We start from the raw sequence: 69972 nt of genomic DNA, 5'->3' as shown, positions 1-69972 counted from the left end.
TGCTAATGCAAAGCATGCTCAGAAAGTGCACATCTAATGTGTGCACCTGAACTGAGGAGCTAGGCAGTTAAAACCAAGTCTCTCTGACGGTCACTTTTTAAAAATTAAATCCATTTCTTAATCTGCAGGTGTGTTTTTAGATGCTAATTTATTTGTAATTTTCATTTGGGTTTTTGTTTTCTTGGTGAGAATCTGTCTTTGCTGTGATGTTGCCTCCTTTGTTCGCACACCTTACTAGATTTCCTATTCCCTCTGGCCCTTTCCGTCTTTCTAGTTTGTGCTGCTATAATTACGGCAATTCTCATTCCTTCCCCGCCTTCTGTTCTCTTTGCCCTGAGCTGCTTGACTGGGCCGTTCTAGTACGTGTCGGACTGCGATCTACGATGCTGTTTTGGTATTCTCCCTGAATGCGTGGGTGATGTACGTTTTACAAAATGGAAACAGGTTGTTTGGCCTGACTTAGACCCATTGTTGGATTGTGGCCTGTTGTCCTTTTTCTTCCGTATCTGTCAGAAACAAACCTGGAGCTTGGTGCTGAATTGAGGATATAATTGCTCCACCCAAAATCAAGGTCCCAGATGCACTTTCTCAATTTGTCTTTGCGCTGCTGACTTTAAAATATCATTTTGCTTTTCGTGCGTCGCCCACTGTCATCGACGGCGACTGTCCATCAATTCAGGAATGACGTTACTCAGTGACCTGAGTTTCTGCCATGGGTCTTCACGCGACTCAACAGGCTGATTCTCGGCCCACAGAGCCTTGGCCACATGGGGCTGGACCCACCTTTTCCTCTTTAGATGTGTGGAGCTATAATTATCTATAAAGTTTAAAGATTTCTTTCGTCTAAATATAACTCTCCTGGTTTTAGTTGTCTTTCCAGATTGTGTCCTCCTGCTGTGCTCTAGATATGGGCTATGGGAGCATTTTCTGTTAGTGTGAAACGGATGCTGACAGTATCTGTACCCAGGTGCACTAAAACAGCAGTCGCATGCATTACCAATAAGAGCAACGCTTGGGACTGATCCCAGGGGATCCACTGAGCCAATGTTGAACTTTACAAACACGCTCTTGACTTTTTAATGTTATCATAGAAGCTCCTGTCTGCTCCCTCAGAACTTTAGGAATGGAGCTCTGTATCCAAGTACAGAACTGCTGCCTGTGAGCTGAGTGCAAGGAGCAGTTAGCAGTACAACTCTGCCTGAGCATCACAATACACAAGACTTTCGGAAGGATTTTGTGGTTTTTTAAAAAAAGTATATAACTCTAGTTCTACAGATGGTGCACTACCTGTAGCTGTAACCTCTACGTTAGACAAACCTGAAGCTTGGTGCGGAGTATAATTACTGCACCCAAAATCAAGGTCCCAGATACAGTGTTGTCGGTTTTATGTCCCAGAGAAGGAGTTTCATTTCTTAATGCAAACTGCAGTTGAACAATTAGATTAGTGTACAGTACAGCCCTGGAGTAGATTGAAGGATTATCTTGCAACATTGTGCTGTCCAACAATGTTCAATTATTTCCCCGTTGGCTGTGTCCCAAATGATTGCGTCCCTAGGTTTCCCCAGGAATAGGAAAAGCACTTAAAAAGCTGAATTGTACAACAGTGGACCATTGTCCTCGGACCGCCGGTGCATGTTACAGTGCAGTACTTGTGCCCCAGGTTTATTCAACCCATCAGAAATAATGGCTTAAGGAATGTCTGGTCTATGGTAGACCCAAATGTGCAGATGTGTTTGAGGAGTGTGGAAAAATAAATTGTTTCTGACACTGGATAAAAGCAAATTGCTGCGGATGCTGGAATCTGAAACCAAAGTAGAAAATGCTGGAAAATCTCAGCAGGTCTGGCAGCATCTGTAATGAGAGAAAAGAGCTGACGTTTCGAGTCCAGATGACCCTTTGTCAAAGCAAAGAGGGTCGTTGACGAAGGGTCATCCGGACTCGAAACGCCAGCTCTTTTCTCTCCACAGATGCTGCCAGACCCGCTGAGGTTTTCCAGCATTTTTTTCTTTTGGTTGCTTCTGACTCTGGCAGTCCACAAATCTGTAGCACTCTGAGTTTATTTTTTTTTAAACAGTAAAATTCTGCTGATCTGCAGTTTGCACCCACATTTTAAAAAATATTTTCTACTTTAGTTCAGACAAAGTAAGCTCACACACAAACAAACTGTTTATGGCATCTTGCAACATTTTATCCATGAATTCGGTCTTGATCATCCAAGGTTCAGCAAATTTTCACTGCTTGGTTAAAGACATTTGCTTAAAGTACAATCATCTTAAATATAATTTTAAGGATTGCTGCAATGTTGGATTAGAGCAACATTTAGAATTGGAGAAACTATCATTTGTACATTGATTGAGTAAAGTGTCTACTTTTTATGTTTTTAGTTTGGTGTACCTGGCTTGTGCTGCAGTGAAGACAGTAATTTATTTATTCGTGTCACAAATAGGGCAGCATGGTGGCACAGTGGTTAGCACTGCTGCCTCACAGCGCCAGGGACCTGGGTTCGATTCCCAGCTTGGGTCACTGTCTGTGCGGAGTCTGCACGTTCTCCCCGTGTCTGCGTGGGTTTCCTCCGGGTGCTCCGGTTTCCTCCCACAGTTCAAAGACGTGCTGGTTAGGCGCACTGGCCATGCTAAATTGCCCCTTAGTGTCCCGGGATGCGTAGGTTAGCAAGATTAGCTGGGTAAATATGTGGGGTTACGGGAATAGGGCCTGGGTGGGATTGTTGTTGGCACAGACTCGATGGGCCAAATGGCCGCCTCCTGCCCTGTAGGGATTCTATGATTTCTAAGTCGGCTTACATTAACACAGCAATGAAGTTACTGTGAAAATCCTCTAGTCGCCACACTCTGACGCCTATTTGGGTACACTGAGGGAAAATTTAGCATGGCCAATGCACCAAGACAGTAACTGTGCACTCCACAGCTTTTCCCCGGCTGGGAATAGTGACCACGTGATAGTTGTCTCCATTTTCATTTTCCACTGTTCCAAATTAATTGCGGAAGCAGTTTCATGAAAGACCAGTCGATACATGGGAACTCCGGCCTTTTTGTTAACGATATTCCATCTATGTTACTTTCATTCTCTCTCTTTCGTGTTTGATTCAATTAATGTTGTGAGTGATCGCGGCCGTGATTTGTTACTGCTCGATCCTAAACAGTTGCTCTTTGCTGGGGAATTAGGGGACTGTTCATTGGGTGTGTTATAGTGTCTACTTGGTTTGTACAATTCTTTAAGTCTCTTCTCTACATCAATCGAAAAGGAAGATCTCGCCGTGTGTGTGTTTTTCTTTGTAAAACAAAGTTAGATGAACTTGTCCAAACTCAAGACTCCTCTTGTCGTTCCTCCAGATTTGAAACTGGCATTAGGAAAACTCTGAATGCGGAGTGAAATGTTTTGTCAGAATTCAAAGCTTCAGCGCTTGCCGTTGGCTAGACCCAGAAATCACTCCAGATTTTCTGGTTTTGAATTAATTCATTGCAATTTCAGTGTTTGTCCAAGTGTAACCTTTCATTCTCTTTCTGCTACTGTGTGTATAGCTGCAGTTTTTATACTTTCTCTGTTTTTCATTCATTCCCTTTGATGGTTGAATTTTGGTTCTTACCTAAGATAATGAAACTAGAGGTACAGATTCTTGGCTGAGGGCTGTGAAGTGGTGAAGGTATAAGGGAGTACTTCATCAGCCGGTGGTGGCAGGGAAGAAATCTCTTCCATTTCCCTAATAAAGCCATTGTTCCAATTGAAGAATCTGGAGTTCATAGGAGCACCCAGACTGGTGTACAATTGGACATCTTCACATTTTAGCATCTATCTGAGATAATGTGGCTGATTGCAAATGCCAGTTATTAACAGTAGATAAAGTGGGATTCAGCCTCCATCTTAACTTGCCTCCCACCAAGTCACCGAGCCCATTTGGGACAAGTGTGCATATATCTATATTGCTGTTAGAGTTTTTTTTTAGTGTTGCACAACCACACGGTGCCTTTACACAATCCTGGTCAGCTATCTGGTAAACGGCTGCTCCTTCAGGGTTCAGACAGGTGGGCCCCAATAAAAACCAAATATGACGTCATAGAATCCCTAGAGTGCAGAACGAGGCCATTTGGCCCATCGAGTCTGCACCAACAACAATCCCACCCAGATCCCATCCCTGTAACCCCACATATTTACCCTGCTAATCCCAATGACACTAAGGGGCAATTTATCATGGCCAATCAACCTAACCCGCACATCTTTGGAGTGTGGGAGGAAACCAGAGCACCCGGAGAACGTGAAAACTCCACACAGTCACCCGAGGCCGGAATCGAACCTGGATCTTTGGCGCTGTGAGGCAGCAGTGCTAACCACTGTGCCACTGTGTAAAACCTGACCAGACCAATACGTTCGGCTCTCAGGAGGACCAGTGTGATTAGCATTCAGTTAGGCAATGCAGTGGCCAACTGTAGATCAGACTGTCTTCAGCTTGGGGGCGAGTGAACTATAACTAAAATCCTATCAGCAGGCAAGAACCATGAATTTGTTGTCCAAAGAAGGAAGCGTGCCAAAGGTGTTATGGCATTAGTTCCATAGCGTGACGTAATGCTGAGAGCTCTGCAGATACTGTGCTCTGCCCTTGCAGTTGGGGTTTAGCGTCAGTGTTCGTGTGTACACACAGCTGTGTTCATCCTAAAGTGATGTACGTATCCAAATTCACCACCAATCAAACTTGACATAACCCTTGCAGTGCACTGTAATAGTGAAGTGGGCAGATTGGCAGGCTTCACTGAGCAAGCTTCCTAATTTCTAATAGAGTTCAGAGCTGGGCTGGGTTTTTTAAACACTGAATTTGAAGACCCCATGATGCCAGGTGGCTTTTTAAATTTATGTTGAATTATTTCGGGCACTGGTTTTGGTTTAAAGCTCCTTCAGTCTTTTAGAGTACCTCGTATTTGTGTAACTGTGTTAATTACTGATGGTGTTTCTATTGAAATTAATTGGCAATGAAACATTTTTTGCACAAGGTAACATTTTCATCTCACCTGCAGTTCTAATTTGTTAACTGCCTTTCAAGTTTTTAAACTTGCACTGAGAGGTGTATATATAAATAAATTTAAAACTTAAATTTACATGTTCTGCAACTGTAACAAATTCACATTTTTTTCAAATTGTGCCTCCAATGATTCCATAGTCCCTGAACTAACTAATGACACCAGTGAGACAGGGTGCTTGGCTAACACACTGTCACTGGTATGTCACCATTTCTCAGCTGCAAAGGGCATTGGAACTCATAGAAACTAGAAGCAAGAGTAGACCATTTGGGCCCTTCGAGCCATTCATGTTGATCATCGAATTCAATATCCTGATCCCCCCCCCATCCCTTTAGCCCCAAGAACTATATCTAATTTCTTCATGAAATCACACACTGTTTTGGCCTCAACTATTTTCTGTGATAGTGAATTCCACACACTCACCACCCTCTGGATGAAGAAATTTCTCCTCGCCTCAGTCCTAAAAGGTTTACCCCTTATCCTCAAATTATGACCCTTAGTTCTGGACTCCCCCCACCACTGGGAACATTCTTTCTGAATCTACCCTAACGCTGTTAGAATTTTATAAGTTTCTATGCGATCCCCTCTCTCTTCTAAACTCCAATGAATATAATGCTAACCGACTTAATCTCTCCTCATACGATAGATTTGCCATCCCAGGAATCGGCCTGGTAAACCTTCGCTGTGCTCCCTCTATGGCAAGGACATGGGTAATTCGTCACAATGGTGTAGCATTTTTTCTGTTCTGAAAGTACTGATGAAGTTTGCGTGTTCTGGGCTGTGCTGAGTAACTTATATTTACTGTTGCTAACAGTTCTAAAATGCAACCAATTGCAGTTTGAATTCTTCACAGTATACACCTAGCAGTATTACTTTGTATTCATAGGAACAGGAATAGGCCGTTCAGTTGTTGCACTTTTGCAGTTAGGTGCAGCCACCATCCTGATTGTACAGTATAAGTGACCAGTCCTCTATCTATGCCTCTGTCTGGAGTGTCTGCTGTTGTGACTGAAGCTTTGAATCTTGACATTTTTTTTTGTTTCCAGATCATTTTGAAAATGTTGGGTGAGTGTCGTGTGTTGAGAGGGAGAATTCCCCATCAGAGCTCTAAGAAAGGAAAATGGATAAATTTAAAAATGATCATTAATCCTTTAACATCCTTGTGGGGGAGTTTTGTTTTGATGTGGAGAAGCCGGTGTTGGACTGGGGTGGGCACAGTAAGAAGTCTCACAACACCAGGTTAGAGTCCAACAGGTTTATTTGGTATCACAAGCTTTCGGAGCGCTGCTCCTTCACTCACCTGATGAAGGGGCGGCGCCTCAAAAGCTCATGATTCCAAATAAACCTGTTGGGACTCTAACCTGATGTTTGTGAGATTTCTTAGTTTTTTTGAACATTGGGGTGCTGAGACCTAATTGGAGGAACTGACTAGAAGGAATTATTGAACGAGGCAACACGACAGAACTGAATTAACATTAGCAGACTGTGTGCATCCTCAATTGTGTTTGTCACGTGTATTCACCGTCCTTGTATTATTGAGCTCAATAACTCCAACCCAACCTAACAGCAATCGTCTGCACTTGGGGATGGTTAGATTACGTCATTAGCATCCGTTGTTTAAACAATAAAATCAGCAGAAGGACAGGGAAAAAAAACTCTTCGAAAACCATGAGGTGCTGATGGAGAGACTCTGTGAAGTTCTGATTGATGCACTACAATAGAAGGTTTTACTTTGCAGCAGGTTCTGAATGGCTTAATGATGTAAATGTTGTACAGAAGCAGAGAAAGATTGTTCGATTAAAAAGCCATATCAGTTGTAAAGGTTTTCGTCCCCTTTTTGAGATGTGAAAACTTTTAAAACAAAACAAATCATAAACTGCCCTTCCCTGATCTTTGTACCAAATGTGTAAATTATTTTTGACTATTTATTCTGTATGATTTTAAGAGTTTTTGGTGGTTATTTAATATGCAAAGAAGCTGTTAAACTTCCATGTTGGGTTCTTTGTTTAACCTGTAGAGCTGTTTTTTTTATTCTTGCTGATAAACACATTTTAAATACAGCTGAAGTGAGATTGTTCCATCTGTTATTCCATTTGGGAAGTAGGTTGAGGGGACACTTACTTTGGGCTCCCACCCAACACACAGTTACACAGAGGTCACTATTTCCGAAGAGTAAAGATTGCACTGCTGAAGAGGACCATGCTGGTAAGTGTTGCATTTCGAAGAACAAGCCAGCCCACTGGCTGCATCAGGAGTTTGAGAGACATTGGGTCCATGCAGGGAGTCATTGGGTCATGGGTTGAAATGAGATCTAGGGTCTGGGGAGGTCAGGGATGGGAACAGTGATTGTGGAAAGTAACATTCCTTTTTATTTATGCAATTTTTATTAGTGTCGCAAGTAGGCTTGCATTAACACTGCAGTGAAGTTACTGTGAAAATCCCCTAGTCGCCACACTCCGGCACCTGTTCGGATACACTGAGGGAGAATTTAGCACAGCCAATGCACCTAACCAGCACGTCTTTCAGAGGAAACCGGAGCACCTGGAGGAAAACACACGCAGACATGGGGCGAACGTGCAAACTCTGCACAGTCACCCAAGTTGGGAATTGAACCCAGGTCCCTGAGAGGCAGTAGTGCGAACCACTGGTTGTTTTTCTGAGGCATCTATTGTACTGTGTATTAGCAAAGGCCACTTTTTAAAAATCCTTCCAGATTATGGCAAATGAGTGCACAGCTTCTGCCATTTTGAGATCCAAGAAGGTTGGATGCAGCCTAATTGAATTGCCAAGTCCTCAAGTGATTTCAAAGTTGGGCCAAATGGAGATGCTGTCATTTCTTTTGAAGTGACTGAACTATGGGAACAGTGGTGGGTGAAGAAGGATAAGATTATAATTGTGCAGTGTAACATTCCTTGTGCTGCTGTCAGTGTGGATAGATCATTGGTGGACTGCAAGTGGTTAGAGCTGTTTGCCACTTGTAAAGGTTGTGAAAATTTGTATGTATCTATCAGTGGCTAAACCTTTACTCGTGTCAAATTGCAACACATCCAATCTGATGCAGCCAACTTGACTAAGTGCTGGTAGCTTGGGGAAAAGGTCAGCATTACCCATCCCTCGTTCCCCCTGAGAAACTGGACAACTGAATGGCTTGCTAGGCCATTTCAGAGGGCAATTAAGAGTTAACCACTTTGTCCAGTGTACGACTCCAAACCACAGCGATGGTAGCATCTAAAAAGTGGACCACCCCTGTTGGCTCAGGAAAGAACTCCCATGCAAGCTGCAATGTGTGGCGCAGTGGTTAGCATTTTGACTCACAGCACCAGGGACCCAGGTTTGATTCCAGGCTTGGGTCACTGTGTGGAGTCTGCACATTCTCCCCGTGTCTGAGAGTTTCCTCTGGGTGTTTCCCACAGTCCAAAAGACGTGCTGTTTAGGTGCATTGGCCATGCTAAATTCTCTGTGTACCCAAACAGGTGCTGGAGTGTGGCGACTAGAGGATTTTCACAATGTCATTGACAGTGCAATGTAAGCCTACTTGTGACACTAAAAATAAATTTTGTAGGCTTCCTCCATCAGCTAATTGGCTGTGTTCAAAAACTGCCAGGATTTTGTTCTTTGTCTCCTTAGAAATCAACCTTTGGGAGGGTCAAAGTTTGTGCCATACCCCACAGACACAAGTATCTTTAATTTGAAAATTGAACCTGCAAATAGTCACACTGGACAGCTCCTTCCATTCGCAGAATGCCATTCTCAGTGCAATCGCATCCTTGGATGTGCCATGAGTCCATAGTTATGGGGTGTTGCAGGCAACATTGTGAGACACCCATCATGGTTTAGGTTTATTTATTAGTGTCACAGGTAGGCTTACATTAACACTGCAATGAAGTTACTGTGAAAATCCCCTAGTCACCACACTCCGATGCCTGTTCGGGTACACTGAGGGAGAATTTAGCACGGCCAATGCACCTAACCAGCATGTCTTTTGGACTGTGGGAGGAAACCCACTCAGACTCGACACAAACAGTGACCCAAGCCAGTATTCGAACCTGCCTCCGAGGTTGAGAGGCAGCAGTGCTAACCACTGTGCCACTTACTACCATGGTGAGGAAAACATTTGCTTTCTGCTTTCATTTGTAATTCTAGCACTCCTCGGTTAGGGTTGAATTCCCCCCATTGCCCCTAAATGTACCTTCAGGGCCATTTTCTCAACTTCATATTGCACTTGACTCACTGTGTACCCGAGTACAACGCGTACACAGATATCTTGCAAATCGCTCAAACTTCATTGACATTTTCAGAACTTGATTTTAATGTTCTTCATTCTTCCTCAATCATCTTTTTTGTATATTACACTGAGAACATTAATGTGGACTCTGTGGGTAACTATTACTGAACAATTTTAGTTATAATCCTGTGCAGACGGCAGCTGAGAGCACTATAAGAAAACGTAATATATTAGAGGAAAATCATCTTTGTGCAATGAGTTGGCAAATGAATTGAATACAATGCGAAATTACAGCAACCACTGTTTATTGAAAGCACTTTAACAGCAGTGTACTAAGTTACTCCTAGATATATTCAGAATTCAATGTAAAATAAACTCTCATAGTTTTAAAAGTACTCTAGTCTTAAGAAATATAACGGTGTTTATAATACAAGTGTGAGGAAGACGAAATTCACTTACGGACCTTTTAGACTGTTACAATTTCAAACTCCATCCAATAATATGAAGAGTTTAACATTAAATAAAGTCTTTATTACAATTTATCCAAAAAAAATGTACACCTAGCCATAGATCGAGGTCTTCCTTACATGTGGAATGTAACTCAAAAGTCAAAGCAATAGTCTATGAAATATTCTCAACAAAACCTCAAAATACAATTTAGTGGAAAGACATCTATGTAACTGAGGTTAGAATTTTTTTTTCTGCTAAATATCAATATGGCCAGTATTGGGTTTCCTTTTTGTAAGGAAAAATCCATTTCATCCCAGTGCAATGGCAGACACTGAACAAAAATACAATGACAGACTTTGCCTACTCTGCAAATTTAAACTTAAACACAATAAAAATCAAAGTAACTAAATGAGGCAGTATGTTGGCTAGGTTATACTGCAATAGGTCTCGTGGGGGAGGTGGACGCACTATGGCTGAATTCATTATGCATACTGACCCCTCCACATTAGGTCTGGGCTATTACTTTGGTTGAAGCAGGTTGCTGGAATGCCGCTGACTTTCTGACCAAGTTTGGTGCAGTGTATGTCTGATTTTTGCATTGTATATTAACGGGGGAATCAGAGCATTCACACACACGGCATTATTTGCTTTAGCTTTGCAAGCAGTTTAAAAATAAATTGGAAGTTACCAGATCGATGCCTATTGCCTTGCCACATGATCCACACCTGTAGGCCCTAAACATCTCAAATTAGAGTCCCAAATAAATTTCTTAACTGCTCTTGCCCAAAAAATTCCAAAACATTAACATACTGACAGATTAACATATGATACAGAAGGCCATGAATAAATAACCCACTCCTGACTGGTAACAAAATGGATATTCTTTCATTGTCGACACTGACTATCCAAATATTTGCTTAATCTTTGGTGCAAGTTTGAAACAACATCTGTTGTGTTAACTATTTTAAAGCTTGTTAGTGTCACGAGTAGGCTTAAATTCACACTGCAATGAAATTACTGTGGAAATCCCCTAGTCGCCACACTCCAGCACCTGTTCAGGTACAGAGGGAGAATTTAGCACAGCCAATCCACCTAACTGGCACATCTTTCGGACTGTGGAAGGAAACCCACGGGGAGAAGGTGCAAACTCTGCACAGACAGTGACCCAAGCAGGGAATCGAACCTGGGTCCCTGGCACTGTGAGGCAACAGTGCTAACCACTGTGCCACCGTGTCACCCCCATGTGTGCACACACAAACATCCAGATGCCTGTACGTGTGCCAGTCATGCGAGTGCCGAAATATTGTCCTGCAATAACTTGGTATCACACCCGCTCATTGATACCAATGCGGTTCCAGTTGCTTTACAAAGCATCTTTCTGCATTAGTTTGTTGCTTGGAGAGACATTTCAGTGCAGTACAACTGGAAGGCAAGCGTACTTTATGCAATAAGATGTCACAGCAAATCCCTTTTGGAATTTTTTTTCTGGCCAGTACCACTGCAGAATTATAGGTAGCTATGAGGAAAAATAACAGTAGGATGAACAAACTTCACAGCTAATTACCTCGGTTAATCTTTATCACAGTTCAATCAGCTAGAGGTTTTCCTGGTGAATGAGTGGGTTTTTCGCTGTACCCAATTTCAGCTGATTTCTGTTATGTGCAGCATTTTAAAATGATTTTGGGAAGTCACAGTGTCGCGCACATCCAAACGGACTCTACAGTTATCAGTAAGTCAAGTCGCCGCTGCCAATTGGATGCCACATTGAGTTTTTCAGCACTGCTTTTCTCAGGTATATTCACAGAGGTGGCCACATCCTGCTGGGCAATGTGAACTAGTCCTGAGCCAGTTCATGATGTGCTGCAGGTGCCCACCGTGACTACATCCCTGGCACCAAACAAACAGCCCTTTAACAACCTGGTGGCACACAGCACACATGCTAGCACACTGACGGCATCTAAAACACAAAAGAAAAACACGCAGCAGCAGGTTAGTGTACATAATACTGGCAGTTATGTTAACATACACTATTCATCCACAGAGTGACAAGAAATTATCCCCGGAATGAAGAGCTTGTCGTACGAGGAACGGTTGAGGACTCTGGGTCTGTACTTGTTGGGAGTTTAGAAGGATGAGGGAGGATCTTATTGAAACTAACAGGATACTGCGAGGCCTGGATAGAGTGGACAGTGGAGAGGATGTTTCCACTAGTAGGAAAAACTAGAACCAGGGGGCACAACCTCAGGCTAAAGGGACGATCCTTTAAAACAGAGATGAGGAGGAATTTCTTCAGCCAGACAGTGGTGAATCTGTGGAACTCTTTGCCGCAGAAGGCTGCGGAGGCCGGGTCATTGAGTGTCTTGATTAATAAGGGGATCAAGGATTATGGGGAGAAGGCAAGAGAATGGGGATGAGAAAAATATCAACCATGATTGAATGGCAGAGCAGACTCGATGGGCCGAGTGGCCTAATTCTGCTCCTATGTCTTATGGTCTAAATTTCAGACATGGTCCGATTGTCCCACTAACTAGCAAGAAACTAGTGGAACTCCAAATAGGAACAGCGTAAAATGCCTAAAGAATTTCAAGGCCAATGTTCACTATAACAGCTATATTTCCAGATTTTAGTGATTATTTCTAAGTGTATTAATTTCACTATTTAATGGAAAATGTACTTAGCTCCAAATTACAAAAGGTTGATATGCAGTTATAACACGTAATACCCAATGCATCTTGTTCTTTCAAGCCAAAGCAACGCCATCTTCAATATATCCATACAATCTCCCGTCTGCAGAACCATTTTCACCAAAAATAAATCTCTATCTTTAGTGGTCCAACTCATGATTCTATTCCGATTTCAATCTGTTACATACCTAGTTCATAGAGTTTAGGCTCCTAGAGTAAGAACATGGATGAAGTGGAATAATTTGGCTTCAAGGACTCTTTTTAAAATTGTTTCTCAGGATGTGGGTGACATTTACAGACAATTGATATTGATCCTAAAGATAAGTATCCCCAAAAAGGTGCAGGTGGGCCCAGTCCTTGAACAAGAGAACTTTGCAATCATTGTTTACAATTTACTGGTCCATTTTTAAAAAAATTATTCGTGGGACATGGGCGTCACTGCCTGGCCAGCATTTATTGCCCATCCCTAGTTGCCCTTGGAGGGCAGTTGAGAGTCAACCACATTGCTGTGGCTCTGGAATCACATGTAGGCCAGACCAGGTAAGGACGGCAGATTTCCTTCCCTAAGGGACATTTGTGAACCAGGTGGGTTTTTCCAACAATCGACAATGGTTTCATGGTCATCAGTAGACTCTTAATTCCAGATATTTTTTATTGAGTTCAAATTCCACCATCTGTCGTGGTGGGATTCGAACCCGGGTCCCCAGAACATTAGCTGAGTTTCTGGATTAATAGTCTAGCGATAATACCACTAGGCCATCACCTCCCGATTTCAAAGGAAATTAATCCTCTCATAGCCTGGGACTGGAGTCATATGGAGACCACACGGAAGCCATTCGGCCCATCATGTGCACTGACCACAATCCCATCCAGGCTCTATCCCAACCCCATGCATTTACCCTAGTTAGTCCCCCTGACCTAAGGGGCAATTTAGCATGGTCAATCCACCTAACCCAATTTTTGGAATATTAGGACAATCACTAGCTGCAGACCAGCAGTTGCCTGCTCTATTATTAGAGTAACCACTTTCACCACTGCTGAAGGTGATAGGGCTCAACTTTTCCCATATTCTCTCCTGTTCACTCCCCATCCAGATGACTGGCGTTTCTCAGTTTGAACCTTTAACCAAGGCTTCTCAATAAAACGTAAAGCTGCATCAATGACTCTTGTGTAGCATCACTGAATCCCTATAGTGCAGAAGGAGGCCATTCAGCCCATCAAGTCTGCACCGATTCTCTGACAGAGCATCTTACCTATGCCCCATCTCCATAATCCCATGTATATATCCCGCTAACCACCCCCTCACCCCACCACAACTTACACACTAAGGGTCAATTTAGCATGGCCAATCAACCCAACCTGCACATCTTTGGACAGTGGGAGGAAACCGGAGCACCCGGAAGAAACCCACGCAGACACGGGGAGAATGTGCAGACTCCACAGAGACAATGACCCAAGGTGGGAATCGATCCTGGGTCCTTGGTGCTGTGAGGCAGCAGTGCTTCAAGGAGTAGGCTTTAAGATGCTATGACAGGGCAGAGACAAGCAAAGCTGAAGAATAGGAAAAAGTAACATTGTTGGCTGAATAACCATTTCTGTAAGAGTATCAGGTTCAAACAATCACAGCTCCCCCAGTATAATTTCACCATTAAATTTGATCCATATAACTGACAGAGACACACCACTCTCCCAATAGCGGTTATTACAGACTGGGCCCACCTATCACAGATCCAGCCCTTGCTGCTCATTGGTCTTTTACAGTTGCTGCAGTTGATGTGGAGGGTGGTTGATGCTTGGTTGAAGCAGTTGATGGAACTGCACGTGCTCAGCTTGATCACCTCATTGGAGACATTCCAGAGTTTGAAACGCTGCAGCAGGTCGATGTACGACGTGTACCAGTGCTCCTGGCAACAAAGGAGACAAGAGTCAATTCTAGACAGGCAGTGCAACGGTACAAATATTTTCCACAGAGATTTAGTCAATGTCTTTTTATTAAGCAATATATCCCTAAATACTACACACGGAAGAGCAATGAGAGTTGGCAGAAGCACGATAAAGAATTCCCTCCAGAGGCAGCGGCTTAGCGGTATTGTCGTTGGACTGGTAATCCAGAGACCCAGAATCTCACCACGGCATTGAATTCAATAAAAAAATATCTGGAATTAAGATGACCATGAAACCACTGTCGATTATCGTAAAAATCCATCTGGTTCACTAATGTCCTTTAGAGAAGGAAATCTGCCGTCCTTACCTGGTCTGGCCTACATGTGACTCCAGAGCCACAGCAATGACTCTTAGCCGCCCTCTGAAATGGTCAAGAAAGCCACTCAGTTCAAGGGCAATTAGGGATGTGCAATAAATGCTGGCCCTGCCAGTGACACCCACATCCCATGAACAAATAAAAAAGGAAAAATTCTAGAGTATTTTCAAAATTGATACAGTAAGTAGCCTCACAACATCAGGTTAAAGTCCAACAGGTTTAATTGAAATCACAAGCTTTCGGAGTGCTGCTCCTTCACCTCACCTCCCACTCACCTGATGAAGGGGCAGCGCTCTGAAAGCTCATGATTCCAAATAAACTTGTTGGACTTTAACCTGGTGTTGTGAGACTTCTTACTGTGCCCACCCCAGTCCAACACCGGCATCTCCACATCAAAATTGGTGATAAAGGTTAAGGAAGGAGTTTCAAAAGTAAGGGCCAACGTGGCTAAAGGCGGTCAGTGACAGAGGGATAAGAATATTGGTCAGAGTTGGATGATTGGAAGAGCATTCTTGACACAATGGGCTGGGGGGTGACAGTAAGGTGCGAGAAGGTCACAAACAGTAGATAACTCAAGTCATGATTCTGAATTGAATGCAGCTATGGAGCCAGTGAGGAGAAGCGATGGATAAGATTGCAGGGTGCAATTTCTGATTGCATCAGAGCTGGGTGTGGCTTCTGCTCTGCCCAAGACTGCAAGGAACTACAAACGGTCGTGAATGTAGCCCAATCCATGTCGCAAACCAGCCTCCCATCCATTGACTCTGTCTACGCTTCCCGCTGCCTCAGAAAAGCAGCCAGCATAATTAAGGACCCCACGCACCCCGGACATTCTCTCTTCCACCTTCTTCCTTCGGGAAAAAGATACAAAAGTCTGAGGTCACGTACTGACCGACTCAAGAACAGCTTCTTCCCTGCTGCTGTCAGACTTTTGAATGGACCTACCTTGCATTAAGTTGATCTTTCTCTACACCCTAGCTATGACTGTAACACTCCATTCTGCACACTCTCCTTTCCTTCTCTATGAACAGTATGCTTTGTCTGCATAGCGCGCAAGAAACAATACTTTTCACTGTATACTAATACACGTGACAATAATAAATCAAAATCACATCAGAAATAAAGTAACTGTTGTGGACTCTATTCTGGAATTTTAACATATTTAAGGGTGGCATGGGCGGCAGTGGTTAGCACTGCTGCCTCACAGCACCGGGGACCCAGGTTCAGTTCCCGGCTTGGCTCACTGTCTGGGTGGAGTCTGCACGTTCTCCCCGTGTCTGCGTTGGTTTCCTTCAGGTGCTCCGGTTTAACATAGAAACATAGAAGATAGGAGCAGGAGGAGGCCATTCGGCCCTTCGAGCCTGCTTCGCTATTTATCACGATCATGACTGATCGTCCAACTCAATAGACTAATCCTGCTTTCTCCCCATAACCTTTGATCCCATTCGCCCCAAGTGCTATATCCAGCCGCCTCTTGAATACATTCAATGTTTCTTCCCACAGTCCGAAAGACGTGCTGGTTAGTTGTATTGGCCGTGCTAAATTCCCCCTCAATGTACCCGAACAGGCGCCGGAACGTGGCGACTAGGGGACTTTCACAGCAACTTAATTGCAGTGTTAATGTCAGCCTACTTGTGACTAATAAATAAACTTATTTACTTATAGTTAAGAACAATTCAGTTACCCTCCATGATCTGAGACCACTTTCTCCTCAACATCCCTTGTTGCTTAACTTTGAAATTGGAAGAGAATACAGCTTTTTGAACATATTCTCACCTGTGTCTGTTCATCAATTTCTTTCCGTATACGATCCCCGAGCACAATGAGAACGGACACGGCCATCTGCACATCTCCCTGCTCCGCGTAGTGATGGAGCATGTCTCTCACGAGCGAATTGAAGTAATCAGTAGGCAGATAGGCATCGTACAGAGGCTGCGAGATCGACATGAGGGAGAAGGATTCAATTGGGGTCAGGCAGACAGTCTCAGCTTCATTTCCGCTGACGTGTGGGGATTCCGCTTTGTCCTGAAGGTGGTCCGGAGCAGAAGGGTTATCGACAATTTCGTGACGCAGCTGGAACGCCTCCTGAGGCAAAATGTATTCGTGTTCTTCTGCTGACAAATAGGAAGGCAGCGTGTGTAAAGGAGGTTATTGACATTGCTGCTTAAAAGAAACGAGAGAATTGAACACTGGTCCTGTTCCAGAGCAGCATTTTTACACGTACAGACACACAATGAGGGGGATTATGCGAGCCTGCACCGACCCACCGGCAGCGCAAATCCATCTGCACTTGTGATTTTATGACCATTTGTTTTAATGATCAGAAAATTGTCCCAAATTCTGATACCCACCAGCAGGGAGCAAGAGGGTGGCCGGGGGGGGGGGGGGGGGGGAGCATGGTGATAGAGACAGTGCACAGGTGAGCAAGGGGATAACAAGGAGGTTCGCATTCCTGATCACTGCACACCAATCCCTGATAGAAGCTTTTTTGTGGAGAGGGGAAGAGACAGAATTAGACACGGCTGTTATACTTTCATTCTGTAACAGCCTCCCAACATTCAAAATGGGGCGGCACAGTGGTTAGCACTGCTGCCTCACAACGCCAGGGACCCGGGTTCGATTCCAGTCTTGTGTCAATATCTGTGTGGAGTTTGCACCTTCTCCCCGTGTCTGTGTGGGTTTCCTCCGGGTGCTCCGGTTTCCTCCCACAGTCCAAAGATGTACGGGTTAGGTGGATTGGCCAGGCTCAATTGCTGCTTAGTCTGAATTATACTGTAAATGACAGAACCCTTCGGAACCCTCAGTGTTGCCTCACAGCTCCAGGGACCCAATTTAATTCTGGCCTCGGGTCACTGTGTGTGGAGTTTGCACATTCTCCCCGTGTCTGTTTGAGTTTCCTCCGGGTGTTCTGGTTTCCTCCCACAGTCCAAAGATGTGCCATGCTAAATTGACCCTTAATGTCAGGGGGATTAACAGGGTAAATGTGTGGGCTTACGTGGATAGGGCCTGGGTGGAATTGTTATCAGTGCAGACTCGATGGGTCGAATGGCCTCCTTCTGCACTGAACAATGAACATTAACATAGAGGGATCTGGGTGTGCAGGTCCACAGTTCCCTAAATGTGGCATCATGATCAGCACGGGCTTGGAGAACCAAAGGGCCTGTTCCTGTGCTGCACTGTAGTAGTAATGTGTATTAAGAGGGAAAGGATTTTTGAAAAAGGCGTGGCTGTATGCAAGTCTCATGCAGACAGGTCAAATAATGTCCATCTTACCCAGGCTCAGTATGTGACCTACAAGTTCTTCATTGGCATTTGGGACATGGGTAGAGTCATAGAGGTTTACAGCATGGAAACAGGCCCTTTGGCCCAACTTGTCCACGCTGCCCTTTTTTTTTAAACCACTAAGCTAGTCCCAATTGCCCGCATTTGGCCCATATCCCTCTATACCCATCGAACCCATGTAACTGTCTAAACGCTTTTTAAAAGACCGCCTCTACTATCATCTCTGGCAGCTTGTTCCAGACACTCACCACCCTGTGTGTGAAACAATTGCCCCTCTGGACCCTTTTGCATCTCTCCCCTCTCACCCTAAACCTATGCCCTCTAGTTTTAGACTCCCCTACCTTTGGGAAAAGATATTGATTATCTAACTGATCTATGCCCCTCATTATTTTGTAGATCTCAATAAGATCACTCGTACGCCCCAGGGAAAAAAGTCCCAGTCTATCCAGCCTCTCCTCACAACTCAAACCATCAAGTCCTGGTAGCAGCCTAGTAAACCTCTTCTCCATTCTTTCTAGTTTAATAATGTCCTTTTTTATTAAAGTTCATTGATTAGTTTCACAAGTAGGCTTACATTAACACTGCATTTCCCTAGTCGCCACGGTCCGGCATCTGTTCGGGTCAATGCACCTAACCAGCACGTCTTTCAGAATGTGGGAGCACTCGGAGGAAACCCACGCAGACACGGGAGAATGTACAAACTCCATACAGACAGTGACCCAAGCCGGGAATCGAACCCAGGTCCCTGGCGCTGTGAAGCAGCAGTGCTAACCACTGTGCTACCATGCCGCCCCTTATCCTTATAGTCAGCTGTCTTTCTGACCAGCATACAGTATGAGCTGGAAGCTTAATGCATGAATCTAAATGTGCAGCATTACTGACTTGGATATGAGATCAGGCAAGAAATGTTTAAGTTGTACGTTCACAAGCTTTGCATGCAAATAACTAGCGCGAGGGACATTGCAAAAACATCAGAATATGCAAATTCCATGAGTCACTGATTCCATCAATAATTTTATCAGAAATTATCCAAGGGGTGGGGGTTGGTGTCTGAGTATGTGTGGGGTAAATTCACTCCACACACAGCTTCAAATGATTCCTACATAGAATCCTACAGTGTAGAAGGAGGCCATTCAGCCCATCGAGTCTGCACCCACCACAATCCCACCCGGGCCCTATCCCCATAATCCCATTCATTTACCCTAACTGATCCCCCTGACACTAAGGGGCTATTTAGCATTGCCAATCAATCTAACTGGCACATCTTTGGACTGTGGGAGGAAACCAGAACACCCGGAGGAAACCCATGCAGACACGGGGAGAACATGACCCAAGCTGGGAATCGAACCTAGGTCCCTGGTACTGTGAGGCAGCAGTGCTAACCACTGTGCCACTGCCCATCAATGAAAGAAAGTAGTAGGTTTGACAGTGGTCAGTAATATGTTGCTGCTGAGGATCAGATATGTTGGGTGTCCTTGGTAGAGGACAGGTCCTGACAAATCCAGTCGTTAACACTCACTGCAACAGTAGGATCCAGAAAAACACCATTTCCTGAACAATTCCAAGATCAAGAAACAATTTAGCACCAAGCAAGCCCCTCCCTACCCTCGAGCCTTTGCTTCTTTTAAGCACCTTAGATCATCTGGCAACTGGAATGGGCTTTGCTCAGAACAGTTACTTAACGACAGATCTCCATCAACACCAGAAGAACTCTCTTGTGGTTAGGAGACTTGAATGACGTCAGTTTTCGCTACACAATCGATAACTGGCAATTTCTCCCAATAGCTAGTTGAATAAAGCACTCACCTGCAGCATTTTCATGGTCCACCATGTAAAGGTCATCTTCATCCCCTTCCACATCCCCAAACAGGTAATCCGTGGGCACATCGCTACCTTCCGTCTCCTCATTCTCTGTAACAGGGCAGAAGGAAAGTATTAGACTAGATTGTGCACTAAAAAGATGAGAATTTTGCTCACAATGAAATCATTTAAACCAAATCAAATTTTTTTTTTAAATCAGTCGATCACTGCGGCACTGACAGTTGTACAAGGAAGCGACAGAGTGGTTAGCACTGCTGCCTCTCAGAGCCAGGGACCTGGGTTCAATTCCCGACTTGGGTCACTGACTGTGTGGAGTCTGCACGTTCTCCCCGTGTCTGCGTGGGTTTCCTCCGGGTGCTCTGGTTTCCTCCCACAGTCTGAAAGACGTGCTGGTTAGGAACATTGGCCATGCTAAATTCTCCCTCAGTGTACCTGAACAGGCGCCGGAGTGTGGTGACTAGGGGATTTTCACAGTAACTTCACTGCAGTGTTAATGTAAGCCTACTTTTAACTCTATTAAATAAACTTAAACTTAAGAAACGACAATGCGAGTGAGGGAGAAAAACTGCTTCAACTGAAAAATAACATTTTTATAACAGTGGAGATTGGTGGCGAAGATAGAGTTCTTTCCTAGAATGATTGGTTATCTATCACAATCGTTGAAAAATGGGCAGTGTACTGATGGATATACTTTCTTCTTTGATAATAAAAGTAACGTTTATTTACTGTCACAAGTAGGCTCACATTGACACTGCAATGAAGTTACTGTGAAAATCCCCTAGTCGCCACACTCCGGCGCCTGTTCGGGTACACTGAGGGAGAATTTACCATGGCCAATGCACCCAACCAGCACGTCTTTCAGACTGTGGGAGGAAACTGGAGCAACCGGGGGAAACCCATGCAGACACGGGGAGAACATGCAGACTCCACACAGACAGTGGCCCAAGCTGGTAATCAAACCCGGGTGTCTGATGCTGTGAGGCAGCAGTGCTAACCACTGTGCCACCGAACAGAGTCAGAATCTTTACCACTCTGATAAATCACAATAAGCCAAGTAGCACTAGCATTGGCACTGTTGTACCATGTCTCACCAATAAGTTTAATTAAAGTTCATCCAATTAAACAGTTTAATTGGAGTTCCCAGTACACATGTACAAAAATACTGACCCAGCAACATGGCAAAAATTGAGTATATTTATTGTACCTTCATTTGCGGTGATCAAAGGATTGGAGGAATCTAAATGATTAATCTCCTGTCGGTTTTCAGCCTTCCCTCGCTCCAACCTAGTCTCGTTACCCAGTGCCGCAGAGAGTTCCTTAAGACTGGGCAGGAAAATGAAACATGAATACATTACGTTACCTGCTGTATTAAACTTCTTAAAAAAAAAAATCACCAAATCAGACAAAAACTGACTTTTGAACATGGAAACTGTAGTATACATTAAAAATAAGAAAACCCATACCGACAGTAGATAAACTTACATACTTTTATCCTCTGTACAAATAAGTTATTCTAAATGAGTACAGAACATATCGAAAAGCAAGACCAAATGGTTCACTGCTGAGAGGCCAATTTAGTCATAGTCATAGAGGTTTACAGCATGGAAACAGGCCCTTCGGCCCAACTTGTCCATGCCGCCACTTTTTTTAACCCCCAAACTAGTCCCAATTGCCCGCATTTGGCCCATGTCCCTCTATACCCATCTTACCCACATAACTGTCCAAATGGTTTTTAAAAGACAAAATTGTACCCGCCTCTACTACTACCTCTGCCAGCTCGTTCCAAACACTCACCACCCTCTGTGTGAAAACATATCAATTATATATCAGAAATGTAATCTCACCACAGCACTCTATGACCATTTTATTTGAAATTAAACTGTCCCTGCCTTTCTTACCTGTTCATAAGAGGCAAGCCCCCACTCTTGCCTATACTTTGATTCAAGTTGACAGATGAAATAGCACCTGGGTTGGAATAAACGATCCTCAGCATCGTCCATGTCTGAGCCACCTAGACGCAGAGCAGGAGCAAAGTTAAATCTCGTTTTGTACCAGTGGTGTAGTCCACCAGGGATGCTGTTAGCATTGGCCTGGAGTAATATGTGCAGCTTTGGTGTCCCTATCTGAGGAAGGATGTCCTTGCTATAGAGGGAGTACAGCGAAGGTTTACCAGGCTGATTCCTGGGATGGCAGGTCTGTCATATGAGGAGAGACCAAGTCGGTTTGATTATATTCACTGGAGTTTAGAAGAGTGAGAGGAGATCTCATAGAAACGTATAAAATTCTAACAGGGTTAGACAGGGTAGGTTCAGAAAGAGTGTTCCCAATGGTGGGGGAATCCAGAACTAGGGGTCATAGTTTGAGGATAAGGGGTAAACCTTTTAGAACTGAGGTGAGGAGAAATTTCTTCACCCAGAGGGTGGTGAATGTGTGGAATTCACTCCCACAGAAAGTAGCTGAGGCCAAAACATTGTGTGATTTCAAGAAGAAATTAAGTATAGCTCTTGGGACTAAAGGGATAATGGGGGTGGGGGCGGGGGGCAGCTTGTTGAATTCGAAGATCAGCCATGATCAAAATGAATGGCGGAGCAGGCTCGAAGGGCCGAATGGCCTCCTCCTGCTTCTAGTTTCTATGAAAGGTGAATCGATACAGGTTCAATTCACCCTCAACTCATTTCAGTTACAAACACAGGGTTACAATAATATAACATCTGTTGTAAAGTGCAATTAAAGAATTGAATCAGGGGGGGTTTCACAGTAATGCTATCAGCTCCGCATTCACTGTGCACATCAACAGGGAATATTTTTAAATATTTGAGCGTGATATTTTAAACAGACACACAGCACAAACTGAATATGTGAGGAGGAGCTGTCATTGGTCAGTTAAATCCCATTCCTTGGGGCTGATTCACTTAAACTTTCTCAGCCATCAAAGCACCACCTGGGGATGGGAAACAAATCATCTTCACCATTCACGTGTCACATAGTTTGGTACCCCTCCCTCAGAACTGCAATCAGGACACACTTGCTTTCCAGTGAACTGCAGAATCCCTACATCATTTACAACACGTTACATGAAAACGTTCCCCCCACCTCCTCTGAAAAATTACCACTTATTTTGGGATGCAATTTTATTGGATGGCACTGCTGCCTCACAGCGCCAGGGGCCCGGGTTCGATTCTGGCCTTGGGTGTCTTAGTCTGTGTGGAGTTTGCACATTCTCCCCATGTCTGTCCTCCCACAGTCCAAAGATGTTCAGGTTAGGTTGATTGGCCATGATAAATTGTCCATTAATTTCCCAAGATGAGTAGGTTAACGGGATTAGCAGGGTAAATATGTGGGGTTACAGCAATAAGGCCTGGGTGAGATGCTATGTCAGAGTGGGCGGCACGGTGGCACAGTGGTTAGCACTGCTGCCTCACAGCGCCAGGGACCCGGGTTCAATTCCGGCCTCGGGTGACTGTGTGTGGAGTCTGCACGTTCTCTCCGTGTCAGTGCGGGTTTCCTCCGGGTGCTCCGGTTTCCTCCCAGTCTAAAGATGTGCGGGTTAGGTTGATTGGCCCTGCTAAATTGCCCTTAGTGTCAGGGGGGTAAGCAGGGTAAATATGAGGGGTTATGGGGATAAGGCCTGGGTGGGATTGTTGGCGGTACAGGCTCGATGGACCAAATGGCCTCCTTCTGCAGTGTAGGGATGATATGGAGTCTGCGTGGGTTTCCTCCGGATGCTTTGGTTTCCTCCCACACTCCAAAGGTGTGCGGGTTAGGTGGATTGGCCATGATGAATTGGCCATTAGTAGGTTAGGGGGATTAGCAGGGTAAATATGTGGGGTTACACGAATAGGGCCTGGGTGGGATTGTGGTCAGTGCAGACGCGATGGGCCAAGTGGCCTCTTCTGCACTGTCAGGATTCAATTATGGATTCTACGAATATATCAGTCAGCTGCTGCCTGACATGGTGCCCAAGGGATTATTCTTCAGGGGTAACTGACGATGAGCCAGTAGGTGCACTTACTCTGGTGGAAACCACAGCTGACCCCACTGACACACATGTACTTCCCAGCAAGCTCTCACTAAACTGCCGGGTCCACCATTTCCCCTGGATTCCTGCTGAAGTCATGCCAATGGGAGAGGAATCTCTTACATTTCTGTCGATAGGTGGGAGGAGTGGCAGGGAGGAGTGGCAAGCTCTGCTGCCTCACAGCACTGGGGACCCAGGTTCGATTCCCGACTTGGGTCACTGTCTGTGTGGAGTCTGCACGTTCTCCCCGCGTTTGTGTGGGTTTCCTCCGGTTGCTCCGGTTTCTTCCCACAGTCCAATGATGTGTGGGTTAGGTGGATTGGCATGATGTGGAGATGCCGGCGTTGGACTGGGGTAAACACAGTAAGAAGTTTAACAACACCAGGTTAAAGTCCAAAAGGTTTATTTGGTAGCAAAAGCCACACAAGCTTTCGGAGCTCTAAGCCCCTTCTTCAGGTGAGTGGGAATTCTGTTCACAAACAGAGCATATAAAGACACAAACTCAATTTACATGAATAATGGTTGGAATGCGAATACTTACAACTAATCAAGTCTTTAAGAAACAAAACAATGTGAGTGGAGAGAGCATCAAGACAGGCTAAAAAGATGTGTATTGTCTCCAGACAAGACAGCCTGTCTTGTCTTGAGACAATACACATCTTTTTAGCCTGTCTTGATGCTCTCTCCACTCACATTGTTTCGTTTCTTAAAGACTTGATTAGTTGTAAGTATTCGCATCCCAACCATTATTCATGTAAACTGAGTTTGTGTCTTTATATGCTCTGTTTGTGAACAGAATTCCCACTCACCTGAAGAAGGGGCTTAGAGCTCCGAAAGCTTGTGTGGCTTTTGCTACCAAATAAACCTGTTGGACTTTAACCTGGTGTTGTTAAACGTTTTAGGTGGATTGGCCATGCTAAATTGCCCCTTGGCGTCAGGGAGACTAGCTAGAGTAAATGCATGGGGTTTTGGAGATAGGGCCTGGGTGGGATTATGGTCGGTGCAGGCTCGATGGGCCGAATGGCCTCCTTCTGCATTATAGGATCGTATGATTTATTTTATAATTATTCTTTTTCCATTTTTGACCCAAGTAATCACAGTACCTGATAACGATACAATTCTTTCGCAATTTTGGCATTATGATCACAAAGCTCCGCAAGCGAGCGGCCAGCCAGCATGTACTGTTGCGCCGTGTTGACAAACCAGTCCATGGAGTTACTGCCCAGTTCGGTTTCAAACACGTTCAGAGCGCTGGATACGTTTGCAAATTGTTCCGATAAATCGGGCTTCTTGAAGAAAAAAATGGGATAACGTCTCTCCCCGCCGTAGGTTTTCCGGTTGGAGTCGCTGCCAAACATGCTGTCCTTTCCCGCAAAAGCCAAGTCCCCAAACAGCCCGTAGCACAACCCCTCAGGATTGGCACGGTCGACAGGCCGGCTGGCGTCTTTAAACATGTGCTGGTACAGAGTGCTGTCTTTCGACCCGGAGAGGAGGTAGTAGGGATCATGAATGTGACGCCACACAATCCCTGTGGTAACATCCTTGTGCTCCTCAAACATTCCAAACGGGATGTAGGGCCGTCGAATGTCCCACACGTAGATGTTGTGATCCACCATCATGGAGCAGGTCGCCAGATGGTATTTCATTTCCGGTCTCCACTTCACACGAGCCACTGAGGCAATAGTCTGAACACAATATATCTCCTTGGTCTTCGGTGTGGAAATGTCCCAAACTTTCACCATTTTATCCCGTCCTCCGGTTGCTAACCATCCTCTGAAAAAACAAACATAACATAAGCAGGCAGCATGCTGCATTTATTAAGATCTATACACCACCGTTCAACCTGCGAAGAGAATTCTTCTGCAAAAAAAATAATCAAATGTGCAGAGCAGATTAGTTGAACTGTGTGATGCACATTCGATGTGAGCAGGGTGCTACGCGGCCCTTTTTTATTCAAGAACATGGCATCAATGGGAAGGTGAGTATACATGAAGCTTATTTATTAGTGTCACAAGTAGGCTTACATTGACACTGCAATGAAGTTACTGTGCAATGTTGAATTAGAGCAACATTTAGAATTGGAGAAATTATAACTTGTACATTGGTTGAGTAGAGAAGGAAAGTATCTACTTTATGTTTTTAGTTTGACGTACCTGGCTTGTGCTGCAGTGAAGATAGTAGTTTATTTATTAGTGTCACAAGTAGACTTACATTAACACTGCAATGAAGTTACTGTGAAAACCCCCTAGTCGCCACACTCTGGCGCCTGTTCGGGTACACTGAGGGAGAATTTAGTAAGGCCAATGCACCCTAGCCAGCACGTCTTTTGGACTGTGGGAGGAAACCTGGACAGACACGGGGAGAACGTGCAGACTCCACACAGACAGTGACCCAAGCCAGGAATCGAACCCGGGCCCCTGGCGCTGTGAGGCAGCAGTGTTAACCACTGTGTCACCGTGCCGCCCCTTGGTGACTATTAAGATCTATACACCACTGATCAAACTGTGAAAAAAATCCTTCAAAAAAAAAATCAAATGTGCAGAGCAGATTAGTTGAATCTGGTGATGCACATTCCATGTGGGCAGGGTGCTACGTGGCCCTTTTTTATTCAGGGACAGGGCATCAATGGGAACGTGAGTATAGAAGGAACAAGATGGCTGGGAGACAAAAAGCAGAATACAAGGAGCTGTGCTGGAATGGCCTTCTCAACTTGCATGAACATTTTGCATATAGGCACGAGGGGAATGATGCTGAAGTTTATTTATACCATTCATACTTTGAGGGCACATACAACTGAAGAACAATTCAGGAGATTTGTAGAGGAAACGAACCGGTTAGCAAGTTCGGCAGATAGAAAAAAAGTGTTAGAAAAGGAACAACATGTTACTTATGAGACCAAACGTAGACTGGGTGATCGCTTTGCTGAGCACCTTCGGTCTGTGTGCAATCAGGATCCTGACCTCTCCATTGCTTGCCATTTTAACACACGATCCTGCTCCCATGTCCACATGTCTGTCCTTGGCCTGCTGCAATGTTCCAGTGAAGCTCAACACAAACTGGAGGAACAGCATCTCATCTTCCGGCTCGGCACTTTACAGCCTTCCGGTCTCAACATCGAATTCAACAACTTCAGATGATTTGCTCTACCCCACCTCGGCCCCTTTGTTTTCGTTCTATTTAATTTAATTTTTTACTGTTCTCTACCTTTTGTTTCTTTATTGTCTTTCTTCATTTTTCTTTTCCCCCCCCCCACTCTTTTCTTCCCCCTACTCCATCCCCCTTCCCTTACCTTTTCTCCCCCTGCTTCCCTTTTTCTACATTCTACCTCTGTCCCATTCACCCCTTTCCCCAAACATCTCCATCTGTCACAGCTTACAGCTTCTCTGCCGTTTGGCCATTCACACCCTTTATTCTCTCTGTGGGCTGCCATTAGCAGCCTCTTCCCCTGGTTTCTGTGGCTATGACTCATCTTTCATTCCGTCACCCAGCAGTATAAATCTCTCCCACTTTTTATGCCTTTTAGCTTTGACAAAGGGTCGTCTGGACTCGAAACGTCAGCTCTTTTCTCTCCTTACAGATGCTGCCAGACCTGCTGAGATTTTCCAGCATTTTCTCTTTTGGTTTCAGATTCCAGCATCCGCAGTATTTTGCTTTTATCCAGGGTTACTCATGATAAATGGTTGTGGTGGAAGGATCGCTTCACCCTGGTCTTTAGGTTCAAGTTATTTTACTGTAAGCCCCTACTCCAGAGCTGCCGGCCTATAAAGAACCCCATCCCCAAAGTGTTGCCACTGTTTATGACACAATCAATTCTATAGGTTTTACTGGCAATTCTCTTAACATGATGATTGCCACACTCTGATTACCAGCACATTGACACAGCAGAAAATCTTCTAAGAGTTGTGGAACAGAGAGATAATGAAAGCAAGCATACTATGGAAAGATCATGAAAGAAGTTAAATGGAATCCTAATTTTTATATTTAGGGCCACAGAGTTGATGTTAAATTCGTAAAGATGCTGTGTGCCATACTTGGAATAGTGCGTGCAGATCTGTACACCCAGTTATGTTCAAGGACAAAGAGTACAGCAAGAGTTTATTAAAAGTGCTTCGGATCAAAATTATAATGAAAGGCTTGAATGATTGGTGCTGTTTTAATGGAAAAGAAAGAGCAAGTAATTTCCCCCAAAATTTAAGAGGTGATCTTTAAGAGCACCAATTTGAGAGAGCGGCACGGTGGCAAGCACTGCTGCCTCACAGTGCCAGGGACCAGAGTTCGATTCCGGCCTTTGGTGACTGTGCGGAGTCTGCACGTTCTCCCCTGTCTGTGTGGGTTTTCTCCGGGTGCTCCGGTTTCCTACCACAGTCCGAAAGACTTTTTTGATTTTGATTTGATTTATTATTGTCACGTGTATTGGGGTACAGTGAAAAGTATTGTTTCTTGAGCGTTATACAGACAAAGCATACCGTTCATAGAGAAGGAAAGGAGAGGGTGCAGAATGTAGTGTTACAGTCATAGCTAGGGTGTAGAGAAAGGTCAACTTCGTGCAAGGTAGGTCCATTCAAAAGTCTGAAAGATGTGCTGGTTAGGTGTATTGGCCATGCTAAATTCTCCCTCAGTGTACCCGACAGGCACCGGAATGTGGCAACTGGGGGATTTTCACAGCAACTTCATTGCAGTGTTAATGTCAGCCTACTTGTGAAACTAATAAATAAACTTAAATCATAAAAGATTTTGAGAGGATAGTTGTTGAAAGTTCAGTTCCACTGCTGGAAATATCAGTGGCCAAGCACATAATTCACAGAGCTTATAATATGGAATGTCTCACCACAGCAGCTAGTAAAGCAGAGACAAGAAAGTTTTGAAAATAAATATAAAAGCATATGGAGAAATGACAGTGAAGTAGAATAGATTAGAAAAGTCGCTCCAGCTAAAGAAAAGACACCAGTATTACTGAGGTGGAACAGACGAGCCTGTTATGCTCTCATTTCTGTTATTTTATTAATGACTAAAGTTCTCTCGATCAGACCCGGCGAGAGGAAACAGTAGAAGCCGTTTCCTAACTTTTTTCTTTGAAAGCTCAAGATAAACAACAAAAACTAAATTTGAACAAGTGCATCACATGCAGTCAAATTAGTTGAGAGGTGGTGGCATAGTGGTACTGTCATTAGACTAATAATCTGGGGACCCAGGGTAATGTTCTGGGGACCCGGGTTCGAATCCCGCCACGGCAGATGTGAAATTTGAATTCAATAAAAAAGGTCGTGAATGTAGCCCAATCCATCGCGCAAACCAGCCTCCCATCCATTGACTCTGTCTGTACTTCCCGCTGCCTCGGCAAAGCAGCCAACATAATTAAGGACCCCACACACCCCGGACATTCTCTCTTCCACCTTCTTCCGTCGGGAAAAAGATACAAAAGTCTGAGGTCACGTACCAACCGACTCAAGAACAGCTTCTTCCCTGCTGACTTTTGAATGGACCTATCTTACATTAAGTTGATCTTTCTCTACACCCTAGCTATGACCGTAACATTACATTCTGCACTCTCTCCTTTCCTTCTCTATGAACGGTATGCTTTGTCTGTATAGTGTGCAAGAAACCATACTTCTCATTGTATCCCAATACATGTGACAATAATAAATCAAATCAAAAATATCTGGAATTAAAAGTCTAAGGATAACCACTGTCGACTGTCATTAAAAAAAACCCCACCTGATTCAATAACGTCCGTAGGGAAGGAAATCTGCCGTCCTTACCTGGTCTGGCCCACGTGCGACTCTAGAGCCACAACAATGTGGTTGACTTTCAAATACCCTCAGGGATGGGCAATAACTGCTGGCCTAGCCAACGGCGCACACATCCCATGAATGAATAAAAATAGTATAAAATGCTCATGGCAAACAGCTTGAGCTATCACCTCAGCCTTATTTATGAATATATTCCACTAAACATGAAAGGTGCAGTTCCTGAGCACCAAAGCCTCTGCTTTAGCATCTAATCCAGAGCATCTGAAGGACTCCAGTTTGATTTCAGTGGATCCTCTACAGTCTGTTGGCTCACCTTTAAAAGAAGCTGTGAGTTACATGCTGGCACAGAGTGTTGAAGCTGCAATATGCTGCCAACTGATAGGGCATGTCACAATGTTGCTGCTAAATATTGTCAAATTTCTCCCCCTTTCGCCTAGTTATTCCATCTGTTATCCCCCCAGTCTCCTTCAACCTTTCCTCCTCTCCCTAACTCTGTTACATAAATAGCTGCAAATGGTTACAAGACCCCACTGGAATGATGTGTGTGCCAATTTCCCCACTGTCTCCATATGGGTGCAGCTTCTTCTCACCTCCCCTTTTGGGTCCTAACAGATTATACAGGCGGAAGCTGGGAACGAAGCTGTTGCCTGTGATTCCCCATATGGCGAGTTCACAATCTCAATTGAATAATAAACAGGTGCTGAGTACAGGTTGGGCAACTTTCCACCGAAAGCAACCAAGAACGAAGGCAGGAAACGATCGGACACACTGCAGTGTGCCCGCAGTCGCCTTGTCAAGAGCTCGAGGCACTGCCTGGCCACCAGTTCAGCCAAGGTAGAGCACTGCGTAAGAAAGCAGAGTGATACAAAGCAGAGAGAAATTTCCACTCAGGTCAGATAGAAATCATAGAAACCCTACAGTACAGAAAGAGGCCATTTGGCCCATCGAGTCTGCACCGACCACAATCCCACCCAGGCCCTACCCCCATATCCCTACATATTTACCCACTAATCCCTCTAACCTACGCATCTCAGGACACTAAGGGCAATGTTTTTAGCATGGCCAATCAACCTAACCCGCACATCTCTGGACTGTGGGAGGAAACCGGAGCACCCGGTGGAAACCCACGCAGACACGAGGAGAATGTGCAAACTCCACACAGACAGTGACCCAAGCCGGGAATCGAACCCAGGTCCCTGGAGCTGTGAAGCAGCAGTGCTAACCACTGTGCCACCGTGCCTTTATAGCTTTATTTCTATGTTGAAATTTTGACTGCAAATCAGGGCTCATGTTAAAATATTCCACGATTTGCTGGCAATTTTCAAGAATACAATTTATCGCTTAATATCGGACCTTTTTGTAAATTTTTGACAATGGATTGCTTTTTGCCATTTTTGTTATTTATTTATTAGTGTCACAAGTAGGCTTACATTAACACTGCAATGAAGTTACTGTGAAAATCCCCTAGTCGCCACACTCCAGTGCCTGTTCAGGTACACTGAGGGAGAATTTGATTTGATTTATTATTGTCACATGTATTAGTATACAGTGAAAAGTATTGTTTCTTGCGCACTATACAGACAAAAGCATACCGTTCACAGAGAAGGAAAGGAGAGAGTGCAGAATGTAGTGTTACAGTCATTGCTAGGGTGTAGAGAAAGATCAATTAAATGTGAGGTAGGTCCATTCAAAAGTCTGATGGCAGCAGGGGCGAAGCTGTTGGGTCTGTTGGTACATGACCTCAGACATTTGTATCTTTTTCCCGACAGAAGGTGGTGGGAGAGTTTGTCTGGGGTGTGTGGGGTCCTTGATTATGGCTGCTTTGCCGAGGCAGCGGGAAGTGTAGACTGAGTCTACATTAGTACGGCCACACTTGGAATACTGTGTGCAATTCTGGTCACCCTCTTATAGAAAGAATATTAAACTAGAAAGAGTGCAGAAAAGATTTACTAGGATGCTACCGGGACCTGATGGATTGAGTTATAAGGAGAGGCTGGATAGACTGGGACTTTTTTCTCTGGAGCGTAGGAGGCTGAGGGATGATCTTATAGAGGTCTATAAAATAATGAGGGGCACAGATCAGCTAGATAGTCAATATATTTTCCCAAAGGTAGGGAAGTCTAAAACTAGAGGGCATAGGTTTAAGGTGAGAGGAGAGAGATACAAAAGGGTCCAGAGGGGCAATCTTTTCACACAGAGAATGGTGAGTGTCTGGAACAAGCTGCCAGAGGTAGTAGTAGAGGCAGGTACAATTGTGTCTTTTAAAAAGCATTTAGATAGTGACATGGGTACGATGGGTATAGAGGGATATGGGCCAAACGCGGGCAATTGGAATTAGCTTAGGGGTTTCAAAAAAAAGGGGTCGGCGTGGACAAGTTGGGCCGAAGTTTCCATGGTGTAAACCTCTATGACTCTGGTTTGTGGTCCTCCCTTTGGTACACATATATATTTGTAGACACAAACTGATGTCTATCTACTATTCTGCATGAGCCAAGTTACACCAAAGCTCACTTTAAGATCTTAATGTAGTTCAGTTTGGCAAAAGAAGAAAAAGAAAATCAGTCGTATCAGACTCTAAATACAATTACTGAAGGTTACAGAGCCTCACCGTACTCACCTATCGTCTGGGTGCCAGTCACAGCAGAAGACAGGTCCATTATGCGCTGTGAACATACGCTCATATCTATCTGGCCGTCTCATGTCCCATTGCTGGACATTACCATTTTCAAATGAAGCAGCAAATATGAAATAGTCTTTTACACTGAACTGGACATCCCGGACACTTTCTGACTGACCTACAGAAGATAAAGTTCCACTTGCAAGATTACCAAAATAGGTTCAATTGTTATGGCAGTTAACATCTGGCAGGACTTATCGGAACACACAAGTCTTCGGTCATGAGGTGAATGTCTTCACTGCAAGACATCCAAGTCCCCAACATTACAGAAATTTGAATAGTTCCTACTGCTTGTGGGGCGATGGCCTCGAACTACCTAGGGTTAAGTGTCAATCTTAGTTCAGAAACATAATGAGGACAGCTGGTGCAAGATGTGGAAAGTGTCAATTTAACGCAGTGGGTTAAGGCTCATTGTTGGAGCAATTAAAGGGGTCGGAGTATCTAATCCACAGAGCAGTTAACTAGGTAACACTTAACAGAAACCAACACTTTAGTCAACTGAGACTCCACTCCCTCCCAAACAACTCCCGAGATCCGAAGTCCCAATTTCCTCAGCTGTAAAATTTAAATATTTTAAAGTTTCAAGAGTTGAACAAATCAAAACTAATGAGAGACAAATAAGGACTGATATCAGGGGCTCTCTCCATGTAAAAGGTGATTGGTGCATGGGATGGAATTCTAGCTGCAACATGGAAGCTTTTCTGAATGGACAGACAGGATGCTCTTAATCCCCTCTTTCATGCATAATTAGCTCACAAACTGTTAGTTATTATAAATCATCTGCTTTAATTAAACTGATAACCTTTTCTAAAATTTCATAGAATCACTATAGTGCAGAAGAGGCCATTCAGCCCATCAAGTCTGCACCAACTCTCTGACAGAGCATCTTACCCAGGCCCTCTCCCCGTAACCCCCCACATTTACCACGGCCAATCCATCTAACCTACACATCTTTGGCCACTGAGGGGAAATTCAGCATGGCCAATCCACTTGACCTGCACGTCTTTGGACTGTGGGAGAAAATCAGAGCACCCGGAGGAAACCCACACAGGCACAGTGAGAGCGTGCAAACTCCACACATTCACCCTAGGCTGGAATTGAACCCGGGTCCCTGACACTGAGGCAGCAGTGCTAACCACTGTGCCACCTATGTTGGCAGCACGGTGGCACAGTGGTTAGCACTGCTGCCTCACAGCGCCAGGGGCCTGGGTTCGATTCCCGGCTTGGGTCACTGTGTGGAGTTTGCACATTCTCCTTGTGTCTGCGTGGGGTTTCCTCCGGATGCTCCGGTTTCCTCCCATAGTCGAAAGATGTGCAGGTTAGATGGATAGGCCATGCTGAATTGCCCCTTAGTGTCAGGGGGACTAGCTAGGGTAAATACATGGGGTTATGGGAATAGGGTCTGGGTGGGATTGTGGTCGGTGCAAGCTCGATGGGCTGAATGGCCTCCTTCTGCACTGTAGGATACTATGATTCAAAAGCACTCCTTATAGGATGGTGGCTGCCTCAAGCTGAGGAAATTGGGGCCTAATATTACTGCTTGACCATCAGACCACCCATGCTGCTCTTCACGTTTAGATGGTAAAGCAGGTCATGCTCAAACTGGGACTGGGATTACTTTAGGCACAGCTTCAGCTATATTACTTCAGAGAGACATGCCATTTTAGGGAAGTAAACCCTGGGGAAACTATTAACCGGTTCGCCACCATTGCTAATATTTCTAAAGCTCATTAACAGACAGGATAATTTGTTTCGAAACGATATTCACGTTGGTGGAAAGTTTTCCAAAACAGGAGTAACGGGGCAATTAAAATTTTTCTACAAGTAGCTCACAAAGGAATACTGTTTCTTAAACGAACCGAAGGCTTTGACTCTACGGGAAGATAGATAATTATATATCCTTTACCGGAGAAGGTGCTCACTGATTCTCTCTTCCGAAGGTCGAAGCATTTCATGTAGCCATCCTGGGAGCCACTCAGAAGCATGTGCACCTCATTGGGGTGGAAGCATACCTTATTGACTGTGCGTTTGTGCTCAGTGAAAAGCTGATCCTGTTTGTTGCGAGATGGTTTGCCCAGATTCCAGGTCACCACCGCTCCGTTTGTGGCGGCCGTGGCCAGCAGGTTATCGTCCATCTGGTGCCACACCACGTCGGCGCAGCTGAAGTTGAGAGAGAGCTTGCGCCCGACCCGCAGGTTAGCTTTCTCCACAAACTGCTCCTCCTCTATGGAGTAGATCTTAAAAATGTTGCGGCCAGCCACCACCACCTGGGCGGCGTCCCTGCACACGCTAATGGCATTGGCGGGTGCGTCAAGGTGGCAGAACATCGTTCGCCCTGTGATGGCTGTGCCACTCAGAGCCGTGGTCACCCGTGCCATCTTCTCCATTGAAAGCACACGGAATCTCTGGCAACGCTGCCAGTTAGGAAAGGGGAGCTGCCGTTACCAATTACTTCAGCTTTGCCAACCCGAAGAATATCAGAGCTTCGTGTTTTAAACAATCTCCAATTGGTCCTTACGGACTGGTCAGCTTATCGGAGAACATACACCAACGCGGATCCTGACAGATCTCGAAGAACTGGCATTGTTCTAGGGGTACGAACACAGTCAAAAATTGGATTAGATTCCTCAAGTTTAAGGCATTTCACTCAAATACAGTTTCTGTCCATCAACCGTCGGTGGAATATATAAAACTAATGACTGTTCCAGACTGGTAAAAACCCAAAAATGCACATTGGTTTGGATAAAAACCTGAAATTAAAGAGTAAAAAGAATTAAGGTTGAATCATCAATTAGTAAATCCATTTGGAGATGTGACCACTTCATCATCTCAAGACATACTGCAGCTTTCCAATTGTCCTTGGGTGGGTCGATGCATGGATAACCGGCAGGATTTTCCAACCCCTTGTTTTCCGGCGGTGGAGGCAACTTGCCATTAGCTGCCAGCAGGAATGTCCAGTCTCACCAATGTCTATGGCGTTTGGCGTGGCTCACCTAATGCGCCATGGGAAACCCACTGTGGGGGGAGGGGGCTGGCAGGGGTCACCTTAAGCGGCACAGGAAGATCCCATTAGCAGGAAGGGTAGGAAAATGTCACCCAATGTCACATGATTATACTATCTGTTTTTGCTTTCACTCTTAGAAAAATCTAAAGCAAAATCTAAAATATTCTCGAGATACATGCATCATCTCCTTTTCTCACCATCCCGTGCACACTTTGTTGCAGCGATTAGATTGAAAGAACAGCCATACAGAACAGGCAAAAATCTCTACAAATTTATTCAGCTCATCATATCTGCAGGTTTCCTTTTCAGAAGGGCAGCAATCCTGCTGGATATTATTTTGATACGTGTAGTTAGCCATCTTATATTATCATTATATACTGAAAATACATCTCCAGCACCTCTACTATATTAAGAAAAGACAGTGTGGAATGTAATAAGTACTGGAACAGAAATACAGAACACTAACAGAACACCAAATGTTTTGACAAAGGGTCATCTGAACTCTAAACGCCAGCTCTTTTCTCTCCTTACAGATGCTGCCAGACCAGCTGAGATTTTCCAGCATTTTCTCTTTTGGTTTCAGATTCCAGCATCCACAGTAATTTGCTTTTATATAGAACACTAATTTGAGATCATAGTTCCTTCCACAATAATTTTATTCTGCCATTGCGTGACATTATTAAGTTTTGCTTGGTTAGCCAACATCTCAATCCGGAGGGAGGGCAGCTCATTTACTTCTAGGCCTCTAGTCATCACAGTAACTTCATTGCAGTGTTAATGTAAGCCTACTTGAGACAATAATAAATAAACTTTAACCTGAATTAGTGTCAAAGGGTGGAAGGTTCCCATCCTGTAAGGAAACACACAGGTCTGTAAAGTACCTTCCTCGCAACAACCTAACAGTTTACAACTTCTGTACTGAGAGTTAGAACGTACCACTTTATTCCACTTTTTAACTGCCAAATGTACAGTTCACACATCTTGGATCAATTAGTACTATTTTCCATGACAGGTTGTGTTGCTTTTGAACCCATAATCAAAAATGGCACGCAGTGATTTCCATCAAATAAGATGTTGAACTGAGGTTCCGGTGACCAAAATAAAGCATTATTTGCCTACAATGCGTCATCTTATGTTCCCCCTTTGTCTCAAAACATTCAGGGTTAAAAAAATACCGAGAAAATATAACTATAGTTAGTCAAAGAGCAGCAGCTACTATACAGGAGGGGGATAATAAGTAGAAGAGTAGAACAAGAGTATCCTGTCTTTAGCACTGAGTGGACTAGATTTCAATCACTTACGGATTCGCTGTACAAGAGACACTAAATGGACTAAATAGATGCAGCGATCAGACATTTGATTAAACTGATGAAATGGGAGGTGAGATTCTGAGGCACGAATATCAGCCAGAATGTTTAAGGTTATTTATTAGTTTTTACTTACATTTTTATTTATAAGAATGAAATCAGACAGAAGAAGTCTGGATTTAAACAGTACAATCAGGCTAAAGTATCTAGCAAGATGAAAACATTTGAAAAACTTTATTCCATCCCTAACTTGGCACAATAATTTTCAAAGAGCGAATTTTCCCAACAGGAATCTAAATATACTATTTTTACTTCAGTTTAGTTTTTATTTATTAGTTTCACAAGTAGGCTTACATTAACACTGCAATGAAGTTACTGTGAAAATCCCCTAGTCGCCACACTCCAGCATCTGTTCGGGTACACTGAGGGAGAATTTAGCATGGCCATTGCAGCTAACCAGCACATCTTTCGGACTGTGGGAGGAAACCGGAGCACCCGGAGGAAACCCACGCAGACACGAAGAGAATGTGCAAACTCTACACAGACAGTGACCCAAGCCAGGAATCGTAGCCAGGTCCCTAGTGCTGTGAGGCAGCAGTGCTAACCACTGCGCCATACCAGAATAGTTTTTGAACCCTCTTCTTTGGTTTTTATTTGGATCATTTAGCGTCTACAGCAGAATTAAAACGACTATCAATTGTCAGTTTCACCTATTGGAGACCACACTTCACCTTCCCAATTCAACCCTTTACCAGGGCTCGCCAACATTGATGCAACTAACACCGTGGCAAAGATCAGCCGATTCACAATCACACAACCCTTTCCCGATCCTCAGAGACATCTTGGAACAAACATGGTCACACTATGTACGCTTGCATACTTCCTTCCACAGGATTGGGGGCATATCAGAGATCTCGCAATTGCAGAAATCCTGTGATGATAACTTCAACACATGACAAAACAGTAACATTATAAACAAAAAATATGCAAGTTGGATGAAAGAAATATGGCTGCATTTTCCCAACTTCTCAGGCTTTGGCTATTGATTCAGATACAGAAAGGGACAGAGCTGAAACGGACAGGGTTGGATGTAGAGCAGTTTACACTGAATTTAGTGACAAGAATTGAGGCAATTTTACATTAAGAATTGTTCATGCAACTACAATCATAAGAAGGAAAATGACCATTTCACAATAAATCAAAATTTAATTAGTTACTTATTTGTCGCACACAACTTGCTTTACAATTATGAGGTTTATGTTTTGGGACAGTCTTTAATTTGGGGTGAAATGAAGGGGTGCATATAACTGTTCTGAAGTCTGCCTGACAACATGCCTGGGTGAGGGAGTTGTTAAAGATTCAAGGAAGCCCAGATTGTTTTGCTGGGAAGAACCTGCAAGATGTTTACACATGGTGACAAAGATGAAAATCAATGGTGGAGTGGTCTCCCAAGTCCTAGAAAGGTGTTGAGGATGTCAGGTTGTGAACAGTTATGCTTTAAATTGTCCATTTAATTCAAAGATGGAATAGAACTGAGGGTTTAGAGAATAGTTAATCTGCCTAGATACACAGCCCATGCGATTCACATAGCCATAGGCCACGAGAGGAAAAGGGTTTCTAAGACATCCTATAAACTCACAGACAAATTAGTCGACCAGGATCCAGGAAGTAGGAATAGCTAGAGAAGTCTCTCTAGTTCAGTGCATAGGAATGCTGGTGGGGGCTCACACTCAGATTAAAATAACAAAATTCATGAGGGTTTGAAATGAGGCTGAAAGATTCACCTAGCTTTCACTGGAAGAGGAATTGCAAGGGGAAACCCATACTATGAAAGATTGTTCTGGGGTTAAAAGTTACCAGACTGGGAAAGAAAATAAAATCAGAAATAAATACTTGGGGGCTAAGAATTCTTCTGGACTTCTGGGAAAAAAATCAAATCAGGATGAAAGGATCAGTGTAAAGTATACATATGAAGATGTGAGGTGGGTTTTTAGATATGGCTCTATTCTGAAGTTTAAAGTACGATTTGCCTAAAATAACAGTGCTTAATAGGGAGTGTTGTTAGGCTGTTTGTTACAGTAAGTCTTAAGATACAAAATCTTGTATTTTGGCAGCACAGTGGTTAGCACTGCTGCTTCGCAGTGCCAGAGACCCAGGTTCAATTCTGGCCTCGGGTCACTGTCTACGTGGAGTTTGCACATTCTCCAGCCAGCATAATCAAGGTCCCCACACACACTCTTCCAACTTCTTCCGTCTGGAAAAAGATACAAGTCTGAGGTCACGTACCAACCAACTGAAGAACAGCTTCTTCCCTGCTGCCATCAGACTTTTAAATGGACCTACCTCATATTAAGCTGATCTTTCTCGACACCTTACGACTGTAACACTACATTCTGCACCCTGTCCTTTTGTTCTCCACTATGTACTCTATGAATGGTATGCTTTGCACACAAGAAACAATACTTTTCACTGTCTCCCAACGTACGTCCAAAAGACATGCTGGTTAGGTGCATTGGCCGTGCTAAATTCTCCCTCAGTGTACCCGAACAGATGCCGGAGTGTGGCGACTAGGGGATTTTCACAGTAACTTCATTGCAGTGTTCGTGTAAGCCTGCTTGTGACACTAATAAATAAATTTTAAACTAAAACTTTTTTAAAAATGACAATAATAAATCAAATCAAACCCGATGGACCAAATGGTCTATTTTCACATTGTAGGTATTCTATGATAAAAGCAAAATACTTTGAAGCAAAAACAGAAAATACTGGAAATTCTCAGCAGGTCTGACAGCATCTGTGGGGAGAGAATAGAGCCAACACTCCAAGTCTAGATGACCCTTGGTCAGAGCTGAAGATAGCAGATTTCCTCCCACAAAAGGACAGTTAATGTTTTTTTAAATGACAATCCAGCAGTGTCATAGTCGAGTCCAGATGACCTCCCTTGAACTCTGACGAAGGGTCATCCTGAGTTGAAACGCTGGCTCTATTCTCTCCTCACAGATGCTGTCAGACCTGTTGAGATTCTATAAACCTTTTGTACCAAGTCTCTTTCTCTCTCTTCCACCCTCCTCCCTCCCTCCCTCACCCCTCCTCAGCCCAGCCACTTGGAGCAGGTTTGCGGACAGCTCCAGCTCCTTCGGAACTGGCAGTGTGTGATCACAACATGGGGAGTGGCAGAGCTCACTGCCTCCCCCGACAGCAACCCCAATATCCAGTCACAGATTAATGATAAACCCCCCCCCCCGCACAGATTAATAATAAACCCCCCCCCTCACACAGATTAATAATAAACCCCCCCCTCGCAGAATAATAAACCCCCCCCTCACACAGATTAATGATAAACCCCCCCCCCTCGCACAGATTAATAATAAACCCCCCCCTCACACAGATTAATGATAAACCCCCCCCCCCGCACAGATTAATAATAAACCCCCCCCCTCACACAGATTAATAATAAACCCCCCCCTCGCAGAATAATAAACCCCCCCCTCGCACAGATTAATGATAAACCCCCCCGCACAGATTAATGATAAACCCCCCCCCTCGCACAGATTAATGATAAACCCCCCCTCGCACAGATTAATGATAAACCCCCCCCCCCGCACAGATTAATGATAAACCCCCCCGCACAGATTAATGATAAACCCCCCCTGCACAGATTAATGATAAACCCCCCCTCGCACAGATTAATAATAAACCCCCCCTCGCACAGATTAATGATAAACCCCCCCTGCACAGATTAATAATAAACCCCCCCCCTCGCAGATTAATGATAAACCCCCCCTCACACAGATTAATGATAAACCCCCCCGCACAGATTAATGATAAACCCCCCCTCGCACAGATTAATGATAAACCCCCCCGCACAGATTAATGATAAACCCCCCCCCGCACAGATTAATGATAAACCCCCCTACACAGATTAATAATAAACCCCCCCCGCACAGATTAATGATAAACCCCCCTACACAGATTAATAATAAACCCCCCCGCACAGATTAATAATAAACCCCCCCCACACAGATTAATAATAAATCCCCCCCGCACAGATTAATGATAAACCCCCCCCTGCACAGATTAATAATAAACCCCCCCCTGCACAGATTAATAATAAACCCCCCCCTGCACAGATTAATAATAAACCCCCCCCGCACAGATTAATAATAAACCCCCCCCTGCACAGATTAATAATAAACCCCCCCCGCACAGATTAATAATAAATCCCCCCCGCACAGATTAATGATAAACCCCCCCGCAGATTAATAATAAACCCCCCCTGCACAGATTAATAATAACCCCCCATCACAGATTAATGATAACCCCCCCACACAGATTAATGGTAAACCCCCCTCCCTCTGCAGTAGCCACAGGGGGTGGGAGCAGTCAGTGGGAATGTCGGTGACTAAGGGTCTCCCAGGCCGCAGCCCCCCCCCCCCCCGGGGGGGGGGGATCTGCCGCCCGCCTCCTTCCCTCATCCCCCTCACTCTTCGTCCGAAAAGTTTTCCCACTTTGCATCACCCCCCCCCCCCCGCAATAAAAACCCTCTCACCTTCCCCGCTTCGCCGCCATGTACCGGAAACCGTCCCCTTATCACTTCCGCCCTCCCTGTTTCCCTCCCCGATCCCTTCACAAACGTTCCGCCCTGGGGAAAATCGTTCCCAGCCTCATGCTCCGGGCTGAGCCGGTAGTTTAAAAAAAAATCAACCCCGCTTCCCCCGGGCCGGGCTCCCCTCACCTGAACCGGGAGACTCCAACCGCCCAATCACCGGGCGAAAGGGGATGTGAAGGAAATCTCTCTCCCGCCGCCGGGAAAACCCGTTCCCGCTTTCGGTGGAAACTCCAACTCCCGTCAGCCTCGGCGGCCGCCCCACGTGACACAAACACGATCACGTGGTCGGCCGCGGTGACTATGGGAACGGCGCAGCCAATCCGCGCCCGGCACCGGCTTCGGGGTGTCCGTGACGTCAACGACGGGCGGGAGCGGGAGTGCGCATGCGTTAGGCTACAATGGGCTCCAGCTGGGCTCCTGTTAATCTTTTAGGGTAAACCAAATCAAAGGAACTTAGAGACAAAGGAAAAAGGGCAGCTCCCACAAAAGGAGGGGGAGCCGCCCGAACAGAAACAAAGTGCAAAGGAAACTTGCGCCCGTGGACACCGCATGCTCCCTCTCCAGGGACACCCGGCCGCGAACGTAGCCACAGAGGATGGGCAGGCAGTCAGGATGGACGACCCCCTCGGTTGCCCGCTGCCTGGACCTATTAATGGCGCGTTTTGCCAGGCCCAGGAGCAGGTTCAGGAGGAGGTCACCTTCCCTCCCCTCCCCTCTCCGCACCGGGTGTCCGTAGATCAGGAGCGTGGGACTGAAGTGCAAACAGAACTTCAACAAAAGGTTCTTCAGGAAAACAAAAAGGGAGTGCAGCCTAAAACATAGAGCGTAAACATGGTCCACGGACGCCACAAGGCCACAGAAGGGGCAATCTTGGGAGCCCGTGAACCCACAAAACCTGCGGTGGTACGGAACTGCTGCGTGCATCACCCTCCACCCCAGGTCCCTGAGATAATTGGGGGAGATCCCTCCGTAGAGGGACCTCCACTGGGGACCTCCGACCCCCGGCAGCAACAAGGCCCGCCAAGGAGCTGGGCTCCTGTTGTCTGCTGTTGGAGCCAATGTTGGGAATAAGCACATTTACTCAAAGTAATGAGTTTACACAAAGCAGCAATATGCAACTCATTTTATAAACATATGAATGATTCATTCGCCTAAATATTGAAATCAAAGATAAAAACCCACAATACAAAGTGGCTATTGGGTTTATTACTAGTCGATGAAGAAATATCCAGCCTATTCCCACCATCCTACTACACCCAAGGCTAAGGAAACTCAGCATGTGCGCTACCACTCTCACCAATTTTTACAGATGCAAAAGTGGCAGGGACCCGGGTTCGATTCCCGGCTTGGGTCACTGTCTGTGTGGAGTTTGCGCATTCTCCCCGTGTCTGTGCGGGTTTCCTCCAGGTGCTCCGGTTTCCTCCCACACTCCAAAGATGTAGGTTTGGTGGATTGGCCATGCCAAATTGCCCCTTAGTGTCCAAAGATATGTAGGTTAGGGGGTAAATACGGCACGGTTGCGGGGATAGGGCGGGGTGAGCCTAGGCAAGATGCTCTGTTGCAGAGTCGGTGCAGACTCAATGGGCTGAATGGCCTCCTTCTGTGGTGTCGGGATTCTATGATATTTCAGCAACCACCTTACAGAATTTAACCTGTATTCTTTGAAGCTTTAAGAAATGAAATCTACTGACAAAAGGTTGTATTTGTTTCATCAGTACTAAAAAAGGCAACATTGTGTCCAAACTAATGGTGATGATGCAAAATATGGCACATGCTGGAAATCTAAAATAAAAGCAGAAAATGCTGTGAATACTCAGCAGGTCGGACAGCATCTGTTCAGAGCTTCAATATCAGCCATGTCATAGATCATAGAATCCCAACAGCGCAGAAGGAGGCTATTCGGCCTATCGAGTCTGTACCGACTCTCTGACAGAGCATCTTATCCAGCCCGTTTCCCCAACCTATCCCTGTAACACCACACATTTAACATGGCTAATCCATCGAACCTACACATCTTGGTGTATATAAATGCACTCACACACAATCACTCACACACACACACACACTCACATTAACACACGGACACACTCCCACTCATACACGCTCTCATCACTCACACACACACTCACTCTCTCACACATGCAATTCCTGGCTTGGGTCACTGTTTGTGTGGAGTTTGCACATTCTCCTCATGTCTGTGTGGATTTCCTCCGGTTGCTCTGGTTTCCTCCCACAGTTCAAAGATGTGCGGGTTAGGTGCATTGGCCATGCTAAATCGGCTGACGTCGGTGGTGGTGGAGGCAAACTCGTTGGGGTCTTTTAAGAGACTTCTGGATGAGTACATGGGATTTAATGGGATTGAGGGCTATAGATAGGCCTAGAGGTAGGGATATGATCAGCGCAACTTGTGGGCCGAAGGGCCTGTTTGTGCTGTGGCTTTCTATGTTCTATGTTCTAAATTCTCCCCCAGTGTACCCGAACAGGCACTGGAGTGTGGTAACTTCATTGCAGTGTTAATGTAAGCTGGCTTGTGACTAAAATAAATAAACTTTAAACTTACTATCACAGTCACTCACTCACACACACACACACAAAATAGACTACAGAGTGGGAGCATAAATCAAGCCATTTAAAGTTGAGCAAAGTTAAAGGGTATACAGCTCTTGAGGGTTGGTGACTTGGCTAGCTTCAGGCTGGACTTGATAGTCCTTCTGGGTTTAGTGTTGAGGCAGTTTAAGGATGTAAACATACAATTTATCTGTTCTTCTGGAGACAGCAGCTACTGGGTTGAGTTCTTTATAAACATCTCCGCCTGCGGCACATGGATAATCAAATTAGCAAATATGGTTTAAAACTTGCAAGTTAGATGAAGACATAGAGACAGAGGGAACCCACCTAGGGCCTTCCTTCCTGGTCTGCAGAGGAAACAGTGTTTAAACACGCAAAGGCTGAGCCGGCTTGTCACATGACCCTCACTCCAACTGCCCCAGTGAACCAAATATGGTCATGTCTGGTGAATTTTGGTTGTCTGGCTTACATTATTAGATTACAACTGGACACATTCCTTTCATAGCCAGAGTCTCACTGTCTAAGAGACTGGACGGGATTTTCCGGCCACGGTCACCCCAAGACCAGAAAATCCTGCCTCAGGTCAATGGACCTTTGCATGGTCTGCTCCCCGCTCTCTGCTCCCCGCTCTCCGCCCCCCCCACTCCCCGCCCTCCGCCCCCCCACTCCCCGCTCTCCGCCCCCCCACTCCCTGCCCTCCGCCCCCCCACTCCCTGCCCTCCGCCCCCCCACTCCCCGCCCGCTATGATCCCCATGGCTGGCAGGATGGGAAAATTCCACTCACTGTGTCTAATGGTTTACTTCCACCCAGTTGAGTATCCAGGTGATTGTCTAGATGTTTTGGGAATGGAGTAGGAAGTGGCTCCCAGACTCCTTCAAAGCAATTGTTCAAAGCAAAACCTGAGGTTTTGCAAACAGGTTGTCTCCAGTTCAATAGTTCTGGGATGTGGAATGTAAAGTGATGCAAATGTTCAGCCACCTTTCTCTGTGTTTTCAAACCACTGGAATGTGGCCTTATTGATCATTCAATTAACTGTTTACAGCCGGTAAATTAATAAAATTATTTTTTATAAAGCATGATTTCATAACAGTATTATAATGCAGTGCCTTACAGCATTCGTGACATTACAATCACAGAATACTGCAGTGCAGAAGAGGCCCTTCAGCCCATCGAGTTTGCACCGACGCATGAAAGGCCCTGACCTGCCCACCTAATCCCACTTGCCAGCACTTGGCCCATAGCCTTGAATGTTATGCTGTGCCAAGTACTCATCCAGGTACTTTTTAAAGGATGTGAGGCATCCCGCCTCCACCCCCCTCCCAGGCAGCGCATTCCAGACCATCACCACCCTCTGGGTAAAAAGGTTTTTCCTCAAATCCCCCCTAAGCCTCCCACCCCTCACTTTTAACTTGTGTCTCCTCGTAACTGACCCTTCAACTAAGAGGAACAGCTGCTCCCTATTCATCCTGTCCATGCCCCTCATAATCTTGAACGCCTCAATCAGGTCGCTCCTCAGTCTTCTCTGCCCCAGAGAAAACAACCCAAGCCTATCCGACCTCTCTTCGTAACTTAAATGTTCCATCACAGGCAGCATCCTGGTGAATCTCCTCTGCACCTCCTCCAGTGCGTTCACGTCCTTCCTATAATGTGGCGACCAGAACTGCACACACTACTCCAGCTGTGGCCTCACCAAAGTTCTATACAACTCCATCATGACCTCTCTGCTTTTATAATCTATACCCCGATTGATAAAGGTGAGTGTGCCATATGCCTTTCTCACCACCCTATTTACCTGCCCCTCCGTCCTCAGAGATCTATTGTAGAATGCAGATCCTGGCCAGGATTCTCCGACCTTGCCTGTAGCTGGGATTCTCCAGTTCCGTTGCTGTGAATGGAGCGTCAGATTCTCCATTCTCGCTGGCAATGATAGTGGAGCGTGCGAGACTGGAGAATCCCGACCCTGATGTTTGGCTGGTGTGAATACGGGTAATTTTAATAGTCTCGGCCTTTTGGCAAAGATCAGGCATCAGATCAAGCCCAAGATCAAGTGCAATGCCTTTTCTTGTCAGCTTGGATCTTGTTTTTGATTTGATTTGATTTATTATTGTCACATGTATTAAAATACAGTGAAAAGTATTGTTTCTTGCGCGCTATACAGACAAAGCATACCGTTCATCGAGAAGGAAATGAGAGAGTGCAGAATGTAGTGTTGCACTCATAGCTAGGGTGTAGAGAAAGATCAATTTAATGCAAGGTAGGTCCATTCAAAAGTCTGACGGCAGCAGGGAAGAAACTGTTCTTGAGTCGGTTGGTACGTGACCTCAGACTTTTGTATCTTTTTCCCGATGGAAGAAGGTGAAAGAGAGAATGTCCAGGGTGCGTGGGGTCCTTAATTATGCTGGTTGTTTTGCCAAGGCAGTGGGAAGTGTAGACAGAGTCAATGGATAGGAGGCTGGTTTGCGTGATGGATTGGGCTACATTCACAACCTTTTGTAGTTCCTTGTGGTCTTGGATAGAGCAGGAGCCATACCAAGCTGTGATACAACCGGAAAGAATACTTTCTATGGTGCATCTGTAAAAGTTGGTGAGAGTCGTAGCTGACATGCCAAATTTCCTTAGTCTTCTCTCTTGTGGGGACTGTGAATTGGGTTCAGTTTGAATTTGGTTTTTGGAGCAAGCAAGGAGGTGGGTTCGGGCTTGCCCTATTGGCTTTGTAACTTCAAGAATGGCATAAAAATTTTAAAAAGACTTTAATGCGCTATCACCTATTTTACACCTTTGCACTAACAACAACAACTTGCATTTATACAGTACCTTTACCATAACAAAACACTCCGAGGCACTCCACAAGAGCAATATACAACACTGTGTGACACTGCGTCACAGATCGAGATATCAGGACAGCTGACCAAAAGCTTGGTCAAGGAGGAGTTTATTAAAGAGTGTCTTAAGCATAGAAAACATTCTTTCCGGTTGTATCACAGCTTGGTATGGCTGCTGCTCTGCCCGAGATGGCAAGAAACTACAAAGAGTCGTGAATGTAGCCCAATCCATCACGCAAACCAGCCTCCCATCCAATGACTCTGTCTACACTTCCCGCTGCCTTGGAAAAGCAACCAGCATAATCAAGGACCCCATGCACCCCGTGTCAGGAAAAAGATACAAAAGTCTGAGATCACGTACCAACCGACTCAAGAACAGCTTCTTCCCTGCTGCCATCAGACTTTTGAATGGACTTACCTCACATTAAGTTGATCTTTCTCTACACCTTAGCTATGACTGTAACACTACATTCTGCACTCTCTCCTTTCCTTCTCTATGAACGGTATGTTTTGTCTGTGTAGCGCGCAAGAAACAATACTTTTCACTGTATCCCAATACATGTGACAATAATAAATCAAATCAAGATAAAGGAGTAAAGCGGTCGAGGTGGGAAGAATTCCAGAGCTTTGGATAAAGCAGCTGAAAGCATGGTTGGAGTGATTAAAATTGGGGATGTGCAAGATGCCAGAACTGGAGGAGCGCAGATACTCTGAAGGCTTGTAAGCCTAGGGAAGGTGACAACAATATAGAGGGATGAAACTGCGGCGCGATTTGCAATGAGGGATGAAGATTTTAAGATTGAGGTATTGTCAAAGTCAGCATTGGGAACCTCTACCGAGACTTTTGCTGAAAAACTAATTAAACTAAACAAACTGAGCGACAAAGTTAAAGGGGCAGCCCTTTAAAGGGACACTGCCCTCAACAGAAAACAAATCACAAATCAAGCTTAAGACGTCAAACTAACATGTGATTAAAAGGGTTGAAAAGTCCCTGCGGTGCCCATCGGGCACAGAAAGCCTCGATGGTGCCCGTGGACACTGCATGCTCCTTCCCCGGGGACACCCAGCCATGAATTTAGCCGCAATAGAGGGGCAGAGTTGGGTCAGACAAGTCGCTCGACTGTCCACTGCCCGGACCTGTGGATAGTGAGACCTGGCTGGCTGTAGAGATTTGCATTCTAATTAGTATTCTGTAACTAGATTTCTGTGTCTCTGTGCACTGTTGGAGAACAGATATCCACTCCATCTGACGAAGGGGCAGTGCTCCGAAAGCTTATGATATTTGCTACCAAATAAACCTGTTGGACTTTAACCTGGTGTTGTGAGACTTCTTACGATACTGAGTTTAGCCAGGCCCAGGAGCAGCCAGAAGCAGGTTCACGAGGGGGTCCTCCTCTTCCCCACCACCCCCCACTCACACTGTACCAGTTCCCATAGATCAGGCACGTGGGGTTGAAGTACAAACATAACTGTAACAAAAGATTTTTTAAGTAACTGAAAAGGGAGTGCGGTCTAAATACAACCTATATACACGTCTTCCAGCTAACACCCACCATCACAATTAAGGAACATGGTGGCACAGTGGTTAGCACTGCTGCCTCACAGCACCAGGGACCCGGGTTCAATTCACACCTTGGGTCACTGTCTGTGTGGAGTCTGCACGTTCTCCCCATGTCTGCGTGGGTTTCCTCCGGGAGCTCCGGTTTCCTCCCACAGTCCAAAGATGTGCTGGTTAGGTGGACTGGGTCATGCTAAATTGCCCCTTAGTGTCAGGGGGATTCACAGGGCAAATATGTGAGGTTACGGGGATAGGGTGAGATTGTTGTCGGTGCAGGCTCGATGAGCCGAATGGCCTCCTTGTGCACTGTAGGGATTCTATTGGCGACACGGTGGCACATGGTTAGCACTGCTGCCTCACAGCGCCAAGGAACCAAGTTCGATTCCCGGCTTGGGTCACTGTCTGTGTGGAATCTGCATGTTCTCCCCGTGTCTGAGTGGGTTCCCTCCGGGTGCTCCGGTTTCCTCCCACAGTCCAAAAGACATGCTGGTTAGGTGCATTGGCTGTGCTAAATTCTCCCTCAGTGAACCTGAACAGGTGTTGGAATGTGGCGATTAGGGGATTTTCACAGTAACTTCATTGCAGTGTTAATGTAAGCCTACTTGAGACTAATAAATAAATGACAAAAAAACTATGATTCTATGAACTGCATGGAAGGTGTGCCTTGATCTGGGGCGGGAGGAGCAGAAATACAGGATCAACCTGCAAACTTCTCCCACCAACAACATTTTGATACCAACAGTTTGGTACGGCTCCTGCTCTGCCCAAGACCGCAAGGAACTACAAAAGGTCGTGAATGAAGCCCAATCCATCACGCAATCCAGCCTCCCATCCATTGACTCTGTCCACACTTCCCGCTGCCTCGGAAAAGCAGCCAGCATAATTAAGGACCCCACGCACCCCGGACATTCTCTCTTCCACCTTCTTCCGTCGGGAAAAAGATACAAAAGTCTGAGGTCACGCACCAACCGACTCAAGAACAGCTTCTTCCCTGCTGCTGTCAGACTTTTGAATGGACCTACCTCGCATTAAGTTGATCTTTCTCTACACCCTAGCTCTGACTGTAACACTCCATTCTGCACTCTCTCCTTTCCTTCTCTATGAACGGTATGCTTTGTCTGTATAGCGTGCAAGAAACAATACTTTTCACTGTATGTTAATACACGTGACAATAATAAATCAAATGAAATCAAAACCATTTAACCTCTCTCCCTTTAGTCTCAGAATTTACAGCTCAGTAAAGAGACAAACAATTGATACCCACTATGTAACATTCTGACACAGTGGTGAGCTGGTACTGCTGCCAATCGCCAGCTGAATGTTCCATCTTCAGCCTGTCCTAGGCAGATTCTCCCCCCTCCCTCCCTGCTGCTTATAAGAATGGTACAGTCGTTCAATGTCCCATTCAAAACGCAGATTTCATCCTTCATTCTTAATTCAGAAAGTTGCCCTTTATCTGTGCCCGCATTCTTCCAGTGCTGGAACCCTCTTTCTGTATATTCAGTTGTGTGATCACAGCAGAAGAGATTGTGCAGTTTCAAGACAACACCGGGGTGATGGTTTCTCCTTTGCAGGTTCATTCTGGGCTTTTGGATGCAGAGTAAGAGATTCCACATCACTCTGTCTGCGGATTACCCTCGCCTGTTAGTGCGAAGCCGGGTAGGACATTGTCCTGGGCGCTGAAGGACTTGGAATTACTATAAGTGCCTGCGGATTTCCATATTCTCTGCAGTTAAGAAGAGGGTTCCCCCCCGCACCATTGGTAATGTTTTGTACACCCAGTTTTCACACTGGATCCTGCAGCCGCAGTCTGGAGTTGAGACTGGGGTTAACAGAAGCACAGGAGAACACTGCAGCGCCGGACTATGCAATCCGGACTAAGGATTGGAATTCACATCAATAACCCTTCGGAATAAACCATGAGGTTTGAAGGGCAGAGGGACAAAATTGGGGAAGTACACCCAGGGGGTGTCCAGTGCAACATTCTCGAAGCCAATTGATCTCATTTCAAAGGCTGGTGCATGTTAGCTCGGGTCAAAGTTCATTCATTTTCATAGAAGGAATATGGATAATATCAAATTCTAAAGGGAGTGCAGCAGAGGGACCTGGGTGAATTTGTGTATAGGTTATTGAAGGTGGCAGGGCAGGTTGAGAGCATGGTTAATAAAACAGGCACAGTATCTTGGGTTTTATTAATAGGAACACAGAGTAGAATCATAGAATCCCTACAGTGCAGAATGAGGCCATTCAGCCCATCAAGTCTGCCCTAACTCTCAGACAGAGCACCCCATCGAGGCCCTATCCCCTTAACCCCACACAAGAGTGTAACAGGGTGGCACGGTGGCACAGTGGTTAGCACTGCTGCCTCACAGCACCAGGGACCCGGGTTTGATTCCAGGCTTGGGTCACCATCTGTGTGGATTCTGCATGTTCTCCCCATGTCTGTGTGGGTTTCCTCCGGGTGCTCCAGTTTCCTGCCGCAGTCCAAAAGACGTGCTGGTTAGGTGCATTGGCCATGCTAAATTCTCCCTCAGTGTACCTCATGTGTGTGGCGATTAGGGGATTTTCACAGTAATTGCACAGTGGTACAGTGGTTAGCACTGCTGCCTCACAGCACCAGGGACCTGGGTTCAATTTCCAGCTTGGGTCACTGTCTGTGGGGAGTCTGCACGTTCTCCCCGTGTCTGCGTGGGTTTCCTCCGAGTGCTCCAGTTTCCTCCCACAGTCCGAAAGACGTGCTGGTTAGATGCATTGGCCATGCTAAATTCCCCCTCAGTGTACCCGACCAAGCACAGTGTGGCGACTGGGGGATTTTCACAGTAACTTCATTACAGTGTTAATTTAAACCTACTTGTGACACTAATAATTAAACTTTAATATCCTAACTATGTTAGGGGTTGTGGGTTTAAAGAAAAAGATGTGGTTTTGCACACATACATTCAATGTAACACCAGGTCTATTCTAGAGTAACAAATGAAATTAAAAGCAGGAGCCTCTGAAACACCCCAATGACATCACTGTCAAATGATGTGACCTGCTCTTAAAGCAATCATGCAACCACTTAAATATATAACGAGGAGCAAGGGAGTTATGGTGAACTTGTACGTGACACTAGTTCAGCCTCAGCTGGAGTATTGTGTCCAGTTCTTGGCACCGCGCTTTAGGAAGGATGTAAAGGTATCAGAGAGAATGCGGAAAGGATTCGCAGGAATGGATTCTGGGATGAGGAACTTCAGTTATGAAGATAGACTGGAGAAATTGGGACTATTTCCCTTGGAGAAAAGAGTGTTGAGAGCAGATTTGATAGAGTTAATGAAAATCAGGAGGGGTCTGGATGGAGTAGATAGGGAGAAACTGTTCCTGTTAGTGGAAGGACTGAGAACGAGAAGACACAGATTTAATGTAATTGGCAAAAGGAGTAAAAGTGATATGAAAATGTATTTTCATGCACAAGAATACATGAAATAGAAGCAGGATGAGACAAATAGCTTACATTAACACTGCAATGAAGTTACTGTGAAAATCCCCTAGTCGCCACACTCCGGCGCCAGTTGGGGTACACTGAGGGAGAATTTAGCCTGGCCAATGCATCTAACCAGCACGTCTTTCAGACTGTGGGAGGAAACCGAGGAAACGCACACAGACACGGGGAGAACACACAAACTCCACACATGATGTGGAGTTGACGGCGTTGGACTGGGGTAGGCATAGTAAGTAGTCTCACAACACCAGGTTAAAGTCCAACAGGTTTATCTGGTAGCACGGGCTTTCGGAGCTTGTGTTACCAAATAAACCTATTGGACTTTAACCTGGTGTTTTGAAACTCCACACAGACAGTGACCCAAGCCGGGAATCGAACCCAGGTCCCTGGCTCTGTGAGGCAGCAGTGCTAACCACTGCACCACCGTGCCGGCCATCAGCCAAATGACCTTGCTGTGTCATTCAATGCAATCATAGGAATGTTGGGATTCTACTCCATTTTCCCGTCTGCTCCTCATATCACTTCCCTGAGTTTCCCTGCGAGACCAAAACTCTGTCTGTCCCAGCCTTAAATGTATTCAACGATGAAGCATCCATAAGACCATAAGACATAATAGCAGAATTAGGCCACTCGGCCCATCGAGTCTTCTCCGCCGTTCAATCTTGGCTGATATTTTTCTCATCCCCATTCTCCTGCCTTTTCCCCATAACCCCTGATCCCCTTATCAATCAAGAACCTATCTATCTCTGTCTTAAAGACATTCAATGACCTGGCCTCCACAGCCTTCTGTGACAAAGAGTTCCACAGATTCACCACTCTCTGGCTGAAGAAATTCCTCCTCATCTCTGTTTTAAAGGATCATCCCTTTAGCCTGAGGTTGTGCCCTCTGGTTCTAGTTGTTCCTACTAGTGGAAACATCCTCTCCACACCCACTCTATCCAGGCCTCGCAGTATCCTGTAAGTCCACAACCCTCTGGATGAGAGAATTCCAAAGATTCACAACCCTTTGAGTGAAGTAATTTCTCCACATCTTAGATTTAAATGATCAGCCACTTACCTTGAAGACTTTGCCCTTGTGTTTTGGATTCCACAACAAATGGAAACAATCTCTCAGCGTCCCTCCTACCGAACCCCTTTGAAATTTTGTATGTTTCAATGAGATCGCCTCTCATTCTTCTAAACCCCAGAGAAGATAGACCCAATTTGCTCAGCCTCTCACACAGGACAAACCCCTCATTCCAGAGATCAACCTGGTGAACCTTCTCTGTACCGTCTCCAAGGCAAGTCTATCCTTTCTTAAATGTGGAGACCAAAACTGCACACGGCATTCCAGATGTGGTCTCATCAGAACCCTACACAACTGTAGCAAGACTCCTTTATTCCTGTTGCAATAAAGGCCAACATCCCATTTGCCACTGTTATGGACAGGGACAGCATTTATTGCCCATCCCTAATTGCCCTTGAATGCAATGGCTTTGCAAGGCTATTTAAGGGCATTTAAGGGTCAACCACATTGCTGTGGGTCTGGTGTCAGATGTAGTCATGATGTGGAGATGCCGGCGTTGGACTGGGGTAAACACAGTAAGAAGTTTAACAACACCAGGTTAAAGTCCAACAGGTTTATTTGGTAGCAAAAGCCACACAAGCTTTCGAAGCTCTAAGCCCCTTCTTCAGGTGAGTCTCTCACCCACTCACCTGAAGAAGGGGCTTGGAGCTCCGAAAGCTTGTGTGGCTTTTGCTACCAAATAAACCTGTTGGACTTTAACCTGGTGTTGTTAAACTTCTTACTGTGTCAGATGTAGGCCCGACAAGATAAGAACGGCAGTTTTCGTTCCCTAAAGGGACCAGATGGGTTTTTACAACAAGCGACAATAGATTCATGGTCATCGTTAGACTTTTAATTCCAAATGTATTGATGAATTCAAATTTCAACATCTGAGATTCGAACCAGGGTCCCCAAACAGTCCAAAGACATGCAGGTTAGGTTGAATTGCCATGCTAAATTGCTCCTTAGTGTCCGGTTTCCTCCCACAGTCTGAAAGACATGCTGGTTAGGGTGCATTGACCCGAACAGGCGCCGGAGTGTGGTGACTAGGGGAATTTCACAGTAACTTCATTGCAGTGTTAATGTAAGCCTTACTTGTGACGAATAAATAAACTTTAACTTTGAAAACTTTAGCGTCGGGGGATTAAGAAGGTAAATGTGTGGGGTTATGGGAATAGAGCCTGAGTGGGATTGTGGTCAGTACGGCCTCGATGGGCCGAATGGCCTCCTTCTATACTATAGGGATTCTATGTTAAGCATGTCTATTCGAACGAATGAATGGACCCCACAGGATTCTATGATGCTTTGTGTAATATAAATGTTTCCTTTCTCCGCAGAGATCCAGTGGTTGCGTCTTCTACATTGTTCAATATGGAAGAAATAGAACAACTGCAAGCCAGTTACAACACTGGTGGCTTAGAAGCAGTTATCCCAGAGATTAAGAATAAATTAGACGATTTGGATAATGCACCAGTCAACATCGCCGTGGCAGGTGAAGCAGGCTCGGGAAAATCCACCTTCCTCGGAGCTCTGATAGGTCTGGGGATGGGTGAGGAGGGGAGAGTTGACAGTGGTGAAACCAACAGTGAGGCAGTCGCATACCCGCACCCGGATCTGCCCAACGTTCAATTCTGGGAACTTCCGGGAATCAACCGCCCTGACCTGGGACTAAGCGATTACCTAAAAATGGCAAAGGCTGAACGATATGACATGTTCCTCGTCGTGTCTGACCGTCGGTTTGAGGGAAGCGACGGGGAATTGGCTCTAGTGATTCAACAGGAGGGAAAACCGTTCTACCTGGTTCAATCCAAAGCTGACAGTCTACTCCCTCCGGTTGAAGTGGAAAGTGCAGCCTTTGAGGATGAGCTACAGAAGCTCAGGTTGGACTGTGTTGGCAACTTAGAAGCCAGGGGGGTGACAGCCCCCGCTCTTTTCCTGATCTCAGGTTTCGACCAGGGCAAGTTTGACTTCCCCGTCCTCAAGGCCACCCTTGCGATCACCCTGAAAAACGTAAAGAAGATTGCCTTCCTGCTCTCTCTCCCCAATGTGACATCCCGGATTATAGAAGGGAAGAGGAAAATGCTGGAGAGAAGGATTTGGATGACGGCGACGCTTGCCGGGGCGGTGGGGGCAGTGCCAGTCCCCGGCTTGTCCTTTGCCACTGGCGCCGGGTTGCTGTTGGCGGGGCTAGTCTACCTCTGGCATCACCTGGACCTGCGGGAGAAGTGTTTGCAAGGACTGGCCGTCATGGCCGGAAAACCTCTGACCCTCCTGCAAACTGAAACCCAGTCGCCAGGTAGAATAGCCCGAGCACTGGTCAAAATACTGTTGGGAGTCACTGCTGTTGCCTGTACGGTTGCGGAGGTCAAGTTTGACTTCACCCCACTGATTGTCTCTGTGTTGGGAGCTGTCTCATCCTTTACTTTCACTGCCATGTTACTGAAAGATTCTCTAAATGAGCGTGTGAAAACCACACAAAGGGTGGTGAGGACGGCATTTGGTACAAATTAAATTTATGCATAGGCTATTAGTGGTAGACAGGCCTCTGCTCATTTCCTCACACCTTGCAGCCCCACACTTTTCTCTTTCTGATTTCATCGAATCATAGAGTCCTGACAGCAGGAGGCCATTCGGCCCATCATATCAGCACCAGGAACAATCCCACCCAGGCCCTACCCCCTTGACCCCACACATTCACCCCACCAATCCCTCTAACCTATGCATCTCAGGACACTAAGGGGCAATTTGGCACCTGAACCGCACATCTTTGGAGTGTAGGAGGAAACCCGAAGGAAACCCACGCAGACACGGGGAGAACGTGCAGACTCCACACAGACAGTGACCCAAGGCGGGAATCGAACCCAGGTCCCTGGAGCTGTGAGGTGGCAGTGCTAACCACTGTGCCACCGTGCCACCCCCACTTTGCCACTTGTCACATTTAACTTTATTTATTAGTGTCACAAGTAGGCTTACATTAACACTGCAATGAAGTCACTGTGAAAATCCCCTAATCGCCACACTCTGGTTCGGGTTCACTGAGGGAGAATTTAGCATGGCCAATGCACCCTAACCAGCACGTCTTTCGGACTGCAGGAGGAAACCAGAGCACCCGGAGGAAACTCCCTGTAGATCAGACATCTCTCTAACTCAGCCCTGAATATACTCAATGGTGTGGAGATGCCGGCGTTGGACTGGGGTGGGCACAGTAAGAAGTCTCACAACACCAGGTTAAAGTCCAACAGGTTTATTTGGTAGCAAATACCATAAGCTTTCGGAGCACAGTTCCTTCGTCAGATGGAGTGGTTATCTGGCCCAGCCTCCACTGCTCTCTGGGGTAAACACTTCCAAAAACCGACAATTTTCTGTGAGAAGATATTTCTCCTCATCTCCATCTTAAGAGGGAATCTCCTCATTTTGAAACTGTGCCTCCTAGTTCTAGATTCCTGACAAGGGGGAAGATCCTCTGAGTATCCACTCTGTCAAGCTCCCTCAGAATCTTACGTTCCACTAAGATCACTGCTCACTCTTCTGAACTCCTATGAGGATAGACCGTACCTGCTCAACCTGTCCTCATAAGACATAGAAACTAGAAGCAGGAGGAGGCCATTCAGCCCTTCGAGCCTGCTCCGCCATTCATTTTGATCATGGCTGATCATCGAATTCAATATCCTGATCCCCCTTTCCTCCCCATATCCCTTGATCCCTTTAGCCTCAAGAGCTATTTCTAATTTCTTCTTGAAATCACACAAAATTTTGGCCTCGACTACTTTCTGTGGTAGTGAATTCCACTGATTCAGCACTCTCTGGGTGAAGAAATTTCTCCTCACCTCAATCCTAAAATGTTTACTCCTTGTCCTCAAATGAAGGCCCCTAGTTCTGAACTGCCCCCACCATCTGGAACATTCTTTCTGAATCTACCCTGTCTAACTCTGGTAAACCTTTGCTGTATTCCCTCTATGGCAAGGACATCCTTCCTCAGATAAGGATACCAAAACTGCACACAACCCGCTTCATCCCAGGAATCAACCTCGTGAAGCTGTTCTGAATGGCTTTCAATGTAAGTATGTCCCTCCTTAAGTACGGAAACCAAAACTGTATACAGTACTCTCAATGGGGTCTCACTAATGCCCGGCAAAATTGTGGGAAGACTTCTCTACTCAGATTATTACTTGAATGGGTGTAAATTGAGAGAGGTGGATATTCAACAAGACCTTGGAGTCCTCGTGTATCAGTCCCTGAAAGTAAGCGCGCAGGTACAGCAGGCAGTAAAGAAGGCAAATGATATGTTGGTCTTCACAGCGAGAGGTTTTGAGTCTTGGGATAGGGATGTTTTGCTGTAATTGTATAGGGCGTTGGTGGGGCCACACCTGGAGTATTGTGTGAAGTTTTGGTGTCCTTATCTGAGGAAGGATATAGAGGGAGTGCAGCGAAGGTTTACCAGGCTGATTCCTGGATGGCAGGTCTATCATATGAGGAGAGACTAAGTCAGTTAGGATTATATTCACTGGAGTTTAGAAGAGTGAGAGGGGATCTCAGAGAAACTTATAAAATTCTAACAGGGTTAGACAGGGTCGATTCAGAAAGAATGTTCCCGATGGTGGGGGAGTCCAAAATTAGGGGTGATAATTTCAGGATCGGGGTAAACCTTTTCGGAGTGAGGTGAGGAGAAATTTCTTCACTCAGAGGGTGGTGAATGTGTGGAATTCACTACCACAGAAAGTAGTTGAGGCCAAAACATTGTGTGCTTTCAAGAAAAAGTTAGATATAGCTCTTGGGGCTAAAGGGATCAGGGGATATGGGGGGAAGAGGGGGATCAGGATATTGAATTTGATGATCAGTCATGATCGAGATGAATGGTGGAGCAGGCTCGAAGGGCCGAATGGCCTACTCCTGCTTCTAGTTTCTATGTTTCTATATTCTATCTCCCGGAGCAGTAAAGGCTAACGTTTCATTTGCCTTCCCAATTACTTGCTGTACGCGCTTGCTAACCTTTTGTGATTCATGTACCAGGATACCCAGCTGGATAAATCTCTCTGTACCACGGCATTCTGCAGTCTCTCTCCACTTAAATAATATTCTTTCTACCAAAGTGGATAAGCACAGTTTCCCACATCACACTCCCTCTGCCAAATCTTTGCCCACTCACATCACCTATCTATATCCCCTTGCAGATTCTTGGGGTGTGATCTTAACGGCCGTTCATGCCATGCTCCCGCAACAGCGAGGTCGGCGGACAGCCTAATCTCCGTTCACTGCGGCGGGATGGGAAAATCCTGCCGGCGTGAATGGAGATAATATTCCGGCCTCTGTGTCCTCCGGAAATTGGCTGGGTCCTTCATTGGGCTTGACTCATAATTCTGAGCACGTGATCCTTACCCCGGGCCTGGGAAGATCCACACAAGAGCCGACACAACCACCACCCTAGGCTTCTAATGACCCTGTTACCCTGTGTAGCCAGAGTTGTGGATAGCGATGAAGATTGTCAGAGAATACAGCAGGATATAGAAAGGCTGGAAAATTGGGCAGAGAAATGACAGATTAAATTTAATCCGGACAAATGCGAGGTGATGCATTTTGGTAGCTCCAATTCAGGTGGGAGCTATTAACTAAATGGCAGAACTATCAGGAGCATAGACACACAGAAAGATCTGGGTGTGCAGATCCACAGATCCTTAAATGTGGTGGCACAGGTGGAAAAGGTGGTGAAGAATGCATATGGCGTACTTGCCTTCATCGGCCGGGGCATCGAGTATAAAAGTTGGCAAATTATGTTGCAGTTGTATAAAACATTGGTTAGGCCACATTTGGAATACTGTGTCCAATTCTGATCGCCACACTGCCAGAAGGACGTGGAGGCTTTGGAGAGAGTACAGTAAAAGTTTACCAGGGTGTTGCCTGGTATGGAGGGTATGAGGAGAGATTGAATAAACTGGGATTGTTCTCCCTGGAAAGACGGAGGCTGAGGGGTGACCTGATAAAAGTTTATAAAATTATGAGAGGTATAGATAGGGTGAACAGTTGGAAGCTTTTTCCCAGGGCAGAAGTGACAATTGCAAGGGGGCGCAAGTTCAAGGTAAGGGGGGGAAACGTTTAGTGGAGATGTGTGGGGAAGGTTTTTTACGCAGAGGGTGGTGGGGGCCTGGAATGCGCTGCCAAGTGAGGTGGTTGAGGCAGTTACATTAGTGACATTTAAGACTTATCTGGATAGACACAGGAACAGACGGGGAATAGAGGGATACAGACGATTGGTCTAGATAGGACAACGTGATTGGCGCAGGCATGGAGGGCTGAAGGGCCTGTTCCTGAGCTGTACTGTTCTTTGTTCCTACATTGTACCCTGGGATCTCCCAACTTTCAATTAAAAACCATTCCTGCAGAACCTTATCAAAACCTGTCTGAAAACTGGAGTTAACTGTATCATAGAAACTTCTATTGTCTATTTAATGCTTTCAGAGAAGTCATGGAACTTGGTCGGGTATCTAGAAGGAAGAGTGTTGGGCATGTTTCTGCAGTTTCCTGTTTTGTGTTATTGCCAGACAATACTCCACACTGGGAGATAACTGGATGAAAATGAGCTCCGACCTTTCCTTTCTACACCCACCTGGATTAACTGTTGTTAGGCATGTTAGGCATCTTCCAACCTTGCAGTTAGAATGATTTCCATTCAGAATTTTCTTAAGTAAATGCTAACAAACTTAAGCCACAGGGTCATAGAGTGCAGAAAAGGCTCTTTGGCCCATCGAGTCTGCACCGACAACATCTAACACTAAAGGTGCACTAATTCCCATTTTCCTGCACTTGCCCTATATCCTTGAATGTTATGATATTTCAAGTGCTCATCCAAATATTTTTTGAAGGCTGTAAGGTTTCCAACCTCCACTATCTTCCCAGGCAGCGCATTCCAGATTCTGAGTGAAAAAGGTTTCTTTCAAATCCCCTCTGAATCTCCTGTCCCTTACCCTAAATCTATGCCCCCTCGTGATTGACCCCTCAACCAAGCTGCCCCCTCAAGTGGCCCCTTGTTTCAACCAGCATTCCCACAGGTAGTGTTGTCAGATTGTCTCATTGCTGTTTGAAGAGAGATTGAACAGTTTAGGCCGATACTCTCTGGAATTTAGAAGAATGAGGGGAGATCAAATTGAGGTGTACAAGATGATAGAAGGTGTGGATAAAGTTGACGTGGAGGTTTCCTCTTGTAGGACAAGAGGTCATAGTCTTAGGATAAGGGGTAGCAAATTTAGAACAGAGTTGAGGAGAAACTACTTCTCCCAAAGGGTTGTGAATCTGTGGAATTCGCTACCCCAAAGTGCGGTGGATGCTGGGACAGTGAGTAAATTTAAGGAGGAGTTAGACAGATTTTTAATTGGTAATGGGTTGAAAGGTTATGGGGAGAAGGCAGGAAAATGGGGATGAGGAGCATATCAGCCATGATCGAATGGCGGAGTGGACTCGATGGGCTGAATGGCCTAATTCTGCTCCTATATCTGATGAACTGATGAATTTATGTTGTGTGCAAATTGGTTGCCATATTTCCTACATGACAACAATGACTACACTTCAAAAAGTATTTCGTTGGCTGTAAAGTACTTTGGGATGTTCTGGGGGTATGAGAAGTTCGACATAAATGAATGTTTTTCCTCTAGCAGATGGGAAGATTAAAGTACTTCAGTACTCGCATCATTTTAAATGAATTGTTTAGATAACTGGGTATATAAAAGCATTTAACGTTAATTGAAAGAAAATGGTTTGAATGCACTTTCGAATTGATTTTAAAGTATATTGATGTACTAATGCAACTGAATGTCCTTCGTGTATTCATTTCTCAATCTCATGGGATGCTGAAAATATGAGCTGAGGTTTTATTCGAGAGGGTGGGAGGGAAAATTGGAAAGCGCACTTGAGCCACAATTGGCCCTGCTGCCTCACAGCGCCAGGGACCCAGGTTCGATTCCCGGCTTGGGTCACTGTCTGTACGGAGTCTGCACCTTCTCCCTGTGTCTGCATGGGTTTCCTCCCACAGTCCGAAAGACGTGCTGGTTAGGGTCCATTGGCCATGCTAAATTCTCCCTCAGTGTACCCGAAAAGGCGCGGGAGTGTGGCGCCTAGGGAATTTTCACAGTAACTTCACCGCAGTGTTAATGTAAGCCTACTTGTGACACGAATAAATAAACTTTTAAAACAGATGCTGCACAGTATTGTTAGGGAATTGCCTGCTGATGTTTCGAGCACAGTGCGAGGAGTCCTAGAGGAGGAAGATAGCATGAGGTGTGAGTGAGAACATAATTTATCAACCACATAATAGTAAACAAATTCTCTCTATGAAAGGTGCCAATCAGAACTGATTCACAGTGGCTGTTAATTACCATGAAAATAGCTTGTATTTTGTCTAAAACATTGATCATAAGCATTCTTAAACCCTTTCATAGCAATGGAATTTATCTATTGGGTTTGAATTTGGCTGTGGACATTGAAGTATTGGGGGTGGCACGGTGGCACAGTGGTTAGCGCTGTTGCCTCACAGTGCCAGGGACCGGGGTTCGATTCCCGGCTTGGGTCACTGTCTGTGTGGAGTTTGCACGTTCTCCCCGTGTCTGTGTGGATTTCCTCCGGGTGCTCCAGTTTCCTCCCACATTCTGAAAGAAGTGCAGGCTTGGTGCATTGGCTGTGCTAAGTTCTCCCTCAATGTTCCCAAACAGGCGCTGGAGTGTGGCGACTAGGGGATTTTCATAGTAACTTCACTGCAGTGTTAATTTAAGCCTACTTGTGACACGAATAAGTTTGTTAAAATTGTATTTTTTTATCTTTTCTTTCATGAGATGTGTGCGTCACTAGCAGGGCCAGCATTTATTGCCCATCCCTGAGGGCATTTAAGAATCAACTACATTGCTGTGGCTCTGGAGTCACATGTAGGCCCGAAACAGGGTAAGGATGGCAGATTTCTTTCCCTAAAGGGCATTAATGAACCAGATGGGTTTTTCCGACAATCGACAATGGTTTCATAGTCATAGAGTCATAGAGGTTTATAGCATGGAAACAGGCCCTTCGGCCCAACTTGTCCTTGCAGCCCTTTTTTAAAACCCCTAAACTAGTCCCAATTGTCCGCATTTGGCCCATATCCCTCTATACCCATCGTACCCATGTAACTGTCTAAATGCTTTTTAAAAGACAAAATTGTACCCGCCTCTACTACTACCTCTGGCAGCTTGTTCCATACACTCACCACCCTCTGTGTGAAAAAATTGCCCCTCTGGACACTTTTGTATCTCTCCCCTCTCACCTTAAACCTATGCCCTCTAGTTTTAGACTCTCCTACCTTTGGGAAAAGGTATTGACTATCTAGCTGATCTGTGCCCCTCATTATTTTATAGACCTCTATAAGATCACCCCTCAGCCTTTATGCTCCAGGGAAAAAAGTCCCAGTCTATTCAGCCTCTCCTTATAACTCAAACCATCAAGTCCCGGTAGCATCCCAGTAAATCTCTTCTGAACTCTTTCTAGTTTAATAATATCCTTTCTATAATAGGGTGACCAGAACTGTATTCCAAGTGTGGCCTTACCAATGTCTTGTACAACTTCAACAAGACGTCCCAACTCCTGTGTTCAATATTCTGACCAATGAAACCAAGCATGCCGAATGCCTTCTTCACCACTCTGTCCACCTGTGACTCCACTTTCAAGGAGCTATGGACATGTACCCCTAGATCTCTTTGTTCTGTAACTCTCCCCAACGTCCTACCATTAACTGAGTAAGTCCTGCCCTGGTTCAATCTACCAAAATGCATCACCTCTCATTTATCTAAATTAAACTCCATCTGCCATTCGTCAGCCCACTGGCCCAATTGATCAAGATCCCGTTGCAGTTGGAGATAACTTTCTTCACTGTCCACTATGCCACCAATCTTGGTGTCATCTGCAAACTTACTAACCATGCCCCCTATATTCTCATCCAAATCATTAATTTAACGACAAATAACAGTGGACCCAGCACTGATCCCTGAGGCACACCGCTGGTCACAGGCCTCCAGTTTGAAAAACAATCCTCTACAACCACCCTCTGGCTTCTGTCATCAAGCCAATTTTGTATCCATTTAGCTACCTCACCCTGGATCCCGTGAGATTTAACCTTATGCAACAACCTACCATGCGGTACCTTGTCAAAGGCCTTGCTAAAGTCCATGTAGTCATCATTAGACTTTTAATTCCAGATCTTTAAATTCAAATTTCACTATCCGCCGTGGTGGGATTCGAACCCGGGTCCCCAGAGCATTACCCTGGGTCTTCTGGATTACTAATCCAGTGACAACATCACTACGCCATTGCCTCCCTCCCCAATTTGAATCCCAAATCGGTATCTTTAATTTGCGAACAGTGCAAGAGGAAGATGAGTCACAAACTGAAGGTAGAGAATAAAGGTCGTCTGACTGTTTTCAGCTGGAGAGAACTTACATTCCCTTCCCCATTGCAGCATCCATTTCTGAAATGGAGATGTAATCTGCAGCCGGCAGATTGGTAAGGATGAGGTCAAGTATGCTATGTCCTCTTGTTGGTTCCTTCACCACCTGCTGCAGGCCCAGTCTAGCAGTTACATCCTTTAGGACCCGACCAGCTCGATCAGCAGCGCTGCTGCTGAGCCACTCTTGGTGATGGACATTGAAATCCCCCACCCAGAGTACATTTTGTACCCTTGCCACCCTCAGTGCTTCCTCCAAGTGTTGTTCAACATGGAGGAGTACTGATCCATCAGCCGGAGGAGGACGGTGCGTGGTAACCAGTAAAAGGTTTCCTTGCTGGAACCTGAAACAAAAACAGAAAATGCTGAAAACTCTCAGCAAGTCCGACAGCATCTGTGGTGAGAGAATAGAGCCAATGTTTCGAGTCTGGATAGCTGTGGGTCATCCAGACTCAAAATGTTGGCTCTATTCTCTCTCCACAGATGCTGTCAGACCTGCTGCGATTTTCCAGCATTTTCTGTTCTTTTTTTTCCACTCCAGGACTTGATAGTTACAGAAAGTATGTTCAGACCATGGCTAAACGGGTGGATTGTCAACTAGCAAACTCTCCCTCCATGTCCTTGGCAGCTGATAAAAGCAGGAGAGGGTCCTGGTCAGCTAGACTTAGTGTGGCACGGTTTCCCCCTCAAGCTGCAGCTTCAGGCTACCTGTTCTGGGAAAATAAACTAAGATAACAATGAACACTTGGGGCTTGCCTACCTTGCGTACCTCTGAATGTGAGATCCACATGTGACAGCGCTTTTCCATTTCATAGAATCATAAAATTCTTACAGTGCAGAAGGAGGCCATTCAGCCCATCGAGTCTGCTCCGACCACAATCCCACCCAGGCCCTATCCCCATAACCCTTCATATTTACCCTGCTGACATTAAGGGGCAATTTAGCACGGCCAGTCAACCTAACCCGCACATCTTTGGACTGTGGGAGGAAACCGGAGCACCCGGAGGAAACCCACGCAGACACGGGGAGAACGTGCAGACTCTACACAGGCAGTGACCCAAGGCCGGAATTGAACCCGGGTCCCTGACGCTGTGAGGCAGCTGTGCTAACCACTGTGCCACTGTGCCGCCCTTTTAATGAAATCAAAATCTACCCTTTGTCTGAAGAAGAATGAATTGATATCTGTCTGAAATCCAGCTTTCAAAAATCATTCTGTACTTTATTGGAAGCTTGTTGTAGCGCCAGCAAACACAATGCACATTTGCGAATAAATGCATTTATTCCACTGGTATGTTCTATTTCCGTCTCATTTTGTGTTCTTGTTTACTGTTATTGCCAGGAGTTTAGCTCAGTCACCCAGCAAACTGCCAAATAGAGACGAGGGATAATTTAGGTGCTGCACCTTCACAAGGTCATGCACCAGCCTCTTGACTAGGCCATCTATCTACTGAAAGCCAGTGAGTAGTGGGTGGCACAGTGGTTAGCACTGCTGCCTCACAGCACCAGGGACCAGGGTTCAATTCCTGTGCTTGGGTCACTGTCTGTGTGGCGTCTGCACGTTCTCCCCATGTCTGAGTGGGTTTCCACTGAGTGCTCCGGTTTCCTCCAACAGCCCATACCAGCTACGACTATCACCAACTTTTACAGATGCACCATAGAAAGCATTCTTTCTGGTTGTGTCACAGCTTGGTATGCCTCCTGCTCTGACCAAGACCGTAAGAAACTACAAAGGGTCATGAACGAAGCCCAGTCCATCACGCAAACCAGCCTCCCATCCATTGACTCTGTCTACACTTCCCGCTGCCTCGGAAAAGCAGCCAGCATAATTAAGGACCACACACATCCCGGACATTCTCTCTTCCACCTTCTTCCGTCGGAAAAAAGATACAAAAGTCTGAGATCATGTACCAACCGACTCAAGAACAGCTTCTTCCCTGCTGCTGTCAGACTTTTGAATGGACCTACCTCGCATTAAGCTGATCTTCCCTGCAGCCTAGCTATGACTGTAACACTACATTCTGCACCCTCTCCTTTCCTTCTCTATGAACGGTGTGCTTTTCTGTATAGTGCGTGAGGAACAATACTTTTCTGTATGCTAATATATATGACAATAATAAATCAAATCAAATCAAAAGGGTTAGGTGAATTGGCCATTCTAAATTGCCCCTTAGTGTCTCAAGATATGTAGGTTAGATGGATTAGCCATGGGGAATGCGTGGGGTTACAGTTGTAGGGCAGGGGAGTGGGCCTGGGTAAGATGTTCTTTCAGAGGGTTGGTGCACACTCAATGGGCCGAATGGCCTCTTCTGCACTGTAGGGATTCTATGATTCAATGAATTCATAGCAACATGAATCAAGTTTACAATAAACTTCATAAATTTATTGTTATGGACCTGATCTGTCTCCTGTCATCTCTACCTCTCTTAAATGTTGGATTCAGCAGAAAGATTTCTCATGGAAATGTTTTGCTAATACCATTCTTGGGACAAATTCTTGGAGCATTTAAAGGGACTGGATTGAGGTTATTGCTACTGCCCATTGTGAGGACAACATGCAGGTGGACCCATTGTCATTATAGCAGCTTAATATAGAAAGGCCCTAAGATGCTTCACAGGTAGCCATGATGTGGAGATGCCGACGTTGGACTGGAGTAGGCACAGTAAATGGTCTCACAACACCAGGTTTATTTGGTAGCACGAGCTTTTGGAGCACTGCTCCTCCATCAGATGATGAAGGTGATCAGGCTCCTTCATCCATTCACCTGATGAAGGGGCAGCGCTCCGAAAGCTCGTGCTACCAAATAACCCTGTTGGACTTTAACCTGGTGTTGTGAGACTACTTACTGTGCCTACCCCAGTCCAACGCCGGCAACTCCACATCATGTGTGGAGTTTGCACATTCTCCCCATGTCTGCGTGGGTTTCCTCCGGGTGCTTCAGTTTCCTCCCACAGAGGGAAAGGTGTGCTGGTTAGGCGCATTGGCCATGCTAAATTCTCCCTCAGTGTACCAGAACAGGCACTAGAGTGTGGCGACTAGGGGATTTTCACAGCAACTTCATTGCAGTGTTAATGTAAGCCGACTTGTGACACTAATAAATAAATAAATAATGCACCCTAGCTATGACTGTAACACCACATTCTGCACTCTCTCCTTTCCTTCTCTATGAACGGTATTCTTTGTCTGTATAGCGTGGAAGAAACAATACTTTTCACTGTATACTAAGACATGTGACAATAATAAATCAAATCAAATCAAATAATGGGAAGGTTCATAGAATCCCTACAGTACAGAAGGAGGCCATTCAGCCCATCGAATCTGCCCAACCACAATCCCACCCAGGCCCTATTCCCTTAACCCCACATATCAATCCTGCTAATCCCCCTGGCACTAGGGTAATTTAGCATGGCTAATCAATCTAACCCGCATATCTTTGGACGGTGACTAAGGTTGGCTGAAAATGTGGGTTTTAAGGACATCTGGGGGGAAGTGGACAGGTGAAAGGGTTTGGGGAGGGAGTTCTGAAGAATCGGATGAATGTGGCTTTTTTCATTCTTCATTGGGCGTGAGTGACATTGCCAATGCCAGCATTTGTTGCCCATCCCTAATTGTCCCTTCTACCAATCCACTGAAGTCCAACTTTTCTGGAGAGGTTTTGTCACAACTGAATGGCTTGCTCGGATGTTTCTGATGGCAGTAGAAAGTCAACCACATTGCTGTGGCTCTGGAGTCACGTGTAGGCCAGAGCAGGTAAGGACAGCAGATTTAATTCCCTAAAGCACATCAGTAAACCAGATGGGTTTTTCCGACAATCGATTCATGGTCATCATTACTGAGGATAGACAGAAAAGGTAGAATTGGAAGAGCAAAAGACGAAGGGTGGGATGAGACCACGGAGGAATGGGAGGTTAGGGATGAAGATTTTCAATTGAATGTATTGTGATATGAGTGTACCTTTAAGAAATGTTTTTTAAAAATCATGTTCTCTGCAGTTGTAAACAGGCCTTTTAGGTTTCAGTGTTGCCAGGCTGGCTGCTGGAAGTTCTTTTATTGCTCCTTCAATGGTTTAAATGGGGTTTTGTTTATTTTTTTATCTGGGATCTTTTATGACCCTGCATTGTTAGGAGGAAGACTGGTGGCAGGTCATGTGCTTTGGACAATTTTTTTTTTCTTCATAGTGAATTCAAGGTTTCACTTTTAATCTGGTTGGCAGCAGTTTTAGTTTGGAATGGGCTGAACATCAGACTCTCCCTGGTTTTGGAAATTCTGCTGTTAGCTGGAAGCAAGGTTCCTGGCCTGCCTGGAGTAGAAAATCTGTTGTTGGCGGTGCGTCTCAAAATAACTGCACCATTCAACCAAAGGACTCAATTCCAGTATCACGTGAGTATTAGTCTTTGCTGTGCTAAACCTGTGGCAAAGGTTTTTATGGGATTTGTTTGGTTGGAACGGTTTGTAGCTGTTAAGGTTTATACAATATCATGATTGTATTTTTCGTGATTGATAAAAGTTCTTGCTAATTTTTTTTCTATGCATGTTAACTATATTCTTAAATAAACTTTGTTTGATAAAAACTCCTTAATGGAGTCAGTTGAATCATACCTAAAGTGACATATCTCATGCCTACTCCAGCCAAATTCAAAGTGCAAGACTTATGATTCAGGCGCACTTCATAGAACACTTTGAAGTTTCTGACCTGAATTATACCAGTATAGCTCGATAAGGAGCAAGTGTAGGTCTGTGAGGGCAGGAGTGATTGGTGACTAGAACTCACTGAAAGATATGTGCTGGAGGTTTGGAGGGATAGGATGTGAGGTCAACAAGGAGGACACAGGGGGCAGGATTTTTTTTTGGATGGTGGGGTTTCTCGCACTTGAAGGGTAGGCAGGGACCGCATTCCCACTGATCACAGTTGCCTCACTGCCATTGGCTATAGATGGAACATCTGCCCTTCACTCAGGCAGACATCCTGCCTCAGAGAGCTACTGGCCAATTTGATTGGCTGGTGGCTCTGTAGCCTGAGCAGCATCAGTGGCTGCAGTGGCCAGGACTGCGATGGCAACCAACTCCAGATACATCTCCAGGACCAGGTAAGTGTGGGGGAGTGAGGCAGGGTGGCGAGGCTTAGGGTCTAGATGGAGAGGCCAGGGTGGGAGGAAGCCACTGTGGGGGGCAGTCCATTTAAACATAGAAACATAGAAGATAGGAGCAGGAGGAGGTCTAATCCTGCTTTCTCCCCATAACCTTTGATCCCATTCACCCCAAGTGCTATATTCAGCCGCCTCTTGAATACATTCGATGTTTTGGCATCAAGTACTTCCTCTGGTAATGAATTCCACAAACTCACCACTCTTTTGGGTGAAGGAATATCTCCTCATTTCGTCCTAAATTGTCCACCCCAAATCCTCAGACTGTGACCCCTGGTTCTGGACTCCCCCACCATCGGGAATATCCTCCCTGCATCTACCCTGTCTAGACCTGTTAGAATTTTATAAGTCTCTATGAGATCCCCCCTCATTTGTCAGAACTCCAGTGAAAACAATCCTAACCGACTCAATCTCTCCTCATACATCAGTCCCGTCATCCCCGGAATCAGCCTGGTAAACCTTCGCTGCACTCCCTCGAGAGCAAGAACATCTTTTATCAGAAAAGGAGACCAAAACTGCACACAATATTCTAGGCCTCACCAAGGCCTCCACACCCCCATAAAGGTTTGGGCAGGTCAGGGTCTGGAGGGAAGCGCACTGGACTAGTAATCCAGAGACCCAGGGTAATGTTCTGGAAATCTCACCACGGCAGATGGTGAAATTTGAATTCAATAAAAATCTGGAATTAAGAATCTAATGATGACCATGAAACCATTGTCGATTGTCGGAAAAACCCATCTGATTCACTAATGTCCTTTATGGGAGGAAATGTGCTGTCCTTACCTGGTCTGGCCTACATGTGACTCCAGACCCACAGCAGTGTGGTTGACTCTGAAATTCGCCTGAGAAGTAGTTTCCCTTTATTTCAGTCTGAACCTACCTCCTCTCGCTCTATCGCCATGGGAATTATAGCGGGCGAAGGGCGGTCCATGCAAAGGTCCGTTGACCTCAGGTGGGATTTTCCGCTTCTGGGGTGAGCATGGCTGGAAAATCCCGCCCTATATCTATGACCTCTTGTTCTAGACTGTCCCATAAGGGGGAACATCTGCTCATGGGAGGCTGGTTTGCCTGATGGACTGGGATTCGTTCACATGACCCTTTGTAGTTTCTTGCGGTCTTGGGCAGAGCAGGAGCCATACCAAGTTGTGATACAAGCAGAAAGAATGCTTTCTATGGTACATCTGTAAAAGTTCTGTAAAATGGTCCGGGGCTGGCTGGGCCTAGGGTGGACCCTGGAGAAGCAGTATAAGTACTGTCTGTGGGTCAGTGTACACCCCCCATGTCCAAGTTAAGATGCCTACTTTGTGGTTCTTCTGCACCTTACCTCAGTAAGTACATTCAAAACGCCTTCATGGATGCAGGCTTAGCAAGGCTGACAAACGGGTCCTCTCAATGATGCCAATGTCTTTTGCATATTTTAACAAAAGATAAACCTTACTATTTGGGTTGCCAACCCTCCAAGATTGACCTGATGTTTCCCGGGATTGAAGATTCCAGGACATGGTCGAAAAATCACCGGGATCTTTTATCATTTTCTTTGAACTTTTCTTGACCAATATTGGCAGATAGTCAACCATCATCTAATTGGGTAACAAGTCTTTTTGCTTTCCAATTGGTGCAGGACATCAGTGTGTCACACAGATGGACGTATTGGTGATGAATGGCTGCAGCATGGGGGCAAGTCATAGAATCCCTACAGTGCAGAAGGAGGCCACTCAGCCCATCGAGTCTGCACCGGCCACAATCCCACCCAGGCCCTATTCCTGTAACTCCACATATTTACCCCGCTAAT

At 45.5% G+C, this 69972-nt stretch overlaps 1 protein-coding gene across 7 annotated transcripts; it reads right to left on the bottom strand.

The window, feature by feature from the left end:
* Positions 1 to 9542: 9542 nt before the first annotated feature.
* wdr24 (WD repeat domain 24) lies at positions 9543 to 41323 on the bottom strand. 7 transcript variants are annotated; one of them, XM_078240809.1, is made up of 10 exons: positions 41241 to 41323; positions 34101 to 34944; positions 32135 to 32312; positions 24871 to 25540; positions 21648 to 21760; positions 20954 to 21072; positions 19735 to 19839; positions 16423 to 16760; positions 14106 to 14290; positions 9543 to 11659 (listed from the first exon to the last, which is right to left on the bottom strand). In XM_078240809.1, the coding sequence occupies exons 2-10, from the start codon at positions 34579 to 34581 to the stop codon at positions 11491 to 11493; spliced, it is 2358 nt and encodes a 785-aa protein (XP_078096935.1). In that variant the 5' UTR covers positions 34582 to 34944; positions 41241 to 41323; the 3' UTR covers positions 9543 to 11490. The 7 variants fall into 7 exon arrangements, with proteins under 7 accessions (XP_078096935.1, XP_078096938.1, XP_078096939.1 ...); XM_078240812.1 differs by lacking the exon at positions 41241 to 41323 and adding an exon at positions 41055 to 41097 and having other exon boundaries at positions 16423 to 16757; XM_078240813.1 differs by lacking the exon at positions 41241 to 41323 and adding an exon at positions 41055 to 41097 and having other exon boundaries at positions 16423 to 16757; positions 34101 to 34782.
* Positions 41324 to 69972: the final 28649 nt, after the last annotated feature.

The sequence above is a fragment of the Mustelus asterias genome, chromosome 23, assembly GCF_964213995.1.
Source record: "Mustelus asterias chromosome 23, sMusAst1.hap1.1, whole genome shotgun sequence".
NCBI lineage: Eukaryota > Metazoa > Chordata > Chondrichthyes > Carcharhiniformes > Triakidae > Mustelus > Mustelus asterias.
This window is presented reverse-complemented; position numbering and strand designations above follow the sequence as displayed.

Coding starts and splice junctions, on each gene's coding strand:
- wdr24 (XM_078240809.1), bottom strand. CDS start 34,581: ATGGAGAAGATGGCACGGGTGACCACGGCTCTGAGTGGCACAGCCATC. Junction 25,541..32,134: donor GACTGGCACCCAGACGATAG/GTGAGTACGGTG, acceptor TTGTTTTTTCAG/AGGATGGTTAGCAACCGGAG. Junction 21,073..21,647: donor GGCTTGCCTCTTATGAACAG/GTAAGAAAGGCA, acceptor TTTCCTGCCCAG/TCTTAAGGAACTCTCTGCGG.